This window comes from Pimephales promelas, chromosome 16, assembly GCF_988280905.1.
Source record: "Pimephales promelas chromosome 16, fPimPro1.hap1.1, whole genome shotgun sequence".
Taxonomy (NCBI): domain Eukaryota; kingdom Metazoa; phylum Chordata; class Actinopteri; order Cypriniformes; family Leuciscidae; genus Pimephales; species Pimephales promelas.
This window is the reverse complement of record NC_142784.1, coordinates 19,160,691-19,228,153: the sequence shown is the minus strand read 5'-3', so window position 1 is coordinate 19,228,153 and position 67,463 is coordinate 19,160,691. Positions and strand designations below refer to the sequence as shown.

At 37.4% G+C, this 67,463-nt stretch overlaps 2 protein-coding genes across 2 annotated transcripts; both read left to right on the top strand.

The window, feature by feature from the left end:
- The first annotated feature begins 9,141 nt into the window (after positions 1-9,141).
- Positions 9,142-45,742, top strand: nrip1a (nuclear receptor interacting protein 1a). The gene is made up of 2 exons (XM_039662822.2): positions 9,142-9,370; positions 42,032-45,742. The coding sequence occupies exon 2, from the start codon at positions 42,362-42,364 to the stop codon at positions 45,596-45,598; it is 3,237 nt and encodes a 1,078-aa protein (XP_039518756.2). The 5' UTR covers positions 9,142-9,370; positions 42,032-42,361; the 3' UTR covers positions 45,599-45,742.
- Positions 45,743-52,734: 6,992 nt separating this feature from the next.
- LOC120473146 (arsenite methyltransferase) lies at positions 52,735-58,705 on the top strand. Its single transcript, XM_039662835.2, has 10 exons — positions 52,735-53,006; positions 53,746-53,876; positions 53,965-54,115; positions 54,243-54,379; positions 54,476-54,545; positions 54,668-54,749; positions 56,939-57,070; positions 57,226-57,368; positions 57,453-57,578; positions 57,713-58,705. Exons 1-10 carry the CDS (start codon positions 52,914-52,916, stop codon positions 57,788-57,790), a joined length of 1,143 nt encoding a protein of 380 aa, XP_039518769.2. The 5' UTR covers positions 52,735-52,913; the 3' UTR covers positions 57,791-58,705.
- The last annotated feature ends 8,758 nt before the right edge of the window (positions 58,706-67,463 follow it).

Genomic DNA, 67,463 nt, shown 5'->3' with positions numbered 1-67,463 from the left:
CAATGCTGAATAAAGTCGTAGTTTTTGTTATATTTGGACCAAAATGTATTTTCGGTGGAAAAAAATCCACTGATGTCACATGGACTATGTTGATGATGTCTTTATTTCCTTTCTGGACAAGGACAGTATATCGTACATCCATTTCCAATGGAGGGACAAAAAGCTCTTGTGATTATTGAGCTCCACCCACACGGCACACCTCCACCCGCTCGTTTTTTTCCCCAGAAAGACTCGGTACAGCCTATCTTTCTTTTATAAATATAACAAAACTAAAGACTTTTTGGAGATATGAAGGATTCAATTCAACTAGGTACTCAAGATTAACATAAGATTGACTGAAACTGAGTGTTTCACCCCCCATTTAATTTGCACCTCAGTAGATCCCATCGGCGCTTTTTTGGAATTGCGCCTTCACACTAATGTGCCCTGTTCAGCAAATCTGGCCCTTTTGTATTAAATAAGCAACTATCTAGTGAGAGTGTGAAAAATGGGTTGCAAGGGTGTTTATTTTCTATAAGTCCACAGGCTTGAAGAAACACCCAGTTTCTAATTTCATCATTGTTGTTTTCAGGGTTTCTAATCCAATCTTATAGTTTCATAATTGGAATCATTTGGACTAAAGACATCTACTTCCATTATTTCTAGCTCATTAAGCAACTTTATGAAGCTCGTCCCTTTTCACTCAAGACCATTTTTGAGCCAACGTGGTTTCGCACTCACTGGCACAATTTCCCAGGTGGCCACAAGCACACAAGCTATTATTCCCCACAAAACATATCCTTCTTAAGATGAGTCATGAGCAGCATTGTCCTTAACACAGAATCACAGACAGACAAATATTCAGCCCTGTGTTTCTTTGTAAACAGGGTCAGTATCACCCTAGTGTCTTGGGCAGAGGGTCATTGGCTGTTAACCTTTGGTCCTGTAATAGAGAGTAATAGGTTTTTAGTTATGAATGGTGGGGCCTGTCCCGTATGCCAGGGCACGGGAGCACTCTGTGCCCCAGACTACCTCCCGCTGTTCTGGTAATGAGTAATCAGGGCAAAAGCATGTCAATAGCTTGCTGTGAACTGGACTGACCCTGCTTGCATTTTCTCCCTGGCAGCTCGGCAGCAAGAGTCGGTAAGCAGCTTGACCACCCACTCCCATCCCCCAAACATGGCCTACTCTGGCCTTCTGTGTATGTATATTTGTCTTAAAAACATGACATTCATGACGCAAGACACTGAAAACACAGAGAGATGTGATACATCAGCCAAAGATCTCCAATGACTCACAAGACAAAATATATCATAAACCCAGTATTCCCAGCAATTGGTTTTCTTGTTTAACATATTGTTGTAATGCTAAAACGAGATGACAAGAGGAAAGTCTGATCTCCAGTCTGGAAGGACAGAGGGTAAAGTCTCAGAAAACAGTATGAGGAAGCAAAAACAACATTGCTGGGTAAATTCCACCAAGGTGCCCTCCCCGTCCTCGGTGTTAGTCCTCTCCCTCCTTTGATTTTTTGGCTCACTGAAAGAGAAAATGATGTAGGAGAAGACTGCATTGGCCACAGCTGGATAATTCTTCTCTTTGCCCTAATTAAAGATCCTTTCTGTAATTATACTGGTTGCTTTGGAGTGGGAAGGGCCTGGGCAAGATCCAGTTTATTAACCAGGGACTCTGGCAATCTAAGAGGGATCATAAAAATCAGAGCGATGAAACTTCAAAATGTACATAATCAAGAAGTTAGGAAGTTTTACATAAAAATAGACCAACGCTAAGCTTGCATTTTGGCATGACTCAAAACATTCTTTGCAGCTGAAACATATTTAGCGTTACATTACTTGATTAGTCAAAGCATAATATTACAATGACTTCACTATCTATAAAGCGAGTCTGACAGACGAATAAAATTAGCCCCGCTTCAAACAGGGTTATATTTTACTGAACCCTCCAACACAGGGGACCAACTTGTAGTCTTTCCTCTAAGAATAGATTGCCTTATTCAAAAGCACAATGCATTGACTCAGAATAGTATTTGCGATTACAAGCCAAGGCCCTGGTAAATGAGTTCAAGCCCAGGCCCTTGAGACAATGTGCATAACGCCCATGTGCTCTACTTCTAGACAGTCCTTGATGTTTTTCCTGTTTTTTTTTTTGTGTGAGACCTTCTCATGCTATCTGATATTCTAATGAGGGATAGGCATAGCAAAGTGCTCCACCCCAACCACCCGTGGAACGATCCTGGAGGATTACTCCAAGAGCGCAAAGTAGGTCAACAAGATGTGAAAACAAAGCATGCGAGCAGAATGAATGGCACGCCACAAAAGAGCGAGCAGGTCTGACACATCGTCGCAGCGCTTTGGTGGGGCTTCACTCCCCCTCAGCCACACATCCACCACGACACATGTGGATCAGCGCCTGACCTGCTTCTCAGCTCCCCGTCTGCGCGAGCGAGTCATATAGACGGACAATTCTGACATGTTTTTGAAGGAATATAGGACATGCCAGAAAAAGAAACTCATTAAAAAATAATAACATAAAATGAGCCAACTGGGTTAGTAATCTCTGGGACACAAAGCCTAAGTCATTTGCATTTTGTGTTGTTGACTGGTAAAATTCACAGATTTTCACTTGACTTTTAATTCAATCTAAGCATATTTGTGTAAGTCTGCTATCACTGTCCGCATTGTCACCTTATGCCAAATCATGACTTGGGAATGCTTCATTTTTCTACAAGCCGTTACGACTCGCCCTCTATCAAGAGTTCTGGCAGCACTGAACACAAACTTGTATGGAAGCATGTTGCACTACTACCGCTTTACCATATTCACCTAACCTGGTGAACAGCATTGTCTGCATCTGAAATTGCATACATTTTTGTTGCTCCACATTCGTCTTCTGCCATTTTTATTGGTATTTTTAATTGGTAGCAGACCCAATTTAAATGTTTTCGTCTATGCACGAGACAGCAAACAGTTTCAGTTTTGGAATGACAAACTAAATTACAAAATCGATTGCTGTGGACCATGGAAGTATTTATTTTTTTTTTCCATTTCTGCCCAAATAATAATGGAATGTTTTTGAAGTGTCTTCATTTGTTTGTTTTGTTTTTTTAAAGTCCCCCTGTAGTCAATCATATTATCTCATAAAACTTATCTTCGATCACCAAAAAGACATTTAATATTTTTTCGCCTTTAATTCTTCATGCCTTAGATAGTTTGAACGTTAACTCTTCACATTGTCTTGCCTCATTTAGTATACGTGGTTCTGCGTATGCAAGAATGCAAATTAGCCCCGCCTCCACTCACTCACACCAGCTCAGAGATCCACTCATTGACAATCACACGCAGATGAAAATGAACTAGGAATGTTGTGCACTTTACATAATATATTTATATACTTATAATAATTGTGTTTGACTTGAAATGTTTTTTCTATTAGTAATTATGTCTCAACTTGTCTCAACTACACGTTGTCTAAACACAAACCATTTATGTTAAGTAAAAAATTTCGTACATCCAGAGGGTGGCAGTATAGTCCGAGCCAACTGCCATTTTGCCCGAACTTGATTTGATTGTGTTCAATCTGCTTAAATATATATACAATTTAAGTTTACTTAATCTGTTTGTGTTAGATTACATGATTGCTTTGTGTTGCATTAACTGAAACTGGGCGGTGCTTGTTAGTTCCCAGCATGCTTTGCATATGGTTGAATTAAGAGAGAATAAATCTTAAAATGAAGTGTTATTTTATCTTTTTTTGAGAAATTTAGAAAAGGCGAAGACTTGATAGTGTGTAATTGTGTTTAATGTAAAATTACAATGGAATTAGTAGAACCATTCAAATTACAGCGAGTTACCGTTGTGGAGAAGAGTGGGGCATTTTGTTTGGTTTTTTTCTACTGCCTTGGTTGAAGTAGCATCTAAAACTTAGCATTTAATATGCTAATATGTGCTACTGCAAGACAATAGCTAGTTTATCAATTTTATTATGTGTCTCTAAAATAAATGAAATATTAATGGATTAATGAATATAAAATCCCAGCAAACAAATTTAGGTTCTGGGAACGTTAGCTTTTGGTTCCCAGAACGTTCCTAGAACTTTCCCTTAAGGTTAAGGGAACGTTCCCGGAACATTCTCCTTACGTTATAAAAATGGAACCTAAAAATAACCTACATGGAACGTTCCTATAACGTTCTTGTTTGGTTCCCAAAAAAATATCCTCATCAGACCATTCGGGAACGTTAGGGGAACGTTCTGTGTTTGCTGGGATAGTACCTGAATCATGTCAGGAAGCCTTTAAAAATTCACGTTGAGACTACTTAAATTGGGTCAGTTATAATAACTTAATTTCATGATGTTGAAGTTACATGAACAAATTATGTTTGTTTAACATAATCCAGTTATGTGGAACCTGTTGACAAAATAAAATGAATTAAAGCCAACATATAATTTTTTATAGAGTAGATTGTACGACGCCAGAAACACCAGCGATTTCAAACCGTGCTATTGAGACTGTCTTTGGTTCACGGCAGTTTTAAGGAGAAAATACTCAGCAATGGTGTTGAATTTGCTCATGGTTTGATATTAAAAACACGATATTAAAAACTTGATTTTCACCACAAAGGGACCTTAAACAAATATGAATTGCTGCAATTATTTGTGTTTTTTAATTAATCAACACATCATTTAGGTTATTTGACATAAAAATCAAATTGATTGGCAGAACTAATTAAATGCTTAGAGGGTATAATCCTTGTCTGACATTTGAGAGGAAAACATTCAAAGCTGCAAAGCCCTTTAAAATTGTTATAAGAACCGACTAGGAAAGGTAGGAGTAGATCTGGGATGTTCAGCAGTGACATTTACCCAGCGTTAAATCACACAATGGGTCAAGATGACCCTCCACCTGATGACTTAGCCCTGGCTCTGAGCACCTCACCCTGCGGTCCTATTCAACTCAAAGCCTCATTCAGTCGGCTTTCCTTTAGCATGTACCCTAAATGGAAGGAGCGCACAATGAGAAATGAGATACTTGCCCCATTCAATGTGATCTGTGGATTATAATGTGAGATCCTTCACTTGGTAGAGACAGTCGCCCAAGGCAAAATAAATGTGGGACCTCAGCACATTGATAAGAGGTATGCTCATGTAGAGATTAACATAAGCAATTTGTCATGGAACAGTCCAGCTTTTGATAGGGTTACCCATTCAAATGTAAGATTATGACATGCCTTCCTCAGTACAAAGGAATATTAACTATTTATGCCACTGAGTTTCAAGGGAGATTTACTCAAATGACATTTTATTGCTAGGAGGAGTCAAAGCGGAGTGGAATACTGATTAATAAATTCAACATCAACCTATTTAAAAATGCATTTTTGATTTCATAAATTGACTAATCCGTGCATTGATAACTAGCAGGTTACACAGCTCATAAACCTTTAGATTCCCTGAAGCTAGGTCAGTGATTTTCTATGCTTGAGCATTTGGATAAAAAGGGAACAAGGCCAATGAGAATTGGAAGTCCCTTTGGGGAAATTTGGGAGACTGTACATGGGTAAGATGTGAACTGTGGTGATGCCACACATGGCTGCACAATGTGCACAGTGAGGCCTTTCCTCTGTAAAATGCCAAGTCTTACGCCCCCGCTCTCCGCTCTGCCACATAAGTGCAGAAAGCCACAGTGTGTCACAACCCTCCACATAATACACTCATGGGATTATTTCCGTTTTTCCGAGTCTCTTTCTCCTCCACTTCCCTCTCATTTGCTCTCTTGAGATACCTTAGATCTTTAACCACATTGCCAGCCCCTGAATGCAGCTATACTGTAACTGCTGCTGCTTCTAGTCGCTGCAAATGTCTTGTAAACATGCGATTATGGTTCTTTGTTATGAATAATAAATGGTTTTATTGGAACTATTATTTGCTAATTTATCTTTTGCACAAAGAAGAAACAGTATAATGGTTTCATATCCACCGAGACCTTTTTAGTATGACGTTTGTCTTTTTATTTTCAGTGCTTCTTTGGACACTGAAACCATGCCAGATTTTAAGCGGCCATAATTGCAACTTTACTTTCTCTGAAATGTAGTGCCGTATATGCGGGCTGCATGCATAAACAGCAGTTATTGATCTGCATCGCTCAGGGAAATAACGAGGGTTACATTATGATACAAGACCTAAATCCACAGAGTGTCTAACCTCAAACAAGCATTCATTCAAAAAGGCACAGCGCTACGCCCGTCAAAGATGGTGAAACCAACTAAAAGCCACTGACTAAGCATTATGTCCCATTAACCAATCAGTGAGGATATTGATACTCTAAGCAAAAAAAACAAAAAACAAAAAAACACATCAATGGACAGGAAAAGCTCCAGTATACAAGAACGCCAACCACAGGTCAAAACAAGCAATTAACCCCTCTGGGCAATCTGAATGCTTTGCCAAATTAGTTTAAATGCAACATCCTCTCACTTTAAAAGTACACAACAATATAAAGGGGAAACGTTCAATATAAACGGGCAAGTTCACACCTTTTACTCTGAATATTTCTTTGGTTTCTACTAGTTTAGGCACAAAACTTTAAGTCTTGGCTATCATGATGATTTACATCGATATTGTTCATGAATAATGAATAAAAACATGTTGGTCAATCGTTGTACTGCTACATTGGAAAAGTTGTCAAACTGCCATTAAGCACCCTATTATAGACTTTTCAGAAATAATAAGATATAATATTAATAATATGGTAAGATAATCATAAAACGCAAAATATTTAATGATATACTGTATATGGTAGTATGTTTAGGTTTTACCATATTTATTTGCTTACCCAAAAGCCAATCAAAATTTTATTTTGAAGGTCCCCTTTTGCCCTTTGACATTCTGTTCACTATTATAGTTACATTGCACGAGAAAACAAAAATTTGTGTAATTGTACTCTACTTAAATCTTTATAGTTACTAACATTGTGACAATGCTTTCCAATCTTTTCCAGTCTCAAACTATAACCTTTGTTTGACGCAGTTATATTCAGTGCGAGTTAAATCTCTTTAAAATAATTTTTCTTTTCACGTCCAGCCCTTGTTAACAATTATATATATAACCTATAAATTATCATATACAAAATGAATAGGCTAGTAATTAAGAATGATGTGATTTTGAATTGGTAAAATGTTCTTGGAATAAAACGATCAGAATATCGCCCAATAATTATGCACGCACTGGATTCAGTTACATTATTTTGTTAGCTACTACAATCAAATATTTATATTTTTATGCAGCTACATATCTAGTAAGCATTCATCTTGCTCTGACTTTACAATGCCGATTTTCAGTGACTGTGTCAATATTGTGTTAAACAGTAATTTTCCTCTCTATTCGGGCCTCTTTGGCAAGACCAACAACCTTTGTATTTGAGTCCAAAGGGGAGATGGCAGTTTGCGCTTCTCACCCCATATCCTTGTTTGCACCTGCCTTCCCAGAGAGCCTTTGCTCTTCCTGGTCATTGAAGGTTCAAGGGAAATCAGTGGAATCAAAGGTCATTGTCTCCTGGCAGACCTAATGTTTCCCTTTGTGACCGTCACATGCTGAGGCCAAAGTCCCTTTGTTTTTTAACTCTGCTCTCTGATCTGGGTTCAGTGTTTGAACTGCTATCCATTTCTAGGCACACAGAGGAAAAAGATGTGCTATTTAAACCTCTGATTATACTTTAATTGCTTGACTTTGATTTCGCTGTGAATAAATTGAGTGCTGGTACATTATTCTATGAATACACAACAGAAGAACAACCAGTTTGGGGGTAGAGCATCTCTAAATTGTTCTAAACCAATAATACTATATGGATTTTATTAGAACAATTTTACTTTTTTTTAGTGTAAGTGTATTACTTGTGTTGGACGATTTATACTTACATTGCAAATCTCAAGTCCTTGATTGCTTGATTCATTTCAAAATTGCACAATCTTCCAGCTCCAATCTGGTAAATGTGACTATAAATATAGTAAAATGGTGTTCATGTTAACATCATGGTTTTCTGTAAAGCTGCTTTGTTCATTGTACATTGTGAAAAGCGATACAAATAAATTTGATGACATGATTTTTGGGGTAACTGAACATTTTACTTTAAATCTGTCTTATCTCAGAGCCCTGAAAAAACGTGTAATGTGTAAACATCACACACGAGCAAAAGGTTTTCCTCACAGCTTGTAACACAAACATGTGACTATCTTGGGAGGGAGAGAGAATCTACTGTAGTAAGGAGGGGCAGCTGGGATGTTAACATCTCTTTGTATGCAGGAGAAAGCTGTGAAAAACTTGATGGCTGATACTGTCCCATCAGGATATAGCCCATCTGTAAGCTCAGTGGGGCATGTTTACTCCAGCCAGAACTGTTGACTGGTCATATGGGGGTCTTAAAAGGTGTGAACTTGGTGTAAAACCTGAGATTTCTTAGAAAGGCTGAACTAGGCAGGCAAGATGATTTTTAAATTTGAATGTTTTTGCTTTCATTTTTAATAAAGCAAACAAAATTAGATTTTAATCTATATTTCTTATTATAATACCATTACCAATAAAATGTATCAAGAAATTAAGACAGACAGATAGATAGATAGGAAGAGGACAGATAAGGGTGGCGTCCAGCATTGGGAAATCCGATTCATAGCGATTCGATTCGCACGGATGATTCGTTTTACTGGGGCGATTGAGCGATTCAATGATTCATGTGAATCATTACTGAAAAGTATTCTCATAATTTTACTCTTCTTTGTTTTGTTATTGTTGTAAAATACAGTTAAATACGGGTATAGCCAAATTTTAAGACTAATTACTCTTATGTATGACAACATGTCAACTACCCCACAGATTTTACAATGTTTTCTATCGTTTCCAGTCTGTTTAGGCTGGTTTTGCTTTCTTAAAAAAAAAAAAAAAAAACTACAGCTATCCTGTCTTGAGATCATTTATTATATTGTTAATGGAAAGCATTGTTGTATGCTGATTACGGATATTTGGTGGAACTATGTTTACTATAATAGTGTAAGTAGGCCTACTCACGCTTTGCGAATCGGTTCGACTGAATCTCTACAAGAACGATTCGCTCTTGAATCGGATCTCACTAGCGTCCGTCCATGAGGAGGGTAGGAGGAGTGAACATGGCATTGCAGAGTGCCAGGGATACCTTGAATAAACAATTCAGTCAAGCGACTGACTGCAGGACTCAAGAGCAGAAGAAAACCGCGCATGTGGGGAATAGACGCTGTCAGCCCCAGTCATCTTTCCGTTTTCCCACATCTGAATTGTTCGTAGAGAGAAATATCATATGCGCGCCTCCCTAAATGCAGCATAATTTTTAACTGGATTCTCTTCATCCGAACAGGTAACGTTAAGGCTTGGTGTGAAAATAAGATTTCTGGTTTATTTATACGTTTGTTCATCAATCTATTAGCAGCAAATCCAGAATCCGCTATGTATTTTATTGGCTTGTACGTAGGCTATATGTAAGCAGAGGATATATAGGGTGGTGTGAGCTGACGTTTTCATTTCGAGTCTTCATTTATTTCATTGAATGTTTACATGTAGGCATGCACGTATAATGTGTGCGGCTGTTTTAACAAATGCATGTGATCAAACGATTACATGAAAGCGACAAGGACTATTACGCACCCTATATCAGAATATAAGTTACAGATGTACATTTATAGAGGGTGCACCGGTGGCAAGCACGTGAAATGTGATTATAAAAGAGTGTTGTTGTGCTAATAGTAGCCGAGCTCAGTTAAAGCACTAGATACATTGTTACTGTGGTTGTGATAGAGGATGGTAGCACCATGTTTACCTTATAGTTTATGTTTAGTCTAACTGAGACTCTTCAAGTGCTTGTGTTAAATGTTTAACATGCTCCAAGGTCTTTCTTTGAGAAACAAGAAATGATCTCGCATGGCGCATGCTATAGCCTGAATCTTATTCCTGAAATTATGTGCCATGCTTTCTAAAAACAATATTGTTTGGAGTTCAGTTTCGCAGACAGTATGCGTTTTCTAAAAAAAAAAAAACCATCGCATTATTCACATATTCATTTTTTGAGCATGTGGGTAGTTATACAAAGACACTTAAACACTTTTGAGAAACAGCAAATATGTACTCTTATTTGAGACTTCAGCCGTCTTTATTTTTATTCTATGTGGAGGTGGTGGCCCCGTTTTATGCGCGCAGACATGTTGATATCACATGACCAACTGGGCCATGCAATTGATCAATTTGGGCAATTGCTAGGTACTATTTAAATTTGTTTACATATATATTACCCTTTTAAAATGTAGGTGGTTTGCAAGCATTAAAAGAAAAACGCTACGATATGCCTTTTTTCAGAGAGAAATCGCAACAGTCTGTCAGTTGCGTTATTATGCATTATTTGTGTAGTTAATGTGACAGAAAAAAGATAAACAGATTTGGTGCATAGTGGCAGCAGTTAGTAAACATACTACATGTCTCCAGGCCAGTAGGTGTCAGTATGATGTTACTGAGTGCAGCTTTATTTATTATATATTCATGCCTCTGGCTTTTGTTGCATTTCTCAATCCAGTGTGGAGCTGTGGATAACAACAGGACCTGAAGTATATAATGTTCAGTGGGTTGACTCATAGTTTTTTTTAGGATAAATATACCTTATGACATTAGACAGTAGTGAATGAGCATGGTGTTGCCATTAGCTCAGCTGCACAGAATAATGTACTATTATATGACACTGTAAAAAGAGTTAATTTTTTTAAGCACACAGTGTACTGTATGTGGGCAGTTGTGTTTATTTTTGTATTGAGCATGACTAAATAAAAAACACTGAGTTGGTTCTCTTCTTACATCAGACTTAATCCGTTTGTTCTGGTTTAAAAATGTTGTGACTTGTGAGGAACAGCTTGCTTAAGATCACAATTACAGGTAACCCATAAACCTGACTACCCACTCACATTATGTTAAAGCGTAATTTGTTTATAGTGGTTCTGTTTAAAATTAAAGCTCTTAGTCTTTCTGAAAGAGCCGTGAAGAAAGCTATTGTAAACAATCTCTTCACTGAAGTCTTATGGATTAAAATAAGTGGATATCTATGATAGTGATAACAACCAGTTAATAGTAATATTTGTGGACTCTCAACTCATGTTTTCCATATTTGTAAATGAATGACTTCATGTAGCATTTCTTCTTATTAAAATGTTTATTTTTTATTAAAAACATATTTTTATTCTTTGAGAAAATTGTAATTTATGTGAACTATTTCTTCAACGTTCCTGTTACTGAATTCATATTTAGATAGTTATAGTGTAGTTATATCGACATACACTAGTCAAAATATATGGATATCTAAAAGTTAATCTTTTTGATTATGATTACGCATAGAAGTGCCTGTGGTTTTCTTCTGTATTTGGTTGGACTCCTAAATGATGGTCACAGTCCTACGGAGATGTTTGCCAACTCTTGCTTTGCTTTTTTGTTGTTCTGAATAATATTATGATGTCAGTTCATCGTGTTACAAATTGAATTTCGAAGCTCAGGTAACTGGACTTTGACAGAGTATGCAGTTGGCGTAGAGAGACACAAATACTCCTGTCGTTTTGCACAGGGCGGAACAGTAAATGCCATCTGATCATGTGGAAAGAAAGCCAGGATGAGGAAATGGAGGGATGATGTGAAAAGGTGAAATAGTTTGTGTGTGTGTGTGTGTGTGTGTGCGCGTACATGTGTATGGATGGCTGGAAGGGGTTCATTGTTCATGAGATAATGGCAGGATCATCTACCAGACAGGAGGTCACCACGCCCCTCAATCATAACCCATAATTGATCGACCATAATGGAGATTGAAGTATATTAATCATAGTTTGCGAGAAAAATATTACAGGCGGCCCACTGTGAGATCAGGGTCAGATAAATCAGGAGAAAGAGGTATGCGTGCAAGCAACGGCTTGTTGAAGAGACAACCAGCTGAACGTGATCTTGTAAACATCAGGGATCAATGCGATCTCAGCAGCGGACCAGCTTTTAAGAAAATACGTTTACAGTGCCTCTTAAATTGGCTTGTGTTGTGGTCCATGAGGAGGGGGGTGGTTAAAAAAAAGACAAATGCAAGCAAAGAGTCCCGTATTAAACTAATGGCGTAAGCAAAAGTGGAGGGCAAAAGGAAAGAAGCATCTTAAATCATGTCTCCGTGTGCCAGCTCATCTATCAGCAGTACACCACAGAAATGATTTTTCCATCTGTAGAATAGAAATGTCAGCCCGAGGCAAGCGATGTGTATCAGTGATGTTTTTATAGAGTAAGCCAATATTAGGTATGCGATTTATGGCACATGTGCAACTATCCTTAACTTCACAGGCATAGACTCTCAGAAATCAGAAGCCAAACTTAACGGGCGGTAGCCAATGCTGTTTGTGAAGGTTTTTAGATTATTTTGTATAATATCTCAGTCCATAATCTACTTTTTTATTTACAGATTCCTATGAAATTGTATAACCAAGCACACATGGAATATGTGCCCACAGAAATTTCCACAGATTTCTGTAGAATTGGAATGTAAGTCATTCACAAAATTCTACACATCCCACGCCCCACAATTTTTGGGTCAAAATTTCTGACATTTATGGGTTGTTGTTGATAAATAAATGAAGATTTTTTTCTAAATCAACATCAAGATTTGAGTTAAAAAAAAAGAAAGTGAATAAGAGAATTGTGACTGGTCACCATTTCACTGGTCACAATTGTTTCAAAAACTTTTTTTTATTATATATTTTAAAATAAAGTCTTCTATCTGACCTAACCACTCACAATTTTTTTTTAATATAGTTATTTAATTAGTGTCGAAATGCTGTTTTTAAAGTTGGCATGAATAGAAAGGTTGAATTATATTTTTACTAATGCACGTTCACATTTTTCAGTGCAATGCCCACATCTCAAAATCCAATCAACAACCCCTTAATAGAACCAAGTCTCCTCCCATCGTTTTTTTCTTTTTAGATAATCCATTTCACTCAGATATATGTCACAATACAAAAGAAAAACATCAAAAATCCTATTTCATCATAACTTTTAGAATTCTAGAGGTAGTTTATCATTTCAGACTGTACGACTATGGCAAGCCGTTTTAGCTTTTATTCATTTCTAGGATATGAATTCTTGATATCAAGAATTCAATTGTTGATATCAACAATTACATTTTTTGATATCAAGAATTTAATTGTTGATATCAACAATTAAATTATTGATATCAACAATTATGTTCTTGATATCAACAATTACATTCTTGATATCAACAATTACATTCTTGATATCAACAAATACATTTCTGATATCAAGAATTCAATTGTTGATATCAACAATTACATTTTTGATATCAACAATTGTATTTTCACTAGTGAAATGTCCCCATAGGCTGCCATTCAAAACCAATTGTTGATATCAAGAATTGATTTCTTACTAGTTGAAATTCCAGTTTCACATATCAGAAATACAATTATTACTAGTAAAAAACTTTATTTTTGATATCAAGAATTAAATTGTTACTAGTTGAAATGTTATTCCTGATATCAACAATTGAATTGCTACTAGTAACAATGTTCATTTTTGATATCAATAATTCAATTTTCACTAGTGATAGTGTTAATTTCTGATATCATGAATGTGATTGTTACTAGTAAGAAAGCCATTTTAGATATCTGAAATAATATTGATATCAGAAATATATTTTCAGATATCAAAAATGGTAATTTTTACTAGTAACAATTGAATTGTTGATATCAAGAATAAACATTTCAACTAGTGACAATTTAATTATTGATATCAGGAATTCACATTTTTACTAGTAACAATGTAATTATTGATATAAAAAATGATATTTCTACTAGTAAAAAATCAATTCTTGATATCAACAATTCATTTTGAATGGCAGCCTATGCCGTTTTAGCTTTTATTCATTTCCAGGATATGAATTCTTGATATCAACAATGCCAATTTTTGATATCAAGAATTTAATTGTTGATATCAAAAATTGAATTCTTGATATGAACAATTGAATTCTTGATATCAACAATTCAAATCTTGATATCAACAATTGAATTGTTGATATCAACAATTGAATTGCTGATATCTGTAATTGTATTTTCACTAGTGAAATGTCACCATAGGCTGCCATTCAAAATGAATTGTTGATATCAAGAATTCTTTTTTAACTAGTAGAAATATCATTTTTGATATCAATAATTACATTGTTACTAGTAAAAATGTGAATTCCTGATATCAATAATTAAATTGTCACTAGTTGAAATGTCTATTCTTGATATCAACAATTCAATTGTTACTAGTAAAATTGTTACTTTTTGATATCTGAAAATTTATTTCTGATATCAATATTATTTCAGATATCTAAAATGGCTTTCTTACTAGTAACAATCACATTCATGATATCAGAAATTAACACTATCACTAGTGAAAATTGAATTATTGATATCAAAAATGAAAATTTTTACTAGTAGCAATTCAATTGTTGATATCAAGAATAACATTTCAACTAGTAACAATTGAATTATTGATATCATAAATAAAGGTTGTTACTAGTAATAATTGTATTTCTGATATGTGAAATTGGAATTTCAACTAGTAAGAAATCAATTCTTGATATCAACAATTGGTTTTGAATGGCAGCCTATGGGGACATTTCACTAGTGAAAATACAATTGTTGATATCAAGAATTCAATTGTTGATATCAAGAATTACATTTTTGATATCAAAAATGTAATTCTTGATATCAACAATTGAATTCTTGATATCAAAAATGTAATTGTTGATATCACGAATTGAATTGATGATATCAATAATTTAATTGTTGATATCAAAAATGTAATTCTTGATATCAAAAAATGTATTTGTTGACATCAAGAATGTAATTGTTGATATCAAGAATTCATATCCTGGAAATGAATAAAAGCTAAAACGGCTTGCCAGCCTATGGTGACATTTCACTAGTGAAAATACAATTACAGATATCAGCAATTAAATTATTGATATCAACAATTCAATTCTTGATATCAACAATGCCATTTTTTGATATCAAGAATTTAATTGTTGATATCAAGAATTTAATTGTTGATATCAACAATTAAATTCTTGACATCAAAAAATGGCATTGTTGATATCAAGAATTCATATCCTGCGGATGATTAAAAGTTAAAACGGCTTGCCATAGTATGACACGTCAACGGAATTATTTCTTGTCAGCTACCAATAAAGGCTCGATATCGCAACATGTGAAAACTGTCTGCAGATTCTTTCTGGGGCTTCTTATAACTAGGGTTGTAACGGTATACCGGTATGACGGTTTATCGCGATATTGACATGTACGATTATCATATCGTGCACATTTGCTTATCCGCGGTAAAAAAAAAAAAAAAAAAACAGAATTCACCTGCACTGCCGCATGCAACTTTCAGCTTGACTGCTTACTCCATATCCGTACAGCGCTGAAAATGTCCGAGACAGAGGCTGCGAATCTCTATCTTCCGCCAAAAAAATAAATAAAATCTGCAGTATGGGAATATTTTGTAACTTATATCCGAAAAAAGATCGTGATGTTGTCCTTGAAGATGGATATCCAGTTTGCAAGATATGTGGACGAAGAGTGGCTGCAAAAGGAGTAAACACGTCGAACATGTTCTCCCATATTCAGGAACACCATCCCTCCGTGAAGATAAAGGTTATTCATAACTTTTATAACTTAAGGCCATATTATTTCTGTCATGCTGAGGGAATCCCGGTCTGTCACAAAGACGCACACATGCGTCTTTTTGCGTTACAAAACAGATGCCACGTAAAATGTGCGATTTAAAAAGATAGATGGATAAATAAAGCAAAATATAGCTATGCAGTAGCCTAAATCAAATCGCGATGTGCGTGTCTGTGAATATACAACGCAAAAAGACTGGTGTGCAAGCCCCTTCTATATTCAGCGTGTCTCTGAATGAGCAGTTTCGTCTAGTAGATCTAGTACACACTCAAGTACGCATGACGCTAATGGTTTTTAAAGCTGTCTCAGCCACTACGAAGACGTGAACACATGATGAGCATATCTAGACAGAGAACACTTAATGTGCACTTTATAATTATTTTTTTAAAGAATAATCATCAAATACACTGACTGAAACTCATAGGTGTTCAGTAGGTGTTAACGCGGGGTTAAATGTAACACGGACCGTTTACACAGTTCGTCAGGATCAAGCAGGCTGTCTTTCCGCTATTTTTCTCTTGCTGCCAGAAGACGGTCTCCCGCGAATTTGCGGAAAGTTTTGATTATATTTCGTGAAGATACTGGACAAAGAGTGTTTTGACACCATGAAAGTAATTTTTTTCATCATAGGTTTTTTTCGGTTTCTGAGTTGGGTGTATACGTTTCCAAATCTAACTTTATATTGCCTTAATCACCGTCTTGTTGGCTCAAACATAGCACCGTTTTGAAACATGTCAGCAATTCCTAGCGACTGATAGCTAGGTTTAAAATATGTAATACACAGCGGGGTTAATTCTAACAGAGTGGTACAACTAAGCCTCCAAGTGTACAATGATAATCAAATGAAAACGGAGCCACACAACTTTTCAGGTTTGAGTATACATTTAACTTTGTTAGACGTTCACAAACAATGTTGGGATTTAAAATGTTTAAAATTTAGTGTTCTATGAATGATAACTTGTTTATTTATTAAAAATATGGCCTGTTATTAATGCAATAAACCCTTTACATTTTTATTTTAAGCTAATTTGTATTATCATTACTGTTATTATTAATAATAATAATAATTGTACATCATGCAGCTGCCACACACAAATCTAATTTAATTGCAATTACAATATTTATAATTTAATTTATTATTATTTATTGCAAAACTATGCAGCCCTTTTCTATGTCTCTATCCATGATATTGATCCATAATAGAAGGATGATTGGATGAGGGATATGTATGGATATCTGTCTATATAGATGCACAAACAATATCAAACTATACAAATAAAATAGTACTGAGTGTGTTACACACAAGTGTTACAACTAACCCCTCTCTCTGTTACAATTAACCCCGCATATGGGGTAAGTTGTAACATTTGCACTTCTGTCACTTTCAGTGCAACTGTACAAAAATGGTAGGTCCTAGAAAAAATTTCGTTTGTAGCAGAGATGTGCATGTTGCTTGTGTAAAAAAAGTATTAATCTAACCTAATTATTTTTTTAATTAATTGAGCCAAAAGCAAAAAGCGTTAGGTTGTGCCCCGCTCTCCCCTACAACCTGGAAAAAAAAAGTTTGGTTTAGCCTATGACTAAAATATATTACTATTGTGTATAGTTTTTTTGTCCATGTTTTAATTTATTAAACTTCTCTTGTGTAGACAAACTAAAGTTGTTACATTTTATCTGATTGCATTCTCAAAAATACATTTTGTATTCAATCACAGAATCCAGACCAGTTATTTCAGACAACCCAGAATTTCTGAGGAAATAAATATACATTTCATAAAGACTCTATTGAAAAAAACTTTGTTACAATAAACCATGTTCAACCAAAAACAATATCTGTTTTTTATTCATTTAAGGGCCATTGTAGCTGATGCTGATTATAATAATGATAGTTTAATATCGTATACCGTGAAACCGTGAAACCGTGATATTTTCTGAGACGATTATCATACCGTGAAAATCTCATACCGTTGCAACCCTACTTATAACTTAGTACAGGAACTGTCATAGTGACCTTTAAAACTTTCAAACCTGTCTTTTAGTTACTTTGGATATTGGCTGATTCTGCAAATATTTCCCAGAAATATTCACCAAAACCACTACGTTTAAGCTTGGCGCTGTAGCCATTACGTTCGAGCTCAGTTTTGAATAAGTATGGCGGGGTGAGCCGATCATTTCTAACATGTATTGCCCTGGCTCCTACGTGTATGCCTCTAGACAGCTTTAATGGCTGTAGGGATAAAGGTTTTCGTAGTTCACCATGTGGCAGGATCAGCATAATTGAAGGCTTGAGAGGACGCAGTAGGGGCAATAGTTAAATTGGACTTAAGACTGTTATTCAATGGTGCCTTAATTTAACCACTCTGGGTTATATGAAGCAAATCCCACAGAGAAAAGTGGCTCACTCGAATGCCAATCATTCCTCACCGATCCTGAGACTTTTGAAGGTTACAGGGCTGTCTGTGGCTGGGCTGACGGATTGATGTATGTCCCCCGTCGAGCAGAGAATTCAGAGTCCAAGGCCGCTGCAGTGCTGTCCTATTAGGGGGGATTGTCCTTCACAACTTCTTAGCCGCCTGTCCTTTCTGGAGCCTACAGAGCTCAGGCAAGGGCATTGTGTCTGCTACAATAAGCCGAGCCACGGAGTGCTTCACCCACACATAATTATATGGCTTTAATGCAAGCATCTTTCACTGTTCATCCACTCTCACCAGCAGGCGCAAAAAGAGTGGCGTTTGTCAGAGGGAGTCGGTGGATGTATCCCTACTTCATTACGACCGGCTCTTCGGAATTAAATTGATTCAGCAATTAACTAAAAGGGGATTTTTAGAATTTATGAATGACTGAGAAGATTGATATATTGCAAGAGAGGAGAGCAGCATGTGCAATGGATGTGAGGCAGAGGTAATGGATTTATTGTCACATTGAAAGGCACATGAAGCGTGGTTGGGTGCGGGATGCACCTTATCCACTTTTTTGGACCTTAACAGTTAGGTGATCAGACTTGCGGCATTGTGTTCGAGACTGGTTTCTCCCAGGTACTGTGAAAGTAAAGTGTTTTCAAGGAGCTCTGTCGTTGCATTACGACACGAGTGATTTCACCAGCTGCTTTTTTGTGTACCCAGTTCGATAAGATATGAGGTCATGCTTATGACTTGCTAGATGTTGTCAGGAAAATCGAATCCAATGGTTGCCTGCCGAGACAAAGACGGCTCCATGCCGAGCAGATCAGGGAAATAATGCACAGTTTGAACTTAGACCTTTGAGGTGTTTCTTAAGAGTTAATTAAACTGAATTCATTACCAGGTAATCTATAACATATGGTGAGAAAAGATTATTGTGTCACCACTTTGAATACAAACGCTAGGGATTACCGTCTGCTCTTGTACCGAGTGTTGGGCTCTTTAGAGTTTGGATAATAGGTGGATTGATATATTTTTTGCCACCATGGAAATATGTCAACTGGTAGATATTTTTCTGTAGTGTTTATACTGCAATATTTTTTTTTTAAATCAGGCTGCATATTTGCTTATGTACTTTATTTTATGGTCTTGGCAGAATAGACCTGCTAATCTGCTGCTGCTTTTTTTGATTATTGTCACTGCAGAGCAAATACAGTCTTGCTGCTGCCAATACATTCACAGACATGCTGCTGATGCACATATAACATGAAAAAAAAAAAAAATCCTGTAGCAGGTCTATACAGGTGGAGCTGGGGAAGGTGGAGGGTCTCTGAGGCGTGCTGGGTACAAACAATGCCAAGTATTTGAATTCTGAGCAGCAAGCTCATTGGCTGCTGATACCACAGCTACCAATCAACTGCACTATGTAGATTAAGGATGGTAAGATTCACTGATTCGCATTGGCATAAAAGCTAGCGATGCAATGCATCGGATACAAGTTGGCATTTGTATCGCGATGCATCGTTTCTAACATAAAAAAACCCAGATTTATTCTTATATGATTATTAGTAGATGCGCTATACTTTTACTATTTAGAAAGTGACCAATCATTTGTCACCAATATTTTATTATGTAACTGCTGCGTTCACACCGAACGCAAATAGAGGGTCTGTAGCGAGTGATTTTCATGTTAAGTCATTGTAAAGATGCATTGACACGGGGCTGGAGGTGCTGCGGCGTGAGACGCATTTAACACAGTCCACTGGACACAATTTCGCCTCATTCGCACGTCCAGTTCGACTAGAGTGATTTCTCCTTTCTGTTGCGCGTTCTCTCATCACGACTGCTACAGCTGCTACATGAATATGACTTATCACAACACTACGGAGTGCGCGGCGTATCCTGAGAATAACCTACCTTTAAAATTTAAAGTAGAACATTAAGTTAATCTGGTTTACAGCAGCCTGTGACTGCAAATAATTTTTTTTTCTTCTGAATACAGTTATGAAAGACCTGTTTGTGAAACGTTTTTTAATTTGTATTATTGTTTATGTTAAAACAGAAGCGTGCGTTAAAAGTCAGAGGGCACTTAAGCTACTTTATGATTTGCTGCATGTCTGAATAAAATAAATAAAAGTTAACTATCGATACCATATTGAATTGCATAGCATCATATTTTTCTCCATTGCATCGTATTACATTGAATCGAATCGAAATCGGAACGCACCGCATCGTACGAGTAGTGAATCATACTGCATCACATTGGTAGCTGCTTACATGCATCTTTAATGTATCGTATCATTCGCTATGCATCGAGATGCGTATCGCATCGGCCTCAGCTATGGAGATCCACAATGTAGATAAAGATGCAATCTCTTAACAATTGAGCTAAGGACCTATCAGCCTCTGCCATCTAGATATTCACAACAGAAATTTGTATTTTATATAGTTATACACACTCAAAGGTGCCAATAAATAAAGTAAAATGAGAAAAAAAATAAAATAAATACACAATTCAGAAAATAATGAATATCATTGCTGTTGGGTGGAAAGCTTGTCTCCTAAAATACTTTTAGGAAGAGGAAAAAACACTATTTTGAAATAATTAATTACTGCATTGTCAAGGTAGCTTTGTATATGATAAGACACTTGTGTGTATATATATATATATATATATATATATATATTTCTTGATTTCTTGAGTAAAAATAGAAGTAACTGATAGTAATTATTTATGAGAATAAATAATATGTAAACACAAGGTTTACGGCCAATAGCGACGATATATTTTTATGTAGATATATTATCTGATATATACCGTTACTTTGATAACTTTGAGCTTTCGGCACTGAGTATGGAGACCTTTTAATGGATTTTTTTTTTTATTCTGCTTTATTTCTTTACTCTATCAAATGGGCCTCTACAGCTAGTAAATTAACCTCTTAATGCCAAAGGCACTGAGAATAAGAGGGAACACCATGTTCAGCCAAATAATATGTTCTTGTTCTTGTATGCTCCTTTTTTTTTTCTAAAGGTAGCTGAAACCAAAAGATAGATTGTTGCTGTAAGATGTTACAGACGAGCTCCGGGGTTGTATTGCCATCACAGAGATGAGTTCAAGGTTTCTGAAAATGTTTGAACAGTCAGAGTTCACGGTCAAGGGCTGTGTCTGGAAAGCCATGATTTGGCAGAGAGCGAGTGGTGATGGGCAGCAGATCCAGCCCACTAAAGCATAAACTGTACTAATCTGTTACCGAGCAACAGCAGGCTCCCCTTCACAACACGTTTTGGGTGTGTAGTTCATGCCGTTACCCGGGGGATGCGGTTTTGTTGAGTTCAGCTCATGGCACATTTTTTTAGTCTGGTTGCCCTCCGTCCGTGTTTAGACTGTGGAAGGAATCTGTGGCGTTGGAGAGACAGAAGCACCAGGGACAGCTGGGTAAACATTACAGTTCTGTGTTTTCAACATGCCGCTTTGATATGTTAATTCCTGATGCTTTTGAGGTGAGAGATGTAGTCTTTTTGTTGTGGTCATGTGTGCTTTTTTTTGTTTTGTTTAAAGGTTTTATTGCTGCTTTGAACAAAAAGTGTCACCTCATTCATCACAAAGAGGCAGCTGTTTTTCCATTTGATAGTCATCAGTAAATCAGAACATTACCCTTCCCCCAAGTAGCGCATAGTCGCATACTAAAGAGAACAACTTTCCAAGACCTTGAAGGGGCAGGCAAATGTCTTGGTCAAACCGTTTAGGATGACGCTATCGTCACCTCTGCGCATGGCCTTAGACCTGACCCAGAGGGCCAGATTGTTTCCCACCAGGCTGAGATAATTATCACCCTGACTGCTTTGGAACAGCACTTTACTGTTCGTTCTTGTATTTTTAGTGGGCATCTTCAATAATGGGGGCAGAAATCTGATCTAGCTTGCTCTGTTGAGTGGATCAAGGCCGTTTGTCGTTAGTATGTCATTCGCGGCTCAAGGTTGACATCCACTTCAGGAGTCACGCCAAGGTCAAGCACAGTTTAATAAGCTGTTTTGTCAGGTCAGGACACATGATCTTCCCTCGACCAGTGATTTGAGTTAATTGTGAACAATGATCTCTCTGGAGCTGAGGTGAAAACAAGGCTCCGGGAAGAAAGCTCTGTGCGTCAGATGACCTGAACACATGATTTGTTTATTTGTGGAAGGTAACGGCCTCAATTAAGGTCAAGGTAATATGCAATTTAAGATGGACTGGTGAAAGTGATCATTATTTTGAAGAATCATGTGAGATTGAAGACTGGAGTAATAGCTTCTGAAAATTTAGCGTTGCCATCATATGAATAAATGACATTCAAATAGAATAAGCACTGCTTTTAAACTGTAGCATTATTTCACAATATTACTGTTTTACTGCATTTCTGATCTGGTCTTGCTGAGCATCTTAAGACTTACAGAAACATTAAAAAGATGTATATTTAGTTACCATGCATAGTATAAATAATTATCATTATATTATATTAAAATATAATTTATAGCCATATATAGTAATTTAATTTTTGATAATCTACTGACCTCATCATTATTTTGTTGTGTGAAATAAACATATTTTGTTTAATCATTCACATGGGCTAATTTGGACATTTTCACAAATATCATTGGATTTCTTAGAAGAACGTAGCTACATATTCAGGGTTGGGCTGACCAAATGTAAAAATTATGAATCAACAATCAAAAAGCTCATATTGGTAGTTACTGTAAATAAACTGAATATTGGGCAGACTAGGCCTCCCTGCATACTGAGAGGCTGGCTATTTGAATGCCCTTGCCTTGCCTCAAGACAAATTAATATGACCTAAATGTGTTTTATGATGTATCCCACCACAAAAGTTTTGCCCTAAAATGTTATTATGGAAAGAGAATTTTCTAAAACCCACTATTAAAAATGCTTTAAAAAGGATGGATTTGGTTCTTTCTTGCAGACTGATGTGATTGTTCTTACCACCGACCTCATGGTATTTTTTTTTTTTTTTTTGCTGTACTGTGTTCATTTGTTTGATCAGCAGAAAGGAACTAGAACACAGAATCAGAACTGCTACGCTAGGGTAGAATTATTTGGGCCAAAGTGCATAAAATAGAGGCCACTTGTTGGATTGTTAAATCTTGCTGATAGCAGAACCTTATTGTTTTAATCTGTTCGTAGTAGTTTTTTGTTTGTGTAAACATCTACATTTTGTCACACAAATGACTAGGTTCTATTCCAGTGCTCTCACTAGCACAGTATGTGTTACATAAGATAGGATAACTTGTGTTAGAAATCCACTTACAGGCAAATCGATCTGTTTTCAAAGTGAATCTAAGGGGATTTGTGATAATCTAAAACGACAGTTACGACCTTAATACCCTTTTGATGCACGTCGACGTGACCCCGTGCTACACAGACCTCATTTGCGGTCAACTGCAGTGACACAATTTCACATATGCTTCAGTTAACCTCCATTTTATGCACAGCAGGCTGACACTTTTCAGCTTTTATGTGTCATTTTGTTGTTTATGTAACTGTGGTTTTTCTGACATTCATAGCTAGACGTCTCTGATTTAGCTGGCCTGTTTTTTGAAAAGATATGATCTTTTTTGTGGTTTGAGCTCGCTGATTAGGAGGAGATTAGAGCTGACCTAAAACATTTGAATGGCGTAAATAAGGGCAATGATATAATTGGCGCTAAGGTCTGCTCATTCACCATCCGCCCGTTCGGTTCGTGTGGGTGGCGAGGCCAGCAAGGAGAGCTGAAGGTGATAAAACATCCAAGTTGCCTGTAAATGAGATGAAGACTGGAGCAGCACTGGGTTCAGCCATTAAAGATGTTTTATAGCAGCCCTGCGTACTCTTCCCCTCCTGAGGTGCACACACGTAAACCTGTCAATCAAAGGGAATTGACCTGCCTTTGAGTGATCACTACACAAGACCTGCTGTTGTCATGAAAACATTCGCATGTCATCCATGTAGATGCCAACGCCACTCATTTAGGGTAAAAAAAAAAGAAAAAAAAAAAGTTATTTGAAAAATATAGTTCCTTACCATCAAATTTCGATTTTTTTTTTTAAGAAATGTGAAGCTTGTAAGTAACAACACTGATACTATTAAAGGGTTAGTTCACCCAAAAATGAAAATTCTGTCAGTATTTACTCTATTTAAGATGTTCGGAACACAAATTAAGATATTTTTGATTAAATCTGAGAGCTGGATCACTCCTGCATACTAGTCCATAGGCTTCTTGAGGAATTGAAACTTGCCGACCTCGAAAAGTTATTAAAGACATTGTTAAAATAGTCCAAGTGACTTCAGTGGCTCAATCTTAACTTTATCAAACGACGAGAATACTTTTTGTGCGCAAAAACAAACAACAGTAACGACTAGGGGTGTAACGGTACATGTATTCGTATTGAACCGTTTCGGTTCGAGGCTTCCGGTTCGGTACGCATACAAACCGAACGATTGCTTGGACCATTTTTCTTGCCGGCAAAATTCGTGCTGACGCGGCCAACACAACGTTGCGCAACATCCAAATGGCAAGGGTAATGAAAGCAGAACGAAACTGCGCTCCTCGTTATGTGCTTCACGGATCGTTTATCAGTTCGGACCAGCAACATCTGTGCAGCGCGAGCCGATCTCGACCAAGTGACACTGTTACTACACAGCGCTAAGAGATCCGGTAAAGAAAACATTTGAATTCGCCACTGAGGTAATAACATCGCTGCGAGATCTAGTGGGTGCATTCACATTTCTCCAGTATAAACCATAGATCTCTATTAGATCAAACAGCGCTGTCATGGAAACCAGGAGAAACATTGTGCCGTGAATGAACTTTACGTCCACAGACCAGCAACATTCACCATGGATTTAATATAGTAACACTAACTGGAACCAGTTTGGCTGGAATGGTGAAATGCTTTCAAGTACTTCACACATCTTTTTCCAGCACTTCAAAATTCAAATATTATATAAATAAATATATATTTAAATGTTATTGTTATTTTTAATGTGATGACCAAAACATTATTTGTTCATCCTTCAAAGATGACCCCTATTTATAAACCTGAAAGTTTCAAGATCTAGGAAAACTCACACTTATTTAAAAATATTTTTTCTTTAAACAAATAGGAAATTTCTCTGGCATTTCTTTCTTTTTGCTGTATCGAAAACGTACCGAACCGTGACTTTAAAACCGAGGTACGTACCGAACCGTGATTTTTGTGTACCGTTACACCCCTAGTAACGACTTTATTTCAACTATTCACTTCCTTCTCTATGGGCTATCACACTAGTTAACGTAGTGTGATAGCGTAGAGCTACGTCACACGTAGGCTCACTATTAGCCTATGCTGGTCATGTGTGTGACACGTGTGACGTACAATAACAGAAGCTTACGCTATTAAACTAGTAACCTGACTTGTGGCAGAGAGAGAAGTAAACGAATAGTTGAAATAAAGTCGTTAATTTTGTTGTTTTTTTGCGCACAAAAAGTTTTCTCGTCATTTGATAAACTTAAGATTGAGCCACTGTAGTCACTTGGACTATTTTAACAATGTCTTTAATAACTTTGAGGCCGGCAAGTTTCAATTCCTCAAGAAGCCTATGGACTAGTATGGAGGAGTGATCCAGCTCTCAGATTTAAATCAATAATATCTTAATTTGTGTTGCGAAGAAGAACGAAGGTCTTATGGGGTTGGAACAGCATGAGGGTGAGTAAATACTGACAGAATTTTCATTTTTGGGTGAACTAACCCTTTAAGTCCCCGATATACTTTGAAGCGAAATTCAAGAACTAATTGGTGTGACTTCATTTTGAACAAAATTAAGTTTGTTTTGGGAGTTTGAAATGGCTTGCAAAAGTCAGAAAACTTTCCTCTGGCTGGTAAACACCTTTGAACTATAATTGTAGTGATTGTTGAAATTAAAGTTGTAATTTTAGTTGAAAGCTACACTTACACACTCTTTTTAATACTGTAATGCGGCTTCTATTGTAAAAAAGTGCTTCATAAACATGATGTGACTTTATTGGAGTTCTGAGATAAAGCACTCATGCAAACATATCCAAATCCCTATGATTGGATGCTTTCTTAACAGCTGTTTTGTCACTGCCGTCATTTTTGCTGTGTGGTTATTTATTTATTGAAAGGAAAGCGCACAGCTCATTACATATTCATCTAAACTCTGCTTGCGAAAGTGTAGGCGCCATTAGGATGTTTTCTAATGGTATACAAAAATGGAAATGGAAAAGAACTCAAAATTACTTCGCTGCGAGTATATCGGGCCTTTATAGTGTATAAAACCAAAATTAAGTTCATTTGTTAAAAAAATATTTTGTGGGCTAGTATCCAACGAACTGTTAGCACGCAGAGCTGTCTTATTTCTCATTTGAGTGACATTTATTTCTCTAACACCATGATCCACACTGTTCCCAACTGGCTTGCCTGTATTCGGCAGATGCCCTTGTATGACCTCGGTAACAGCGGATAGTGAAGCTGCCCTCTGAGCTCGTGGAACAAAGCAGAAAATAAAGTTGCTGCCTGCAAAGTGCTGCAGTGGGTGGCTTTAAAATTCCCATCCACTTTCAGCTCCCGCTAACCTTGCTGAGCTCTGACATCATCCTGGAACAATGTCAGATCCATGTAGATGAATATAATTAAACAAGTGCTTATCATCCAGCCGGGGAAAGTTTAGTGGCAGGTCAACCATGTTTGCCTCTCTTTTGGCTGAAGGTCGGGCGAGGGTTAGACAGGCAGTTTGCAGGCTATAAGGTATGTGAAAGATGCAAAACGCACACACAGTAGGCCAACACAAGAACATTTTCCAGAGCACAAAAAAATCTATTTTTACACTAGCTTGTTATTTACATTGAACTTTGTCGGGCTATTTGGAAAAATGGAGTACCAATGAAAAATGTATCACAGTAACCAGTTTCCCTCAAATCCCAGAGTTATCATAACCGTAAGAACCAAAATGAATTCATATATGATCTCTTTTTTTTTTTGGTGGCTCCATGTTTAAGAATCTGTTATCTGCTTGACAAATAATTTAGGCTACTGCCCACTGCATTGCTTTTACAGCTGTTTTTATCTATTTTTTGGGGCCTTCAAACCCATTAAAATGCACATGTTGGTCCGAGAAATCCAAATTTACCCACCCCTGATGTTTCGGGCTCAGCCCCTGATGTTTTTAAAACCTAGAAACGTAATCAAATTCACAAATATTACACTATTTAAACATTTTTAAAAATACATATGCTAATGAGTTACTAAAACATTCTTTGTCAAAGAATAAGCTTGGTTGTACAGAGTTTGAACTTTTTTGTTTCCATTTGTTTAATTTCAACACCTGAGGTGAATTATCTATTCACTGTAAAAAAAATATTGTTGCTTTAACTTAAAAAAACAAGTAACCTGGTTAAGTTCAAAGAAATGGAAAAATTTTGTTAATGCAATTGAGGAGATTGATTTATCATCAGAAACTAAAAATATTATGTTATCTGAACTACATAAATTATCTAAGTTAATTTGACAAAAGAAAAAATGTTGTGATTACAAATCATGAATATATTTTTTTTTACAGTGTTGTTGCTTTTACAGCTATAAAGCTGGGAACACTAAATGATATTCAAAGTCACATTGCGTGCTTTTAACATTAAATGAAGCACCTGAGATTATCATTGTTTGTTGTTCCGGTTCGCAGCCGGTTTGGACAAAAACTCGGATTAACATGGAAAAGATACCTTTTGTCGCACGGCGCGTGTAGTTAGTGCACGCACGGTGTAATAGTTAACATAGTAACTGTGTATTGTTTGTGAAAACTAGATATATACATAGCATATATTTCAATATATGTTAAAAAAAAGTCAAGGTAATTTAACTACAGACAAAAACATTGAATGGATAGGCCTATTACACAATGTGTTTCGAGGACAACAATGTTGGGTTTATGTTCACTGATATGGTAGACTTGACTGTGGTTGAAGAATGTGTTAAAAATGACAACCTGTGTTAAATTTTAATACATCCGTGGCTGAGTTCCAGGACCACTAGTATTGTGTTAATTTTAACTTGACACGTTTGTTGTATTTGGACTGCAGTGTTTTAAAATTGATGGTCTAAGTACCATCTTTTGTTGTTTGTCAGCATCTCATAACATACAGTTGCATTTAAAACATTGCGTTGAAGTTGAAAGTAGTTAAACTCAAAGTGGTTTAGTTAAAAAGCATATTATGGCTTCTGTTAGGCTATTCTACTGCAATCCATCCAGCTATCTCAGCAAGAACATGTCATGTGAACAGAAAATGTACATATTTTCATTACTTTAAAAAATGAGATGTACTAAATTAATGTTAAATTCACAGTCTTACTATTTACACAAGATTTTAACATGCATTAAAAAGAAAAAACAACATTAACATGCAGGTGACTGGTGATTTATTGACGAGTTAAAACTGAGAATTGTGACAACTAGGATTTGCGACCTAACAAGTGTGTAAACGTGGCTCCAAAAGCTAAAGCCGTGGTGTTAGGTCTCAGCTTTGAATTCTAGCGAGTTCCAGCGAAACCGTTTGCTTAAGATAGCATGAGGCACAATATGTTACTTAATAAGGCAGGGGATTTTTAGAGTCCTCCGCCATTAGCCGTTGAAATAATCTCCTCCCTGAATGGGAAAAGGCAGCAGTGAAGGGAGTAAAAACGAGTGTGCTGCATAGCCTTTGGATAGGAGCAGTATTTAATTAAGATCAGCCTGTCTCACATACATGCTGGCTGATAAGGGCTCCAAAGCACATCTGGCAATATGAGAGCTTGATCTCTCTTCGCTGGGGTTAATGAAGGTGGTCTCTGCTGAGTTATGAGATAAAACTCAGCTGAACTTTTCTTTTGTCCAGTGAAAAAGTGGAAGACTATATGTGACCTATTTTCTCCAGGACAAAGCAAGAGTCCCTGTGAAATAAGTTTAAAGGGCTTGGAATGGAGTTCGGAGGCTTGTGGAAATAGAATTACATTGATCTGAAAGGTTATTATTACAAATATAACTATAGCATTGATTCTGTACTTTCTGTATGAAACATTTCTACATAAATCACTACAGATGGAAGATATATATATATATATATATATATATATATATATATATATATATATATATATATATATATATATATATATATATATACACACACATATATAATCATATTTGCAATGATTTGAAAATGCTTTTCATATGAGGGTCAATGACACGACCTGCATGTTTTTGTGGCCAAGTGCTTTATATCCTTTTAAAATACTGTAATTGGATACATACATTGGATACAATAATTGGATACAACATGTATCGCTTTATTCTATAAAACATATTTAGTTAGAATTTACTGCATCTTCAGTAAATTTGTGACTCAAAAATATGCTTAAATGATCTTTTTTGAAGCTTTATTTGTTATTGACCCATGACCTTAAGGTTTCCTAAAGAACAATGAGAATGTGTTTCAGAGTTACAACATAAAAAAGCTCAATTTTTTAAATTAAAGTTTTATTAAAATTAATTTAAAGTTATTTCCTTTATTCAGAGAAAATGTATATGCAATATACTTTAAATCTTTTTATTTTGTCAATTACCTTAAAATACATTTTTATTTGATTGTTTTGTTTATTTATTATTCTATTTTATTTCTTTACTGTTTATTTAAGCTATGCCACCCAGCTCTCTGGATCACCTCTTATGGCCTGTGATGTTGACCTTAGTATGTCTCCCCTTTAAGACAAACTAATCAGCCTTTCCATTTTGCCCATGAACGTGACCTCTGATTTCAGGGTCACCTCATCTCGGTCCTTATCAGGACCCCTGGCAGTTGTTCAGCATGTTGCCATAAGAAATGGATACTCAAGATATCCCTATCCCTACAGAGTATTACTGGCAAGAACAAGCAATCTCGCCCATGTGTTCGCCAATTTCAACAGTAACGAGCTACATTTCTTACTTCTTGTCACGGTATACCTGCACTTGAGTGTTGTGAAAGGCAAATGTGTCCTAGCATTCCACTGACTTGTGTAAACTTAGCTCTGCAGGGCAACCTGCATGCGTTGTATTTCCAGATAAGATATCTGGCAACGTGTTTTCAGCCATACCAGGCCCGGGATGATGAACAACGTTGAATTCCATCCCCTCCTGATCACCCTCCTGAGGTTAAACTAAAAACCGCTCTATGCAGGCTAAAGCACACCCAAGTGCAGGACAAGAACAGCTGGGTACCAGTGGGGCCACGATTGGCAGGGTGTAGGGTTTCATCTGCCGAGGGGGTCAATTCTACTTCCTCGGAAGGGGGCCCGGGCCTCTGAGAATCTGTCATCGTTCACGTTGTAAACGCTCTGCGTGTATCTGTTTTTGAATTGCCAGAAAAAGACACCCTATCTAGGGTGGACATCCAATGAAGTGTTAATGCATTAGCATTCGGAGTAGTTCAATCATGAATTAAGGTGGCAAGTTGTAATTACGTAAAATGGTGTATATTTAATTAGTGCATTTTTTTATTTAATTTCTTGGCTGAATTTTTTAATTGTGGATGCAATAAGATTTTTACCTTTATTTAATAATTTTTAATTTAACGTAACTTTTTTTATACATTTTTTAAATTTATTCGAAAATATATTTTTTTTGTAATGCCAAACAATCTGATTAATGTTTTGATGTAGTTGATCAACCAAACCAAAAATAATATTTTAAGGGCATTTTTGACCAAAATGTTGTGGTGAAAAGGGATGCACTGCAAAATTCACATTCATCCTTTTTGTAATTACATTCTGTGGCATGCATGTGACTGTTATGGATGGCGTTCAACACTACATCATTGTGCAAAAGCTATCTGACCTCCTTTTAAGCCCTCTTATTCTTCCATTCCCTCCCTTGTCATCTCCTACGAGTAGACGATGCACTGCCTTCATATTGCAAATCATATCTTTGACTAGACCAGCAGATAACTGTGCCATTCCACTGTGGTGTGAGGGTAGAGGTACACATTTCTATGAAATGTTTCATCACTGGGGCTGATAGCACATGCGGCCATTGAAGAAAGGCAGGATATTGGAGATATCTATCAGAGTACCGTGAGGGGTTTATTTTTGAAGGGTTTGTCTTGCAGATGCAGTTCAAGGACGCCTGCAGGCAGCACGACCCTCGCTGTGCTTCTGACGTGACTCAAGGTCACGCACACTCACCCTCTGACATTCACTCACTACAGACAGAGAGCGAGAGAGAGTGTGTGTTACTGAGGAAGAGAGTGGGGGAGGGGAGGGAGCGAGTCATCTTCCCCCTGTGTGCTCTGAGTAAACAGTTCACTTTGCTCTGTGTGAGCGCAGCCAGGGCCTCATTTGCTCAGCCGTTTTTACTCATCTCTCTCATTTGCAGACAACTTGAGACATGCTGTTCTCTGGCTGCCGCTCGGTAGGACCGTTTGTCATGTCAGGGGGTTTTATTTGACTTAAGTATGAGTTATCTCAAACTCGGCTCCGAAATTAATGCACCTTTAAATTCGGTGCTGTTTCAAGCCTTTATAGTTCTTTTATGCGATCAGTACTGAGCACTCAGGAGATTGAGATGGCATACGCTTCCATTCTCAGCTAAACGGATATTATTGTGATATAATATAGGAAGTAGATACATTAACACATATGATATATTTATAATCTATAAAATAAAGATGTGCAAAACTACATATTTTCATAACTGAGTCTAGTCAGAACGAAGCTTTATATTATTAGCCTGGTTTAGCATGTGTACTGTAAGCCTTTTTTTAAGGGGCATGTAATTCACGTTGTTTATTAATATTTTGAATTATTTAAAAGTTTTTTTTAGATTTCTATTTAGCAAAAATTTCATTTTTATTTAGTCTTTTTTATCATGTCGTTTCATTTAATATTTATATATTTTTTCCGCTTGTTTTCAATTACCAATTTTTTTTTTTAGTTTTAGTTGAGAATAACAATACTTTAAAAGATGAATTGTTGGCTCAACAAAAGATTAATTTTAAGAGTTTTATATGGCACAGCAGAAAGAATAGCCAATTACTTTAAATATCATCTTTAAATACAATTGGAAGCTAATTCTGTCACCCAGAATGTGCTAATGGTAATTGTATCATGGCTAGCACTAACTTAATTGCCTTTAGAAAATGTATTCATTTGTAATTATCTAATTAATCATCTAATTAATTTTCATAAGGCAAGCTAAATATTTATAGTATACTCTCACCACTTTTTAGATCATTTCTACACCCCTTACTATTAGCATGCCAAAGCAAATGCTAATCGATTAGCATAGCATCAAAGTGTCAATCACCCTATCCCAAAACTCTGATTCAACCCTTCTAAGTACAGAACATCGAAGTGCGGCAGGCCTCACCAAGGACATGTTATCGTTTGTAAGCGTATATGCTACTGTTTGACACTCATTAATAAATTACAAAACAGAAAATAGGACAAGAGGAAAGAGAGAGGGAGAACAACTGTGTAAACATTACTTTTAAAGAGACAGGCCTGTCAAAGGTTTGCTGACTCGTTTAGCTTTGTGTCTTGCACCGTTATCACCTCCCCATTAAGTTTTTAATCCTACTTCATTTCTGCTAATTAGCAACTGTAGGACTGACAGGCCTTGCCATGTCCATCCGTCTGTGTCAGGACAACGATTGCCTCTCTCGAGTTGTTCATTACTTTTGTCTTTTTCAAGTCCTTCAAAAGTGCTTATTATTATTTAAGTCAAACCGACGTAAAGTGTACCGTCAGCTCTTTCGTGAGCGGGCCGTAGTAAAGAGAGCAAGCCAGGAACACAGGAGAGACACATAAAAAGCCCATGTCCTGTAGGGCCTAGCGCTAGCTTCTCTGTGGTTAGCCACCACACATTTTAGATGCTGAGTTTCAATGAGGATCTGAAAAGGTATTGCTGCTTCCTGAGGCTTTATGATGATGATTTCATTTAAGAGTGGTTTGTTACTATTTATCCTAAGAAGTGATGTAGCAATACCATAGTACAGGGATGGTAATAGTGTGGTACTTTTTAAATCTAATGTATGTAGGTTACAGAACTATAATCATGTTCATATAGAATTGTAATTTATATTAGACTCCCAAGCACTGTAGAGAGCACCAGGGCATATAAGCAGGAATGAGTTTTTTAATTTAGCAGATTGTTGGTAATGTATTATTCATGGCACCTCCATGAGATACTACAGCAGTGGTATTGCGTTGATTCGATGTACTGATTGCATACTGAGTTGAATCATTTCAAAGCTTTGCAGTAATAGCCGCAGTTTCAAGAAGAAGTTGCTTCGTCTACATTGTCTTAAGTTGACAGTTGGCTGTCCGGTCACATCCTTGAAAACTCTCTGCTCCTTCATCTAGACTTATGCGTTTGGTTCTGATGACTGCAGAGACTTTACTGTGTTAATAACTTCTCTCTCATCTAGGGAAAAGGCAGGGGACCCAGCCACTGTCTTCCTTTTAATGTGCTGGCTTTTCTTCAATCATTTAATTAAGAAGAGGAGCGATTATTCAGCCTGGAGTCAGCTCCTTCTCCCTTCCAGCGCCTCATTCATCTCTGATTAAACTTGTAGCATTCGGTAACTGTACTTGCCTGTTCTATCCGGGGCATGTGAAACAGGAGTGAGATTGTGACGGTAGAGAAAAGAGGAACCTGAGGTCTTTAAATAAGTTGCAGGATAAGAAAACGGTCCCCTTTGGTCTCTTCCTCTTGATAAAGGCTGTGCTTGCAGCTGTGTTATCTCTTTTTGCGTTTAAGTTTGGGTTGTATCTTTTTGTGCCGCATAACCTGTCTGAAGGGTTCGGCACAGTTTAACCCCCCTAATTAAGGGCCGCCCCCCCATTGGAATTCAATAAAAAAGACTGGGGTCATTTCTAATCTGTTATAACAGAAGTTAGTTAACAAGATTATGTTCAAGTACACTCAGTTGACATTCATTTTCACCTAGTGCTTAAATAGATGTGCCAAACATTAATACTGCCATTATTTACAGATTTACATTGATTTATATTTCAAGTAAATACTGTTCTTTTGAATTGAATTGTTTCAAATCATATTAGAATGATTTAAGTTTTAGTTTTACCATTATTATAAAAAGAAAACTTATCTTAAAATGTAATAGTATTTCACAATGTTGCTATTTTTAATATACGGTAGTGTATGAATTTACTTTATGATTTTATAATGGATGTTTGCCTAACTGTGCCAAGAATGGAAAAGAACCTGAAAAGATTTTCCTATAGAAAGTCCTTAAAAAGCATCAACCTCTGCTCTTTGTGAAAGTAGATGGTTTAAAATTACTAAAATGAAAATGAGGTGGTAAAAGATTCTGATGATTTTTGATTATTTATTTAAGTAGTATTATTATTAATATTTGTCTATTGTGAAATTTAATTTGACGTGACATTTTTTTAAAAATCACCATTTATTTTCACTATATGGAAAAACATGGGAAACCATTTTTGAGTGAGGTTGAGTTAGGCGGTTGCATCGAGTATCCACTTGGTTCGAAATAAAATCTGCTTGAATGGGCATGACGCTTCCATTGACAGCCTTGTTTTCATTGTCTGGAGGTGTAGCAGTACCTCTTTGAGCGATTGAAAAATGCATTCCTGTTTCAATAACGGAGAAGGACACAAATTTCAAAGTTATATAGGGATGCTTTTCCAGTGAAGTACTATTAACAGTGGAGGCGCTATGATTCGAGTCCAGTTCCTCAGCCGAATGTGACGGCGGTTGTAAACAGACCCCACGGGAGGAATTCCACCGGGAGACAAAGTAAGGGTTAGAGAGCCCCGTTCCCTTCTCCCTCTGCTCTAGGGTGGAAATGGTTAACATATCACTGTAATTGGCACCCGCAGCTGCTTGTCCTCTCCACAAACAGGAGGGGATGATTTTTTCCCCCGGCCTCCCCCTCTCCTCTCTCACTCACTTTCTGCAGCCTCTGCTTTGTGTGACAGCTGCCTAATTGGGCATTCTCCCCTCGTAGCGAGGCTGCCTCCTCCGGCCTCCACTGCTGACGAATGGCAGCGGATTACAGATGAGGACACGATGACCTGTTCGACCTTCCCGCAGCAGGGGGAGCAGAGGGAGGGGCCTGACGGACCGGGCCCGTGCCCAGAGCCTCAGGTCACAGGAGGATGAGGTCGTGAGAAGGTGGAGGATCTGCCAGGTGGCCAATGACAGAGTGTCACATGACAGTAGCTTGATGTCAATGTGTCAAGGGTAGACTGGTGGCGTGGCACTGCATCCTCCCTCCAACACACTTGCACGCTAGATTTTGTTAATCCCTAGCTCTCAGACGGAGGAGAGGCAGAGATATTTTTCATTCTCTCACTCTCATTTACATCTGTTTTTTTCTTCTTCTAGGCTCGTAATCATGCTCATTATACTCAGAATGGTCTCCTGGGTGGGGTTTGTAATTATATACAGCAGAAAGATATATTAGATAGGATTTAAGGCACGACAGCATTAAATATATTTTGTCTGTGCATATAACATATAAATATTAGTTAATTATTTATTTACCATTTAAAGTAAAGCGTGGCATTTTTTTGGATCTATCATTTTGAAAAAAAAAATATAGGACTATATTGTAATATTGTAGTATTTATTATTTTGAACTAGCTTTTATTTTTCAATTTTAATTATGTTTTATTGATTTTTGTTCTGCATTTTATTTAGCTTTATTTTTATTTCAGTGATTTAGTGATTTTAGCACTTAAGAACTTTGCCAAGGCAGCTTTTCTATAATTTTCTTATTTATAATATATTATATAATACATTATTATTTCACCTTTATTTGTATCAGTGACCATATCCTCGAATATTAGCATTTTTTTCTTTCATTATTATTATTACTATTATTATTATCAATCTGAATACTTGGTTATCCGCCATAATCTGTCAGTTATTGTTACTGCATTTTAAAACAAATATCTTAATTTTATTGTATATTTAATTATCAATACTTGCTGCATGTTGCTGATGCAACAGGCTTAATTTTTTTTCTTATAACTGTTTTTATACAGTTTTTTTTTCTAAGCACTGTGCCCAAACAAAACGAAACTCTTAAAATATAATGTTAGTTTGCCAAAGTAAAAATAGTTTATTGTGTGTATAAATAGCAAAAAAACAGCTGGTATTCTAAGACAATAGGCTAATGACTATATTTTTTATTAATGCCAGCACCTTGAGAATTTCACAGCATATGTGCGGCAAAATAATGATCCAAATGAGCCCTTTTCTCTCCAGATCATTTGCTGCGCTCATTGGAAAGCCATTGGTTGTTAGACTTTCCCTTGTTAATAAAAAAAGGGGGGAAAGAGGAAATTCTATCACTAACCACTGCAAGGCAAGTTCAAGCCATAAAGGTCTTGTCTGCAGAAGCATTTCAGCTTGGCTTAGCTTTCTTAGTCGACTATAGTAATCAAAAAGCCATGACCGGTCTCTGCTCCACTTCACCCACACGCACGCACACACACACACACACACACGCTGTTGCACTAAAAGCAAGTGTGCGGCGACAGAGCGCAGCATCTTCTAAGACACAAAATGCAGGCTGTCAGAAGGGCTGGCGGTGCCTTGTTCCTGTCACGCTGCCAGGATGCAATATCACTCAGCTGAGGTAGAAAGCCGTCAGTTGTAAAATATGATGAATTATCCCTATTCGGCAAAGAGTGGGCCGTCTGTGGGCGTGTGGCTCTGTGTGTACGCGAGAGTACGTGAGGGTGTATAAAGAGTGTGTCAGCCTGTTTTGTGTGACTGAGCACCAACGGCGTGGTTGCGGCACACATGAGAGTGTGTGGGCGAGAAAAAGAGTCAGAGAGACCAGCCACGGGGTTACTACAGGTTTAATGGTGACCTTGTTGTGCACACACTTAGCTGCTTTCAGTGTTGAGTTGCTCAGAGAAAGCGCCTAATCCCCCACCCGGGTGCTCGCACACTTGATTAGTGGCCTTGGTTATCTGCCTAGAGGACAAGCCGCTGCCCCCCTCCTTCACTGGTCAGGGCTAGGGCACTGAAGGGTGTCAACCCCAAAGAAAGAAGGGAGAGACAGAAGGAGAGAGCAAAGAGGGGCAGGATGTTGTTGAGGTGTATTAGTATTCAGACAAAGCCTTACAGCCTGCAGAGCAAATTGATTACTACACTGTACCTGTTCTTGGTGTCACAGCTGCGTAAGAAGGTAAGATTGTATATTGTATATGAGTGTGTGCATGGCAGAAATATCTTTCACTTTGCTGGAACCTTTATGAATTTTAGCTTTCTGAAGTCGTGGATGAGTCTTAATACTTCATATTTTCTTATTTTGCTGCTGTTATAGATTCATTTGTGTGAAAAGTTTCAAATGTTTCCATGGTTTTAGGTTGTTGAAAATTAACTTGCATGTTGTATCCCCTATCCCTTTATTTAAATAGTTGAACAAAGAAATCAGTTAAATATGTTTAACATCAAGAACAGTCTCTAGCCTTATCAGTGTCTTAATGGAGTGCTGCTGAAATGACGTAATTCTGTAGGCCAACCCAAAAGTTTGCATAACCCTGGTTCCCTCGACAAAACAGCAGGATTTTTTTCCCCACTGGCTTTTAGATAATTGCAGAAAATAAGCTCTGTAAGCTCGCATTTTGTTCATCACGATTAAATTGTATACATTTTAAAGCCTTGATGCAATCACTGGAGGTAAAAAAATGAGTTAGGCTATAAACTAACTAACTCCTGGTCCATGGTCGCATGACAGCTCTTTTAGTATTTATTTAAAGTCTACAAGTTGTAAAGTTTGAGTTGAATAGTTTACAGGGGCGCAAATATATTGTCAAATTAAGCCACTACAGTCTTTTTCAAGACATGAAAAAGCTGAAAAAAAACAATGAGGGTGGTGTTACTGATGTATTTTACATTTTAGAATAAACATGAAAATAAATGAGCTTATGTCAGGCATTTTACCAAAAAGCAATTAAAGAAACCTATGGACTTTGGGATGAAGGAACTTTCAAAAAATCACAAATAACTGGAAAAACCATGGGGCCATCGATTGTTGTGGACAATACAAAAAGTTTGAGAACCTCTGGATTAGGCTCATCGTGCCTGACATATAACCTGTACTGTCTGCCAGTAACTGATGAGATCACATCCTGTAAAAAGTGGAAGCTGTCTGTTTTGATTGAGAACATTGCTTAGTTATCTCTAAAGACTCAAACAGATGACATGAGGACATGCTGTCCCTTCTTCTGACCCTTAAGGCAACTGTACAGTGCATTTTTATTTTATTAATAAAAGGGTTCTTTGGTTACCTCTCGATTTGGACTTTCATACCTCTGATATATTGCACTTTAGTCCGCACCATGTGACTTTTGTTTATTTTGTCATATGAACTTCTTGTGTTTGGTTTTGCAAGTACAGTTGCACGTTGCAGTACTGGCAGTCGATTCCTATATTTGGTCAGAGCTGTTTACATAATGACTGGCATAAACTATGATCCTGATAAACATGATCTCTTGAGTTAAGGCGAAGGGTGACTTTTAAAGGGCCATGGGCTCTCGCTGTGTAGCTATTTGTTTCTATCTGACTTTTTCTCACAATGTCTATGAATGCAAATTTGTTTGTTTTTTTTCCCTGTGTGAAGCCTAAAAAAGGTCATAGCTTTCTGGAGGTCAGGTACAAGTTCACACAGCCAAAACTAAAGTACTCAGTGTTTTTTGGTATTTTTATCATCAGGGTTTTTTTTTTCTTTTCTTTTTGGGCACAGACTGATTCGCATGCTCACATTCCTCAAGTCATTTCCAACCCCGGAAATTGGGCCATTTACCAGAGTAAATTAAGAGTACAAATATTTAGTTTGTTCTCATTTCCTGGTTGTGGCCATTAATTACATGTTTCCTTGACAAGCTTTAGTGCATTCGGTATCACTTCAGTGTGGCATTTGTTTTTGGGCTGAAAGAAAACTGACAAAGATGCATGTTATTCTGTAGTTGAAGATGAACCAGCTTAGTCTTCTCTAAGTGTTCCTGTTAACATTTTGCTGCCATCATAAATCTACAAGTCTAAGGTCAAGACTATTACTTGTGTCAGGACTCTGGAATTATGTTTGGAGTCTTGTGACGGTACATGCAGGGGCCCTTGTATAGATTTCTGCCGTTTGGGAAAGGGTTCCGTCTGCTTGGCTGAAACAAGCTGGTATTGCCCCACGCTTGCCCATGTGAAAGGGTAGCTCATCATAGGGTCGTCATAATGTAGGTCAGACCATGCTTTTACTAGGAGTCAGAGATTGCACTGGGCAAAGCCCTAACAAAAGGGGTGTGCCCCAGCTGGGAAATGTCAATGCATGATGCCCATAATGCTTGTTTGTAAGTAGGTCACAGTGACCTAGTTTGAATGATGCATGGCCCTGATTGACTGAGTCACCCAACGCTATCTTAGGAATGTGTTGTTGTAGTTCCACAGGCTTTTGTGCCAACAACTTAGCAGTTGCAGTGGCACAACTATGTCTGAGATTCCTTTTTATTTCGAGAACACATCAGCTAGACGCCAGGTATGAACGCACATCACAAGGGCAGCTTTGTCGCTTTTTATTAGGACCTAATGCTTTGTATGGATGCCAGCTGTTGCATCAACTCAAACAGCCCCGGCGGAGTAAATGACCTTGACTTCAAACAGGGCATGCAGCAGGTTTTGCTCTTTTTGCCTCATCATGCATTTTAAATAGCCTAAATGGATTACAGTTTCTGGACTGTGGATGTAATTTATGATCTGGTATTTTGTTGGGGGTCAATTAATCTTCCAAACTTGCAATTGAGGAATGAGGTATCCAGTCCAGATATCAGATCCTCTCAGTTTATATCAGGCCACTCATTTTAAAGGGATTTTTATTTCTCAGGTAACTCACTCAGGAGTGTCTTCTCCCTGCACTGATGGTGATAATATTGTGATGAAAAAACCTTGAATAGAACTGAGTGAACGGACCCATATATGACTAGGTTTTAAGAGAGGCTATTACAATCGGTCCTTACACAGTTATTCTGAAGCTCACAGCTGTCATGAAATGGCAGTTTTTAATAACGATTTATTTTTAGAGATGAGAAAAGTGTGATAAAACAATTGTTTATCTGTTTAACAGTGTGAAGGAGTTGTCAGTATTGCGTTTCCTCTTTTGATTGGATTAGGACAACAGTGGCCGATTTACACAAGTATAGGACGAAGTTGTTGTTGGCCCAAATCAATTACCCTCTTCCAGTCTTTGACACTTTAGATATAACGCTTGGTCAGGAGGAGACAACTTTAATTTTCACAGTCTGATTTCTGCTTCTAACTAATTTTTTAATGAAATTCCTAACTATTTATTTGACAAGTAGTTTTAGCCCATACCATTACCAAAATAGCTGAAAATGTCTTGCTAAGACTTCTAGCTAAATTACTACATTCAGTAATTTGTCTCTAGCAGTAGCTTTATTCCAAATTAGAGGTATTTAGTTTTGTGCCACAGGAGTTTCTCGACCCTGTCACTCTGACATCTCTGTGACCGATAGCTTGATAAGGTCATCCCGTACTGTCCACTCCCTGTCAGCCAAAGTAGAACGACCAGAGGTGCCAATTATTAGAAGAACAAATCAACCGTAGCCATTGACCTTCACGCTGATCATAGAGCACTGACAAAGTCAGCCTTGTGTGTATTCCATGATTAAGTGCTTACAGTTCAATCTCAAATTATGTTTTCAATTTCTTATGTATAGACATAATTGTGGTACTGGTGTACCAAGAGGCTTGTGTGTGACTTTCACTGTACTTCAGTGAGTTGTGTGGTGAGTATAGTGTTTAGGAGGCTTGCTCATATACACAAAAAATGTGTCATTCTACAGAGCCAATGTTACTGTGTGATCCAGGGGTGGTATATTTTGAGATGAGCAACTGTGGTAACATGGAAGTGAAGGACTATGCTGGATTATGTGGATGTTCCTTCTCCGGGGACTGACACTGTCTGCATAGAGGGTGAGAGAGAGATACATTACACAGGTGCCTGATCGCAAGGAACTTTAGCCATTTCGTAAAACCTTTAAGCGATTTAACCTATGTCTGTAAAAGCAGCCAGCAACATGTAGTAAATGTTTTCAGCAAATCAGCGATAAGAGATATAGCCTTAAACAGTGTGTTTTTTTTAATAATAACAGACATTTGCCACTTTCTGTGGCATTTTTGCTTATATCTTGGTTTAATATTTGAACCTGCCAGTCATTATAGATGATATGAAAGACAGTTCCAAAGTACCCGTTAGCTGTCTGTGGTTGTCTTACACAGAATTGAGTTCTCAAATGGCAGTTCTGTGGGTCTGTCTTGGCAAAAATTTTGTTAAAACATTTAATCCTCTTCAGGATACTCTGCTTTGTTATTTTTGTACCTAATGTCTGTCAAATCAATCAAGTAGTCTTTAAAGTCCTGTGTATTCAGTTTTAATGAGATTCGGCAAGCTAATTCCTTCTGCTTAAGAGTCTGGGAAGGAAAAAAATAAACTCAGGCAAAAAAAAGATTGTAATTGCTGTCATAGGATACAGTAGTAGTCTTGAGTGAATCTTTCAGTATATGAAAAGGTCCATCTTTGGTTATGACTTTTTCATGTGAAATGGTTGTCAAAACACTTGCATTTAGATTTTTTGGCCTTGCTTGTTGCAAGTTTTATCTTAAATAACTTATAATAGCTGTTTAATCACATTTACAGTGTCTTTTGCCACTAAAACTTATCAACATGTTAAATATGATTCTGCTTCTTAAAGATTAGATGAATTTGCTTTGTTGAATACAATGTGTGGTATAATATTAATAGTTTGTTACTCTCTTTTGTGCAGGGCCGTCACCAGCTGACCTTGTGGACAGATGTGGCAGTGATTTTATTCACAACCCTGAAGCTTTGAAGTACAGAACCAGTGCCATGGAATCCCACAAGACTGACTGCATTACAATCCTGTACTTTTCGTAACAATGGCATGATTATAAACAATAGTCTTGCCTCCTGTTTGGGGGAATGTCTTGTGAATCTACATTAGGCCTTACTTTTACCTAAAAAAAAAAAACAAGGTTTGGAAGCTAAAAACTGTAAGGTCTCTTGGTAGAACATAACAGAACGATTTTCCCCTCTATTGTAGTGGCCAACCATACAAAGGACTATAGTATTGAACATGACTCATGGGGAAGAGCCTGGCCCTGAAACACACCAGGATTCTGCTGTATTAACATATCTGGAAGGTTTACTCATGCATCAGGTAGCAGGAGGACAGGGTGCGGCAGCAACACAGAGTGGAAGCCAAGAGCAGAAGAATAAGGACAGCGGGACAGAGCATGCACAGCCTAATGGCACTCGACAGGAGCAGAACCGAACAAATTCCCACTGTGGAGCCTCGCAGCACCTCAGAAAGGCTCGTCTACTCAACTCAGAGGCCTGGACAGAGAGTGAGACTCAACGGAGAACAGCACCCTCCGTTTCCCTGAACGGGCAAAGTGAAGACCACCATAGTGGCCAGAATGGCTCCTCACAGGATAAAGGAGAGAGTACACTTCTAGCTAGTTTGCTGCAGTCTTTCAGTTCTCGACTTCAAAACGTGACCCTGCCACAGCAGATTATCCAAGGCTTGAGGCCACTGGACACCCCCTGCCAGATAAGCAAGCCTGCACAAGAGGACAGTGCAGATGTGCCTTGCCACAGACCTGCCTTGAGTCACCTCAAAGGGTTAGTGAGCAAGAGCAAAATGCAGAATCACAGCAACAGTGTGCCTTATCAACATCGACGGTCTAGCCAGGAAAGCTTTTCAGAATCACCTAAGGCACTGCAGAACAGTTCTCCCTCCCCATCTCCCGAGTCTCTATCTTGTACAGAGCGCCTAAAAGCCGTGGCAAACCTGGTAAATATCAGATCCAGCCCCGCTCCATCACCCAAACCAAGTGTGGCATGTAGTCAACTGGCTCTTTTGCTCTCCAGTGAGGCCCACCTGCAACAGTACTCTCGAGAACATGCCCTTAAAACCCAACTCTCTGGACGATCAGCTAGTGAAAGACTATCAGCCATGGCGACACAGCAGACACAAGATAAACAACCTACAACTTCAGGCCAGTCTCATGGACTTAGCGTCTTACACACCAAGAATGGAATACCTTCTTCACAACTGTTGTCAACAAGCTCCAGCAGACAGAGTCCAAGCCTAACTTCAGGGCAAAGAAGGACAGAAAGTTCCATGCGCACAGGAAATCGCTTTCGAGAGCGTCGACCTTTTGAGAAACAAGGCAGACCGTCACAGAACTGCAGCAGTCTCTTACTTCAACTTCTCAACAGTCACAACACCTCACAGCGAATTAATGGACAGGGTCACTTGAAAGATGACCTCTGTACCCTTGGCACTCTGGCCTCTCCGCTTTTTTCAGACAGCGAGCACTCAAACCCTGACAGCAGTCTCACAAAAGACAGCAGTGATGCTGAGAGCACTTACTCTAGCTGCTCTCCTATTGACCTTTCTTTAAAGAGCAGAACAAATGTACAAACATCAGTATCAACTTCCTCCTCACCTGTACTGGACAGGATCCCAGAGTCTTCATTAAATAGGTGGAAGCCTGAGACTCTACCTGTCAAAGTGGATGCATGTCCAGAGATGAAACCTCATCACAAGGTCACTCTATTACAGTTACTCTTGGATCACAAAAATAACGAGAGAGCAAACAAAGGTCTGGATAATCCAGATTTGCTGCATGATGTAATCCCTATGGTCACTAGTGCATCTACAAGTAGCCACAGTGTTTTCAGTACCGCTAGGTGTAAAAACACAAGTGAACTTAGTGGCCACTGTGGATTGAGCTGTAGAAGTCCCAAACTTTTGCCAACGTACAGCCAAAGCCGAGACTCCAACAGCAGTGCATCTCCATATACACTTTATGGGTCTCCCCATTCTCAGTCTGTCCCCTTGGATCTTTGTAAAGCAAAACAATCCACAAGTGATGTAAGAGTTAAAGAACCTGCCTTTAGTGCTAGTAAACTTTTACAGAATTTAGCTCAGTGTGGAAAACAAAACCCTGACATTTCTCCTCCAGCAAAGGCAACTTTACCCCCTATCAAACTCATGACCCAAGAACTGAAAGTTAACCATCCTCCAACTTTACTTGAAAGACTCACTGCGCCAATTCAGAGTAATAACCCACTGTGGGAAGAGGCCAAGGCAAAAACTTCAACTGCGCCCGAAGCAGCACAGCATGTCTCAGAAATTGAGAATCTGCTTGAAAGACGTACAGTTCTTCAGCTTCTTCTGGGCAATGCTCCTCAGAATGAAAAGGTAGGCAGTGAACGAAAACGAGAACATGGCAAGACCAATTCTTTGGAAAAACAAACACATCAGGCAATAGGCCAAGCAAATGGTCCTCCTTTGGAAATTACAATAAAAACTGAGCCAGTTGATGAGGGTCATGTGTATGAATATAACAAAATATCAAAGCAATGCCAGAATTCAGGGTTGGAGCCTAGAAAAAGCACCAGTTTTCATTCTCACGAAAACATCAAGCAAGAACCACTGTCCCCAGAGGCTTCCACCAGAGATGGTCTTCTCTGTCATCTCCTAAAGAAACGACCCAACAAAACCCTTCAGCCAAACAAGTTAGAGGACCTAAAGAGGGGTTGTGTCAAAGAAGAATCAGTTGAAATCCAGGGACCAACGATCCCAAAGAAGCGGAAATTTTCGGTAGAACTAGAACATCATAACTCCTCGAGTCACCAGGCCAGGGATTTGGAGCATTCTGGTATCACAAAAGAAGACGACAGTGGTTGTTTTGCTGTTGGACATCTAGAGACCAGAGAGACAAAAGAGGCCAAAGACCCATCTAGCCCCCCAGAGGCAGACAGTCCTCCAGCTAAATTTCCACCAAATGAGTCTAATGAAAACCGAAGTTTCAATGTTCTAAAGCAGCTGCTTCTTTCAGACAACTGCTTGAAGGAATTGTCTCAACCCAGGGGTACATTCAGTTCACCGTCACATGCCGTGCTGAATGGGAATACAATCAAGCAACCATGTAATGAAGGTGAGCTTCAAAACTTTCACCAGAGCCTGAGCCCCAGCAATGCATCTCCTAAAAAAACAAGCGTTCATAGGCAAGAATCTCCCCATATTACACAGCAGGAGCCTGCAAGGCCAAAAATCGATTACAGCATCATAAAGGATTTGAAGGGCCCTGCAAGGATGGTTAATGGAGACGATCAAACACAAAAGTATGGGCCAGACTCACCTCGTTTTACCAAGACTAACCCTATTTTGTATTATATGCTCCAGAGGAGCAATGCACAACTGGTTAAAGAGGGGGAGGGACTGGAGGCAGGCTCGAGACTAATGCAGACAAAGGTCAAAAACGAGTCGTCAGGTAATACTGAGGCCTTTGAACTTTGAAACAAAATTCACAGAATTACCATGGAACACTTAGTTGTGACTCACCACGGCTACACGGGTCATTGAAAAAAGTACTAGTTTTGAGTTTGTGAACCAGTATCTGTGCTTGAACTAGAAATGTGTTTATTCTCTCAACTTACCTGATTGCTACTTTTGTTTTTATTGAGGCATCACACATTATTCACCTGAATTACATGTCATTAAGTTCACAAAAAGACCATGAAACCAAAGTTAATTTGAATGCTTTCTGGCTGATTTCTTTCTTGCATTCTAAGCAGCAAACGAAATATGTTTTTTTATGAAAGGTGTTTGACGGATTTGCCCTCATGTATTCGTAACAATATCAGTTCCCACTCCGTTTTCCACACATGGTTAGACTTTTGGCCTCAGGCAGTGAGTTATGATGCAACAATGCACATGACAATCTGTATAAACAGATTGTGCCTCAGCAGTTGTTAGTGAATATTCTTCAATTTACCATGATGAAACAAAGAGATAACTATGGATTGTAACTTTTGTCCACGCCTGGAAGGCTTGTCACCATATTTATACATTTAAAAAAAAGAAAAAAAAAAGATCTCTAATTGGTTCTGTAATGTCCGGATAAACTAACAGCAGTTTTAAAGCTGTATATCTTCATGTTTGGATGAATCCATCAGTGTTAAAACATGGCGTCTTGATATCTATATGGTATGTGAAGTGTGTATACTTTATCAATCTCCTCTTTAATTTATCTCTTTCTTCCACTGAAAACAATTTTGTGATGTGCTTTATTTGTTATTCCGCATTCTCAGCATTTACCCATCGAGACCGCATTGGGTTTTTACAATACTCTAGAAGATGATGAATGAAAATCACAAGAGTTACTACAAATGACTGCTTTTTTTCCTCTCATATGTTTTGTATTTGTGTATTTTATGAACAGGTCTTGGTATTAGCATGTCACAAAATGTTGTTCTATTATGCAAGAGATTGTTGCATCGACTTGAGACAAATCATCCCAATCTCAGCTGTCTGTCAAGTTAATAGACATGTTGATCTAATAAAGGGAGTGTTTGTGATATTAAGGCCATTCCCACAGAAATGTTTGCTCATGTGATGTTTTGCAGTCTTACATTTGACATGTTGTTTTTCATCAATTTAAAGACTCGTTATAAACTATATTTATGTACATAGCATAATCTTTATGAAAGACAGCTATTTTGTATGAATGAAAAGCATTTTAGTTTTGAAATTTCTTAAAGAGACTTCAAAGTAAATGCCATGTGAATATGTACTTTAGAGGATGATTTTTGTCCTTCTTTTGCATGTGTCTCCTGATTAAACTATGATAATCTGTTCTGCAAAATTTTGTGTTATGTCAGATATTTAAGAGTACACTGCTGCCTGTTGCATGCAGATGCATGAGAAGGTTCCTATGTATTACTGGACATGGGGAAATTCAAAGTCTTAAGCATATATATATATATATATTTATATATATATATGATCTGTATGTTTGTCATGAGAAATAGGCCGCTGGGCAAAATGTTTGAACTTTTGAAACAAATGTGCATATGAAGATATTTATTTTGTTTTTACTCAATTTTATTTTTTACAAGGAGAAAACCAAACAAACAGGTAAACAATCATGTTCCGTACTGTACAGTACAAAAATGGATTACACCGATGCTTCAAAGACTTCAATTGGTTTTAAAATATTGTTTTCATGCAGGCTAACTGCAATACATCTGAGTATTATTGTGTATCATTATTTCTAAAAATACATTTCATTTGGGTGTTTACTTGCACAGATTTTGAATAAAGTTCTGAAATGCACAATCAGAATAAACTGTCGTTTTATTTTCTTACTATATTGTCATAAATTATGGCTCTAGACCTGTGCTTGACCCTGAAGTGATCTTACATGCAAAAAAGAATTTAAGGACACATCAACACGAAGTCAGAGCTTTCCCTATCCAATGTTATTTTTTCCTCGTTCTAAAAAAAAAGTCCGTAACCACGGCAGTGTCTCGAAAAATATCTGCGTACACACGAAACTGACTCAAAGCGATGTAGTATACATCCCAGACCAGTATGTGGCACTGTAATTCTGCCATAGAGATACACTAAACTTCCGAGAAGACTTTGAGCATGCACATAAAACCCTACTATAGATGGTAAAATAAATACTAGGCTATAATAATAAGCACAGTTGCTTCTTTTGGTTTTTTGTCTTTTTTTTGCCAAGAACTTTATTGAACAACCATAATTATACAAGTTATTGCCTGGTACAAAAGTAACGAATGTGTACAATATAGACATTTTAATTGTTTATTAATAGTGTTTTGTGTGTCATTCTTGACTGAAAAATGAAGTTGTCGATGCTGACTCGCCACTTCACAGTATTGTGAACGTGCCTATGGAATAGGCTAATGCACTACATGGATTAGGCTATAAGAGAGTTAGCTGTTTCTTTTCGTTTTGAATTGTTGTTAAAAGTAGACATTTCAAGATTTCTATAAATTTTCAATATATTCTCGAGTTTCGGTTCATTTATGAGACGAGCGTGCCAGCGCGTCCATGTGCTGATTATATTGCTTATAGCTTATATTTGCTTCTTATTTTTTAAATCAAGGTAAACTGGTTGATGAAACACTGATTAAAATTAAGATACAATTTATACAAAACAAAATTTGCTTTAAAGAAATGCTTTATACAAAACAAAACTTCCTGTGGACAAAATTAGGTCTCCTGATATATTGCGCATCTTATTATACTCATGCATGCGGTTCACTTTTCATAATCAACATAGATTAAAAAAAACATGTAAACATAAATATTAAACTAAATACATTACTTTAATGGATAAAACATGTAGGTCTACAATAACCTACAGAGAAATATAATGTCAGAGTGGAACATTATACAGGAGGAATAATACAGGAATGTTTTTTTGAATAGCCGTAATAGAGTGCCGAAGCGATGACATCACTTTGTTGGACAACTCGGAAGCTAGCGGCGCATCCCTCAATCGAAAAGCTATGCATTTTCCCCATAGACTTTTGGAAAATCGCAAAAAAATAAGATCTGTGTTCAACAAAGAGTTAGACCCTTACACGTTTTGTCTATCAAGTTAATGCAAAATGTATACATTTCGAAGCCAATATAAAGTTTAAAAAAAAACACAAGCAGACATAATAAAGTTGCAAATAAGGTTATAACTGTGTGTTTTATGTCATAGATCAAAACGAGAAAATAATTAGAGGCTTTGTTCACCACAGACCTTATTTCAGGCGATTTAGTGAAAACCCATTCAAAAATCCCATAGACTTTAGAGCGAGGAAACCGGGAGTGCTAAAATGTTAACTCACTTCCGCGTTTTGGCCTACAAAGTGGTGTCGTAACTTCAGCACTCCATAATCAAAGAATTCCCATCGATCGTCGAATATTGTTTTTGCTTTAAATCCCCATCCCTATCAAAATACGAAACGTCTTAAATCGGACAACAGACCACCACCATAGCATACGAATGAAAGTATAGGCCTAAAAATATAATTTAAATAAAAATACATTCAAGTAAAAAATAAATAAAGGAATACAAGAGCATACAATACTCAGTAGTTTCTGCTGCATTATATTATATTTATATTTATTAAATACGAGCAGTCGACACTGAGGTGATGACATCATCGTTTCACAAAATATACGGATTGGCCGTACACACGAAAAAGCAAGACCCGGTTTCATAAAATAACGGTTTCAGTGTCCCAAAATGCCGGATCCGTCTGGACGAAACGCCAATACGACAAAAAAAAGTATGTTTGTGGTGCATAAAAACCTTTCCTTTGGCTGACTAAACTTTGCTGTTGACCTAAAATTTTATCTGCTGGTCCCTGAGTCATGACCTTAATTCCTGCCGGTTGCACTTGCAGTGACATACATAGATATGAGAGGAAGTGATAGGACAGAGATGACCTCGTGCATCACTGAGGCCAACATCAAGACAGATCAGTGAACTGTAAAAAGGTATTCTGGAAGAAAGGGACACTCTGCAACAAAGAGCAACCTGCCTCAGGCCTACATGGTTGCTGCTTCTCAGGAAATGGAGGAGAGAAATCCTATTCCCTCACCTTCTGCTCTCGTATACATCTAAATACTTCAGTTTTTAAGAGCTCAAAAGTGACATCCAGGCATACAGTATTTCGTTGACGGGCAGCAGAGGGAGGGGTTTTAAATACTGCTCAAAGCTGGGAGAAGCACACACGCCTGTTTTTGAATATGAGCTTTCTTTTATGTTTTTTTTTTTCACCAAAACTAGGTCATATAATGTAGGCTTACACCTCCTTTTATGTGTCAAAGTGAGGGGGTAGGGGGTGGCTGAAGTGAGAGCTGATGGGATTAACTTAAAGCAAAAAGAGGTTTGTGCTATACATGAGTGTAAATAATAATAATAAAAAAGCTTTTGGAGTTTCAGGTTATACCAACCGATTTGGCTTTGTTTAAAAGGCATCATTTTGCCTGTAAAGGAAGGGATGATAAAGCTCCGAACAACTGGAAAGTGCTGTCGGAAGGGTCAGTAAAGAAGCAGCGCCACTGATTAAGTGGAGGACACTTCACATTTACAGATCCTCTTCCTCGTAATTGGACAAGAGCTTGCATGCATTTTTGATGGATCAAAGAAAGTTGCACCGTTGGCATGTATCCGCCGATGTGGAACAGTACATAAAAAGTATGCTGTGCTCGGCTGATGATAGCTAATGCCCCTTGTGCTTAAGCGGGTGATTTTAAATCATACCTGTAATTTATGATTCTCTGAACTCCTCGAATGGAATATGACTTCTTGGCTCCTTTACAGCCCATTCATGCCCCCTATACCTGAAGTCTCCACTTAAACAGGCCTTGTAACCTTAAGCACATCAGACGAATGCAAAGTATGCGTCTAGGGGTGCCTCCATCTTTACTAGGACTAAATTTAGCAGTGAAATTTATCTCATTTCCTCATATGGCTTGTTTTGTGATTCATTACAGGGAATTCTGTGACTGTGATCATGATTATTCCGAGATTCAAAGAGATTTCATGTGACCCAGTTATGCCTGTGAAAATGACATGAACATATATCTCACATTAGATATGCCAGATCACTTTGAGGAGAGACGATGCAGAAATGAACCGCTGAGAATATCTCGTATTGTAGATGTAAGTAACTTTTATCTGAAGGCTTTCAAGCCTCTTTTAGGCCAAGGATTATATATTCTGTTAAAAGACACACACCATACGCACACATACAATTTAATGCTTTTTTTGCATATTCAAACAGGGGTCTCAGAGAGTGAGGACCAGCCAAAATTTCTTCACTTTACTATATTTGTCCTCACTTTGGTGGCCTAAGACTAGAAAAATAGTTAACACACACACACACACACTATATATATATATATATATACTGTATATATACACACACACACACACAAACACACACACCCTCTGAACATACCCAGTGAGTCAAAAACAGCAGGATCTGATGTTCTCCCGGTATACATTGTTCTTGTGGTAAAAGGGAAATAACTAACCTTGAATGGCTGCAATAGCTTGCTTTAACTAGATGGTCTGAGGAGTTCAAAAGGGCAGGAGAGGTTAAAAAAGACCTCAGAGATGGTACGTGTGCATGTGAGTAGGACAGAAAGTGGAACAGTGGGGTTTTGTTTGCTGAGGAAAAGGCTGACTGGGTGACACTGTACACATTCCCCTCCTCTGACTTCCACTTTATTTGATCTTCCAAAGATTACCCTTTCCTTCAACTTCTCATAACCTTTAGTCTGGCAGCGAACCCTTCCCAGCATAGATGTTTGTCAGGCTTGAACTGACAATAACCTCTTGCTTGCCTTGACTACAAAAAAAGGAACAGAAATTAAACAAATAAGTCTGGGACCATGAACGAGGTCAAGTTTTGGAGCTTGACAACTATTCGTTTGTCAGAGAACACAGAAGGGGGTGGAAATGGCGCACAGAGAACACTGGCTTTGATGTCTCGGTCTGCGGTACAGTGGTCATGCACTTACAAAGGGTCACGGAATAAAAAAACAGAGCTTTGATAAAGAGTCAGGTTAACTTATCAAACCCGATGCCACGTGAATGTGTGCAAATAGCATACAATTCCTTTAACAGGCTTGAAATAATCTGTATCTACTGTGTGTAGGCAAGTTGGTTTGTGTAGAACATTTCGCACACAATGGTAATTCATTAACAATAATTTAGGAGCACAGAAATGAGTAAGAAAATAAATGTTTACATGTATGTACATTGATTTGTTTATTATCTTTATTAATCATTCAGGAGCATAAAATATATATTTAAAAATAAATACGGTAATGTTGAAACCAATTTATGTGCATTATTAATTATTTTATTAAAACATTTATTTAGAATTTTAGTTTATTAATTTGTTTATACATACGTTATAGAGTGTACCATTTATTTTGTCGATTTCCTGAGGTCAAAGTACTATGACTACGATTCATCTCTATGACAGAGATTGTCTCGTATTTGACAACAAAGGCCTTTCAGACTCGTCCCACAGATATTTGCTTACAAGGGGGTGAAACCAGACATACTTGGACGGACCACCCTTTAATCAAAGTACAGGCTGTTGTTTGGTAAAAGGCTCAGGACTCTGAGGGCAGAGTAAGGTCACAGCTGACTGATTCTGCTTAATGTCAAGCAGGACACTGTGGGAAGAGTTTTCCAGTTGCATGCACACATGGGAGAGTAACAATGTCTGCATTCATCACAGCTAGCATGTCAGGCCTCTTCTTCACACTACTGTCTTTTAACTGTGCTAAGACATCAATATTATCACCTTCTTCATCCATAGTTTACTTCAGATAGCCTCCACACTTTATTAGAATTACAGATGTTTGTCCTGGACACAAATCATCACAGACTTATTTAAGGTTATAAGTTCAGGCTTACACTAAAGGTGAAATATTCCACAATTTGTCTGGAAGACACTTAAAGGGACCTCTACCCACTAGTCATTAAACATAGTTAGTAATAAATCGCCTGTAATTTATGGTAATAGCAGAAAGGTGTGCCATGAATTTATGGACCAGCCGCGTCCTCTAGTGGTTAGTTCTGATAGAACACGCGTTGATAATTCATATATCCAGGATCTGCAAGGACTTTACCCCAGGATTAAAGTTTAGTCCGTTTTACTTTTTGCGGTAGCTACACTAATCCGTTAGATTTTGGGTCATTATCCTTAACAGCACAGACTCGAAGACGTTCAAGAAACTACAACTAGCTACATTCCGTTTGATTTGCATAACTGCGTTTATGAAGCACGCTACCATACTTCTCCGGACTCTGGCTTTTCAGCGTAAACCACAACTCCATAGCATGTCTTCTGCTGTTCACGAAAACGTGAAGGTAAGCGGTGACAACGTTGTGTTAAGTTACCCCGATGTTTATATGGCAAATGAAGCGACGCGATTAATCCCATCGGTTACACCAATGATCTAATATAAGCTACTTTTACGTTTGAGTTGCACAAGAGTCGACAAAGTAAACTTAAAATCTCAAGCTGTTTTGATTTCATGTGAACTCAGTCACATGACCAGAGTTGATTCCACTTTGCTCATCTATCTGTAAGATGTGTAAATCATATTCCTCATCAAGTAGGCTACCATAATTTACTTCTGTAGATTTCACAGAATTGTTACATTAAACGAGGAATATTACAAATAAATAGCTAAAAGCTAGATTCATGCAATATTAAGCAATATCCGACGCTGTAGTTTCCCCCTGGGTTACAGAAATAAAACATTTGGATATGTAAGGTAACATGGTGGAAGATGCCCCCCTTAAGAACAATGTGGATTTTCTTTTAAATAGTAACATAATTAGAGACAATATAAGTTTAGCATGTGCCAGATGATGATGCATCAGCCAGTGTGTTATTATGGGAAAGAAATAGACACATTTGCTAATTTAGTTGTTACAAAATGTAATATTAAAAGTGGTAGGATGACCCCCTACTGGAGTAAATTGACCCCCTAGCTGTTGTAAGAAGCCCTCCTGGATAAACTTTTACAGTATGTATAATTACTTTTGATATATTTTCTACCAAAAAAAAAGAAAAAAAAGATTCACTCTTTATTACTTCCAGAATTATTATGGCTCTCGGCTGGAGACTTCAGATGACTTACAGACCAATGCTGCTTGTGTCATGCCCTCCAGACCCGTGGCCAAGAGTGCATGTGAAGCCCTGAAACTAGTCCACCCAGATGTTTGCAAGAGGTACAGCATTAGCACTGTCTGAGATTGTGCCTTAAAACTTTAGTTTTGCCTGATTTGTTACAGTAATGCACAGAAAATGAATCTGCAGGTATTTTGGCTGTGGCCTGGTGATTCCAGAAAAGCTGGAAGGATGTGCGGTTCTTGATCTGGGCAGTGGATCGGGGAGAGACTGCTTCGTCCTCAGTAAACTGGTGGGGGAGAGTGGTCATGTCATTGGCCTGGATATGACGGACGAAATGGTGGTTAAAAAAATCGAAATATCTGTGAATGTGTTAACCAATGTATAAATGCTATAATTGAAAAGTGTAAATCAATATGAAAGAAAAAAGTGCAACCATTAACCTTTGTGTTTGCTCCATAATGAAGATTGTTGCTTCGCAAAAATATATCCAGTACCATCAGGAGAAGTTTGGATACTCAAAAGCGAACACTGTGTTTGTGAAAGGATACATGGAGAAGCTCAGTGATGCAGGGATACAGAACAACTCTTTGGATGTAGTTGTGTATGCACACCCTTAGGTCATGATGTTTTCCATGATTTGTAGATCATTAATCTGCCTGCGCAAAAGTTGTAAAAAAAGGCCAATTATTTTTTCTAGGTCAAATTGTGTAATATGCCTGTGCCCAGATAAGAGAACTGTGATAAGTGAAGCTTTCAAAGTTCTAAAGGTGAGATATTTCCATCATATAGCTACTGATAATTTCCCTTCATTCTTCTGTTTATGCAACAAAACCCTTTACGAAGTCTTGCACTTACAAAAGCTATGTTTCCCACATGAATGATCTCATAGGAGGGTGGAGAGTTGTACTACAGTGACATCTATGCAAGCAAAGTAGTTCCAGACTCTTTCAAAGAAGATCCAGTTCTGTGGGGTAAACTTGATTTCTTTTTGTTTTCTGACATTCTCTGATCTGTTAAATTTTTGAACGTGCATTCCTTGTTTGGGGGCTGTTTAGAGTTAAGATTTATTAAGAGGGGAAAATAATGACTGTCTATGGGTGAGACGCACATGCTCGGGCAGATTCGGCTTGAAGTCGTTCATCCTTGGACGTGGCGCCGCTACAAAAAAAGCCGTGCACATAGCCAAGGGGAATGGGGTCGGTCTTGCTCATAGACATATACACTAGACCTCACCTGGGGGTTCTAAGCATGCGTCAAAACCGCCGCCATCTTGGAACAGGGGTCTTGTCATAGGAAGTAGCTAGGTAACGCTGCTATCTCTGCCTTTACTTCGAATTCATTGATGGTGGCGGACTTTTGTGCAGCGTATGAAGTTTACGGATGAAATCTGAACTAGGAAGAATGTTTTTAAAAAAAAAAAAAAAAATGTTAATTTTTTTTTCTTTCTGGAATCAATGATAAATACATGTCTGACCGTTGGAACAAACCAAAAAAACAAGAAAAATCGCATTCATGATAATTTATGGTGATTTTATTTGCGTTAGACCTGTGTCTACTACATTGACGCTGATGCATTAAAGTGGAGGGGCTCCCCTGTTTCAAGATGGCGGCTCTATTGACGCATTCGTTCTAAAGAACTGCCGTATCCAAGGTGAGGTCTAGTGTATATGTCTATGGGTCTTGCTCACAGAACGCGTCATTTTTGCCGCGCACCTTCACGCTCGTACAGATGCGTCGAGTATAAACAAGGCTTTACTCCGTGTCGCGCTCTGATCAGTAAAGGTGCACAGACTTCTCCCGAATCATCTCCAGCAGTAGCAGCCATAGATATGTATATATATAAAGGGTAGATATGTCGTCCACGCTGCTGGCCAATGGAGATTAACGTCTGCACTTGGCGGCCATCTTGTCACAGGTAGCTCGCTCACTCGTAACATTGTGTTGATGGTACATGTACTATTTAAATGACCATAACTTGCTCAATTTTCTACAGATTTTCAAACGGTTTGTTATAAACGTCAGAGATGTAGTTATGACACTGCATACTTATGAATAAAAAGTATATAAATAAATAATCATCCAGATAATTATAGCCACGTTAATAACGTTTGTAAGAAACCAAACCGTTTGTAAATCTATCAAGATTTCAACGAGATAAGAGTATTTGTGTTCGTGCTGACCACTCATTTTACATCAGCTTGTCTGTGACAAGATGGCCGCCGTTGATGACAATGGAAACTCCGCCGTAACACATCTAGCCTTTATATAAATATCTATGGTAGCAGCAGTCTCTGAAGCACCACTAACTCGGCCTCCGTTTCCCTCGTAAGCTGATATTAGTATTTAAACATTCTCTATGATAAAAAAATGTTTGTGAAAAAAATATTTTAATAACATGGTTTTGGCAGTTATAGAGTTCAAATGACGGTGTTCAACTATAACCGTCATACCCCTTTGTGAATGTACAAAATCTGCTTCACCGTCGCTGTGCTGTCGTCATCGTGTAAAGCCCGCCCCAACGTTTCTGATTGGTGCCGTGATTGACAGATTGGAAATGAGTTTGAATGAGCTCTTTGCCAGACTAACTTGCAGAGCAAATCTAAATTTGCCGGAAGTTGTCTAGGTTTTCCCAGACTAATAATTCAGATAAATATAATAAAAATTGTATTAATATTCCAAATCGTTTTTTTTTTTATTTGATTCTAGTTAAAATGTTTATATGTCTATTTTCTATAAATGTCAATTTAGTTTTTTATCAAATTATTTCAAATCTAGTTTGTCATTTTCGTACATTAAATGAAATTAAATTGAGAAATGCTTACTTGGCAACTAGTTAAAAACATTGTTTCCTTAATTTTTTTAAGTACAATCAACTTGAATTACATATTGAAAATGAGTCGTCTTGTACAAATTATTAAATAGTATTATTAAATAGTTAAAATCGCTTATTTTGATGAGTTGTAAAAACATATGTTGTCATAACTTATTGATCATATACATTTTTACAGTATATACATACTATATATAACCCTGGTCCACATTGAAACACATTTAATTGAAATTGTATTCTTCACCAACTTATGAAATGTGTCTCATCCATGTAAAAGAGAATTTGATTGGCCCAAAGAAGTGGATTGAAATGAGTGCTTGCTACTATCAGGTGAGGGAATGGCTGGCGCCCTCTACTGGCGAGATCTCATTGCTCTGATGAAGGACATAGGCTTCAGCACTCCCCACATGGTTGCAGGCAGTCACATTGTGGTTCACAATCCTGAACTTCAAAAAAAGACTGGTAACCCACTTGTTTAATTTTTTTTTCTTAATTTGTTTGTGTATGTGCTAGCATTATAGCTTGTTTTCATGTGTCATTGAACTTTTATGTAACGTGGATTCAGGCAGATGCTTTAAATTCTAACTAGTGATGCTATGACCTGGGACGTATCATAGGTGATGTTAAATACGCATCTGGAACTTACCGGATCTTTAAACTGCCTGAAAACTCCATCAAGAGCAAAGCTCTGGTCACATATAAAGGAACCGTGCCTGACTGTGCTGACTGGTTTGAGTTTGATGCCTCTCATTCTTTCAAGGTAACCTTCTACTTATTTTCTTTTTCTTGATATGTTAGTATGACTTGGGCTATTCAGTGGTCGGTTTTGCTAATTCGATTTCAGGCGAATGTCCCAGTGGAGGTGGATGCAGAGATGGCCGCCATCCTCAAGAACACACGTTTCTCTACAGACTTCAATATTACGATGTTAGACACTCCAGATCCAAACCAGAGCGGAACTACTCCTCAGGTAAATGTGCTGTCTTGTGCACATAGCTTATTCATTATCTTTTTGGTAAATAAGGTTTAATTTACAAGTTATATTTCTTTTTTAATAGAAGCAATTAAAGGAATTACTTTTAATCATTGTTTTCATTTTTCCAGTATTGCCACCTCAGCCCGTTTCTTCTCGCGGATAAACTGGGCTCCTCTGTCAAACAGTGCTCAAAGACAGGGCGCTAAGGTAAATGTGGAGAGTCTGACGGATCTTGTGATGTCTGGATCACTTGAGAAAATGTAGTGGGAAGTGAGAGTATGGTGTCTGTAGTGCTCAAATGATCATTCCATATGCTTTCTTTAAACTTCAGGAAGTTCTGCTTATTGTAAAATGACTTTTAAAAATGGTAATCACAATAACAGCAGGCAGCAGCCTCAATAACAAAACAATAGCAATAATTATTAAAATATGACTTACATTAATATGTGAAAAGCATGAGCAAAGCTATCCACTTTTTATTTAAGAAAGATTTACTTGATTTATACTTTTTCCTTTTTTTAATTGAACTTTAAAACCATTGCAACAGTTCTCTTTTCTTCTTCTTCTTCTTTTTGAGCTGTAGTTGAAAAATGTAAAGCAAATTCCCTTAGTCCCTTAGAAGACTTAAGAAGCATTGGGACCTGTTTTTCATTCTGGCTGAAATAAGGCAGTGCTGATATTAACATCGATACACAATCTCTCTGTTAAATTAGTTTTTGCATTTATTGTTATTTGTTTACTAAGGAGACTCTTGAGATCACATACTCAAATAGATTCTTTCTACACATATCACATTATCACGTTCACTTATGTTGATAATATTTTTTTTTTATTGCGCTTCATAAGATGTAATGTATCAAAATGTTCAAAAAGTGTGACAATTGTTTTTTGTTCTGTATTTAGGTTGCACAAAATACTACCTTAGACATTAATTTTAACACAATTGGTTTAGTGGTTGATAATTATTATTATTTTTTTTTTAAAGTTTAAAATGTTCCTGCCATAATAATTTGAGATGTGGTGGGAAAAAGATTTTAGGGAAAAACAGAAATTACAGAATTAATAATTGTGATGGATAGATATTTGCTGTTGTTAGTAGATTAAAGGTATATCTAAAAGTGTTTTGTATATTTTTTAGGGTCCAAAAGAGCTCTTAGTCAAAGAAACACCCATTACATTTATTAGCAACATCAAATTGATGTTGATTCCGAGAGGGGATAAATGTTAACTTCACTTTTTGATTTCCCTTATTCCTAAAAATCATGTGATATTTTTAATTGCAGGATGTAGACTGGTGTCACTTTCCCTGTAAGTCTCTTGAGAAAGGTTCCTTTGCCAGTAATAGGAATTTCATCATACTTTTTAACAACCATTCACATACTGCGTTTTACCTAATAACAGTGCTATGACAAGTAAGATTAGATTTAAGATCATGTGTAGTCTCAGTATTCTTGTTCGAATGATTTAATTGTATCTCGTTTTATTGAATTACATCCTTTGTTCATCACGTGGTTTCTGATGCATAAATGTAATTGGACTCTAGGTGGCACCAAAATCCTCAAAGTGTTCCCACACTAGCTCAGTATTCTGTGCTTGCTATGTCATTGCATTTTTATGGTTCTGCAGTTTGCAGTGCAGAACCAATATGATTAGTCAATGATAAGGGCATAAAGCAGTCAAAATTGAATGATTTGAAGAGGCAAATTACCTGCAGAACTCAAGCAATCAATGAGCATTTCTAAATCTCAGTAATTTACTTAGAGACTTGCTAATATATGACAAAAAAAATCCTCTGGATATGCCTCATTTGAAACATTGCACATGACAAATTGAGTGTGCACAGGTTCATGTCACCTGGATTCTAGGTGTTGATTAAGTCTCAGGCATATACCTCTAGAAAAAGCTTCTATTGGACTATCCTTCCAGAAATCAGTCGAATAAACTCCCTGACTTCTCCGCAACGCTCTGAGAAGGAGTGCTGTGACATTCCGAGTTGTGTGGAGGAAGCAGGTGTGGTTTAAATGTAAACACAGCACTGAGGAACGGCTCTCATTGTCCTGGTTTCACCTCTCATAAAGTGCTGGGCTTCTACCGCTTGCCCAGAATGTATCCCATTACTCTCAGCCACTTAATGCTTGACGATATCCAGAGCTAAAAAGCCTGTACTGTCAAGAGACACTGTGAAGGGAAGAGTAAGCGTCAATGTATAAGACCACACACTGATTCCAGCATGATGCTCGTCTTCTGAGCTGGTTCGTGTATTAGTTTTCAATGACGTAAGCTGGTGTATTGCACTAGAAGATTGATAAATAGGAACTGTGCCAGATATGTCTTCAAAAGTGAATTTCACATTAATTACCAATTTCCTTCAGATGAAAGACCCTATCAAATCAAAATCTAGGATTTGTAGATACTAGTTCAAATCATAAGTTTGAGGTTGGTTTTAATGTTTTTGAAAGAAGTATTTCATGCTCACCAAGGCTGCATTTATTAGATCAAAAATAGAGTAAAAATAATGTAACTTTAAAGTTCAAAATAGGGGATACTGGCGATGGTTGTAACATGGGGAGAGTTGTAACACCATCAATTTCACCAATTACATAAGATAGGAGTCATGTGATCACTTCAGTTTTTTTCCTACTTCCTATCTAACTCACGCAAGGTGATTTTCAAGGCTGAAAACAGGCAAATGCAGAATATACAGAGAAAAAAAAACAGATTTTGAGGTCAGAAAGTAAACATTTTGACCAAGACTATTTTGTTTAGTATCTGTACTATTGAAGATAAAGAGTTATATTATTAAATAGTAGTTCCTTAGGCAATATGTGATGCTAGATAATGCATAATAATGCTAAGCTAATTTCAATTAGCTACCCTAGCTAATTTCAAACCACTATGCTTAAACTGCTAGCTAAATATTGGCTGACAGGGTTAGGAAGGGTCAAGTTAAGTCACCTTCATTTATAAAGCAGTTTTAACAGTATGATTGTTTCAACAACCATCCTCTTACATGAATATAACTAAGAATGTTCTTTACTTTAATGTTTTTAAAGCATAACTAGGGCATGAAAAGAAAGACTGACATAGATGTCTCTGCCAGTGTTTTAAATAAAGTGGTTTGGATGAAATGCGGTGGAGGTTTGGGTGAAATGCGCCCTATGCAATTCCTGGGCTCATCAAGCCTGCAGTCCAGGGTTACCAGCATCATTCATCTGTCAGCGCTGTGACTATACACACAAACACTCACACACACATTGGCAGGTTATTTTTTGTTAGACTTAAAGATGTACAAAGATGTTCTTTAATCTGGTACATTGAAGTAGTGTTTATTAAGGAAACCGTTAAAGCAACACCAGGGAACTTTTCAACCTTCATAATATATTTCCAAGTCTCTTGTGATGGTACATCGACTTACAATAGGTTGAATGACACGTCTGCCATAGCCTGACGGGGTCTGTAGTGTTTTTGATCGTACTTTTAAATGTCGGGTTTTGGGTAGTAACCGGCAAACAAAGAGAACTACAAAATTCGACTGCTTGACGGCATATACGTTACTTCCACCACCACCCCACTTCCTTAAAATGTTATAGTCATGGCCGAAGCAGCACAGAAAAACAAGAAAGCAAAGCTTTTATTGGAGCAAAGCAAAAAGAGAAAAAGAGAAAGTGATCGCGTTAAAGGCAGAACGAGGATCAACTTTGAACCAGCGTTTTCTGGCATGAGCTGAAGGAGGAGGGGGGCCAACCGATGCGTACTTGCTGCGTGCTTTTGGACTAGTAAGTACGTTATATTGCTTGCATACTATCTCTTTGTTTTTTGTTTTTTTGTCTGCCTTACTATGTTATGGAAGCCATCTTATCCTCCATTTATATTCAAAATGAAGTTAACTGGTGTTTTAACTTCTAAACGGCGTGTACGAGTTTGGTAGGGGCTACATTCTTGCAAGTAAATATATAAGATGTACAAAATCATATTTTAGGATGCCTAACATGTCTGTGATATTCGTTTATTTTTCTTGCCTCAAGCTATAATGCAAATCGATTTGAAAAATTTGCAGATTCATTTATGGTAGCTTGATATTATAATATTGACGATATATGGTTATTATCTACCACTCAAACATTGCATTGAAGCATCATATACTGTAGATTTAGTAAAACGGTACAACAATAGACTAGGCTAATGATGCTGGCTTGTAAACGTGAGCGTCGCAATCATTTGTTTAAAAAAAAAAAATAAAACCCATGAAATTATATTCATATTCATGCTGAATTATATGCCACTGTACCTGGGATGAAGACATTTTACGCGACTTAAGCAGAACACCCTCAGTGTGACCTCCTCCTACAGTGTTCAGGGCTATCATGGTTGTCAACAAATGCACGTTCATGTAGGATGACAGAGTTTACGACAGTAGTAGAGGACAATACTGTTTCCCAACTGTAGGGGGACCCCGAGAGCAAAAACTACCTGGTGTTACTTTAAATACATGTTTGTCGATCCCGAAGGATACAGAGTTGATTCAGATTGCAACCAAAGCACAGAATAGCAATAAGTAGATGGCTATAAATAATTGTAAATCATACAAAATAAGTGCCATGCTAACTAGATTTTATACAGGTGTGCCTATGATTTTGTTAATGGTGATCAGCAACTAAATATTGATAATGTGGAAGTTACTGCCTTTTGCCTTTGTATGACTTCTCACTTTTTGCTGACAATACAAAGACAGTAACTATAGTACAGCAATTTAAAAATAGTAGGAAAAGATCAAGTTTGAGTTCAAGATTTTTTTATGTATAAATGAACGGCCAAAAAGTGAATAAAAAGTTTTCATGAAAAAGGTGTCATGTAAACATACTCTTAGTCTCCAAACTACCTCTGGGGACTCGCCCTTTTAAAATAACGCCAAGTAGAGGAGAGTATGTGCCAAGAAGAGAACACAACAGAGCTCGTAATAAAACCAGAATCAACATTGGCTTTGATTTTGAAATGTTGTAAAAGCGATGGGGAGAGGTGTTTTTATTACTCAACAGGTGAGTAAGGTATTTCACTGAACAGATAAATTGCTACACAAGTGAAACTTGAAAAATTTGAATATCGTGCAAAAGCTCATTTCAGTAATTCAACTTAAAAGGTGAAACTAATATATTATATAGACTCATTACATGCAAAGTGAGATATTTCAAGCCTTTATTTGTTATAATTTTGATGATTATGGGTTGCAGCTTATGAAAACCCCCGATTTTAATTACTGTAAGCAATAATCATCAAAATTATCACAGTGAAAATGTCACAGCATTGTGCTGCCTAAGGCTGTAAAAAGCACAGAGCTATAAATTCCTGATGAAATGGGATAACCTGTCAGGTGTGAGAATGTGCTTGTTTGTCTTTTTATGTATAACTCAATATGCAGAATTATCACATTAATAATTAACTAAATGCAGTAAAAATCATCTGCTAATGTTTATTGCAGATACAAATATTCATAAATGTGAATAAATAGGTTGTAGATAAACGGTTAACTTCCTCTCAAGTGGATTTCCAATATGGCGGACAGCTTACACATGTCAACATACATATGTGTTTTTTTTTTTAATCAATTTAATGCATCCTTCCTAAATAAAAGTATGAATTTATAATGAATAAATAAAATCCATTCAAATGCTTGTTAGAATGAGAATGTCCACTCCTCCTTATACTACCTGTTTTGATAACAATAGCAAGTAAAATAATTGTTGCGGTCCTCTATGGGGGCTACACTGACCAAGATGCTCTAGATGCATAAATGAACACCTTCCAAATTTATAGCCGAGTGTACTTCTAACCCAACATGTCTGAGGCAACACTACAGGAGCTCAACAGAGTCTCGGTGAAGAGGAAAAATAGAACTGTGCTCTTGACCTGCCCTCAGCCCCGTTCCCACAGAGCCTGACCTGCAGGAGATATCTTACCCATGCTGCTTGACTAGCCAACCGAGATCAAAAGCGCTCACGGCTCCCCTCCCCTCCTGTCCCAGCAAGGAGCTGATAGAAGCGATTCATGACCAGGTCATGACCCCTGTGTGCCAGGCACGGCTGAGGACAGACAAGCAGCTTTCCTAAGCAGGTTTTGCAGACTCAGACTGTAGCAACCACATCTTTATCAGAGCATTTCACATTTCCTGACTATAAATCATGTTGTTTCCTTTTTCATTCTCCCTTTTCAGTCAGTCTTCATGGACCATAATTTGTCATTATCTCAGTAGGTTTGAGTAGGTTTTGTCGCCAGAGATGACACCAAGAAACATAAAAGGTGCGGGTGAATCAAATGACCCAAGAAGAGTTTTGGACAAAAGTAGTAATAAAATAAGGATCAATATCAGTGTCATGTCCTAACATTGTTTAACAAGTTTGCTAAAAGAGTAAATGGCAGTGTAATTAAATACACTATGTGTTATAAGTCAACTTTTAGTGTGATTGTTTTAAACACATAAACCTGTGCTGCGTTACCCTACCATTTAATTCGACAAATAAAGTGACATGTTCGAGTAGTAATTTAACAGTGTGACATTACGTTACTTGCAAATAAAAATGTGATCGAACGTAACAGCTATAAAACTTTATTTCATTACCTCACCCATGAACATGGTTTGTGAGTCCCGCGGATTGAGTTTCATCGGCAGTGGAGGTGAAGACGACACCTCGCATCATTCCACGCTCCTTCACAGCATTATCAAGCCACGCCCTTTGTTACAGTTTTTGGATACCTCTACCAGCAAAAAAAAGAAGAAACCTAGAGTATTCTGAAAATAAAAATTGTATGCTGTGCCTAACAGGAGGGGACTAGCGAAAAAACCTATTTAAGTTCTTCAAATGTCTCTTGCAACCATTTAATGATGCACTCAGGACAAAAATGTAGGCTACCCTAGCAGGTCTTCTTAGGTCACCATGGTCCTTATAAGACCTTTAAGGGAATATTGCAGATCTTGCAAACATATTTTGATACGAAAGAGCATCACATCATCAATTCTGATGGAAAACACGCCCAGAACAAACCCCAGAAGAGACACAAAAGAACTTGCATTTCAAAATATCTAGTGCAATGCCTGTGCAAAATCAGTTTTTGTGTGTTTTTAGTAATTGTTGGTTTGGTATGTTTGAGTTTCTGAATAGCTTAGGCTACTATTACACAGGAAAGTGTTAAGTGTTTCGAAAAGAATTGCTACTTAAAAAAAAAGAATCTACTTTTTCAAAAAGAATCGCTACTTTTTCCAAAAAGAATCGCGACTTTAAAAAAAGAATAAATGTATAATAATAATTTAACAAATATGTAATAACACTAATGTATAATTACATTGTAATAAATGTATAATTACATTTTAATAAATGCATAATAACAACCTTGCAAAGAATCGCTACATTTCTCAAAAAGAATCGCTACTTGGTTACTTCAGAAGTAACCCGTGTAGCTGACTTAATACTTATTTTTAAACCACAATTTTTAGGCCACAACCCTCTATAATGTCAGAATATTTATTTTTAAACCAAAACTTCAATGTGTGCTTCTTTTACCGATATCTTTTGCATTTTCTAAATCAAGTTTGAAATCTATCGGACTAACGGTTCGAGAGATATTGGATTAACAGACAGACAAACAGACAAACGTTCCTGTAATTTATAGATAGATTAAACAAACATTAAACATCAGAATATACTGTACGTAAAGAAATTAGCATGTCAATGAATAATCATGCAACATAAGGAATATAACGATTAAAGACGATTAAATTAACACAGATATCAATGAATAAAAGATAAACAAGACTTTTTTTTAAATAAAAGTCATTAATAAATAGAATAAAATCGAATAAAATCGAATACGAATAATTTGAAATACACTTATACTAAACGCTTTGATGCATTGTTTAGCTTTGGTCCTTTCGAATCCTTTGATAAGCAAATATTTTTGTTCCTCACTATTTGCCTTTTGTGACATTGTTCACTTCACAGGAGCCTCTCTTTCGAACGTCCTTTCGTATAGTCTGCGAGTATTCATATTGATTCTCGTTATACTTCCCAGCATGGGGCAGCTTAGTCCTTGTTCAATGTCGCTTTCTGTTTTAATTAAAAGGTTATTAATACGGTATCAGGCGAAGGAGATTAGCCCCTCGGTTATTGAAGGAGAGCTTTGTGGAATCACAATGTCCATTCTCTTGGGCCCTGTCAAATTTATCAGGTTCAAGGGCAACAATAGGCACTAGAATATCAGCTAACAGATCCATGGAAGCTTTTGTCTTGGCCGGCAAGAGATCTAAATTGCCCTGTGTTGTTAAGCTAAAAGCTTATTCAGAGGAATGCTAAAACCCTCGCCTTTGATCTCTCAAGCAAAAAAAAAAAAAAAAAAAAAAAAGCGGATGAAGGAGAAACAGAGGAGAAACAACAATAGCTTGTTTGGTTTGAAGGATTTCATTATTCCCATTTGATTGCTTGCAATTTGGTCACTGCTCGATAGTATATGTAGCAATATCCACTATATAAAGTGGATTTGTAGCGCTACATATTCCATTTCATATCAATGCAAGTGTCGGTTATAAGGGAAATCCCACATTTGTAAGACAAGCTGGAGAGTGGAAAAACAGGGGTTTTCCTGTTCCCATTGTGAGTTTTTAGATGGTCAAGGACCTTGCAGGCTGTCTTGGTTAAACAGGACTACTTCCAAATACAACCATAACAGTCCTTAAATCACCAAATAACCTTTTATTGTTCCACTGACATTTCGTGATTACAAGATAATTTAATATCCGATTTACACAGGCTCTGGATACTACTGATGAAGTCTTATTTTTCCTCTGACATCCTGGGAATGATAAACCCAATATATGTATGCAGTATTATGTATTTTTTAAGACAGTAGATTTTTCTTAGGAGTATCAAGGATAACTTGCCCTCTGTCATACTGCTCATTATTACAGGGGTCATACTGAGGTGGTGGAGCTTTATCGCAAAACTAAGCCTCTCAATGAACCCACAATTCATTCTCTTCCACAGACAGGCTGTTTACTGCCACAAAAAAACCTACACTCAAATTTATTGCCTTTGCAATATGATAAGTCTGCCAGCCAATGAGATGTCTTTGTTGAGATGCTCATAAATGCGTTGTGCCCTAACTACCTTTGTTTAGTTTTATAGTTTTGTGTGCTAGTATAATGTGACCATTTGAAGAACATGACAGTTTTATTACAGATTCTTAATAGGCAGTAATGCTTTCAAATGTCAAGACAATAGCAGAGATCACTACAGCCTGACACTTTATTTTTACATTTAGATGCATTTTTATAATGATTATTTAGTTTCTTTGATTGACAGATTAACAGTTTTCATTTGAAATTGGGACAACTAAAATACTAAGGCACAGTTCTTCATCTGAATTTTTGCATGTATTTTACCAATGCTTTTGATTTAGTTTGCAGTAAGCCAGCTGCAAATATTACGAAGTGTACTGCACCTAATTAAATATTACCACACTGCCATAGAGTGTATGAAAATGAAAAGACCAGTGGGAAAACGGACAAGTCAGCTAATTGCAAACTGGTGTACATAAAGAATGGATCTTGTGAGTCAGTGTGGTATTAATATTATTATTACTGTAAAAAAAATCTGTATTTCATGACATTCCTTCCAGAAGCACCTGGTGGGTGGGGACCAAATTCATCACAGTGCTAATGCATCTAGAGTTACATGCAAGCGTTACTGTCATTGTGAGGGTAGAGCACTCCAAGATTTATATTTCAGCACATCCTTACATAAACATCTCAAGACTGCGGATACACACAGGCTAAGAAAATCACAATTCCCTGTGGATTCTGTTACGGGATTGAGTACAGCAGAAGATAGTAAA

Bases quoted from the DNA above. Each gene is read 5' to 3' on its own strand.
- LOC120473146 (XM_039662835.2), top strand. From the start codon at position 52,914: ATGAAGCACGCTACCATACTTCTCCGGACTCTGGCTTTTCAGCGTAAA. The intron at 53,877-53,964 runs GTACAGCATTAG...ATGAATCTGCAG, and splicing joins CACCCAGATGTTTGCAAGAG to GTATTTTGGCTGTGGCCTGG. The intron at 54,750-56,938 runs GTAAACTTGATT...TGCTACTATCAG, and splicing joins AGAAGATCCAGTTCTGTGGG to GTGAGGGAATGGCTGGCGCC.
- nrip1a (XM_039662822.2), top strand. From the start codon at position 42,362: ATGACTCATGGGGAAGAGCCTGGCCCTGAAACACACCAGGATTCTGCT.